This window comes from Antechinus flavipes, chromosome 3 (genome assembly GCF_016432865.1).
Source record: "Antechinus flavipes isolate AdamAnt ecotype Samford, QLD, Australia chromosome 3, AdamAnt_v2, whole genome shotgun sequence".
NCBI classification, from domain to species: domain Eukaryota; kingdom Metazoa; phylum Chordata; class Mammalia; order Dasyuromorphia; family Dasyuridae; genus Antechinus; species Antechinus flavipes.
In genome coordinates, this window is record NC_067400.1 from 312,717,230 (window position 1) to 312,789,318 (window position 72,089).

The 72,089-nt window shown below is 33.9% G+C and overlaps 1 long non-coding RNA gene across 2 annotated transcripts; it reads left to right on the forward strand.

Moving 5' to 3' along the window:
* The first annotated feature begins 12,845 nt into the window (after positions 1-12,845).
* On the forward strand, positions 12,846-42,598 carry LOC127554094 (uncharacterized). Of its 2 annotated transcripts, XR_007951896.1 has the most exons (4): positions 12,846-12,917; positions 16,088-16,146; positions 22,715-22,829; positions 42,545-42,598. It is a non-coding gene; the product is annotated as an uncharacterized LOC127554094 (long non-coding RNA). The 2 variants fall into 2 exon arrangements; XR_007951895.1 differs by lacking the exon at positions 42,545-42,598 and having other exon boundaries at positions 22,715-22,880.
* The last annotated feature ends 29,491 nt before the right edge of the window (positions 42,599-72,089 follow it).

The following is a 72,089-nucleotide window of genomic DNA, read 5'->3' on the forward strand; positions in this document are numbered from 1 at the left end:
TCCTCACAACTTTGTAAGGTAGCTATTATTATTATTACCATTTTATTATTATTATTATTACCAACTTTTTTATTATTATTATTATATTATTATTATTACCAACTTTTAATTGTTGTATGATCAACTCTTGGCCCAGAACTACACCATGGAATATTTGTTATTTTAAATTGTAACAGTTCTTTGGTACGTATCCCAAGACAAATTCCACTTCTCTAAACATAACTATAGTAAATAAATACTTGGTATGGTTTAACCCATAAAACAGCTATGTTAATTCAATATCATGGTCCACCAATACTAGTACAATCAAGATATCTATTGTGATATGTGCACAGGTGGAGAGAAGAAAGTCATCAACATACATATTTTAGTGAAAAGAGAATAACATCCTAACTTATTATTTTAATTCATTTAAATATTTAATTTATTTATTAATGTATGAACCTTAGGGAAGAAGATATTTACTGCAACATCCCAGGGTCTACCTCAGGAGTAAGACCATTTCTGATAACCCATCCCCCACAGGAGACTCAGAACCAGTCATGGGCCACACAAGGAAATAGGAATAGGAAGAAAATTAGGAACAAAGGAATATCTCTGTTTTACAAAATCTGTTTGACTCAGAATAATGCAGTCAACATCACTGGGAGGGAGAGAAAAAGGAAGGGAGGGAGGGAAATAAGAAAGGGGAGATGGAACTAAGAAGGGAGGGTGGGAAGAAGGGAGAGAGGAATGGAAGAAGAAAGAAAGAAGGAAGGAAAGGAGGAAGGAAGGAAGATAAAATCATTGAGACTTTTTTTCCTGAAGGAATTGAGGTTAAGTGACTTGCCCAGGGTCACACAGCTAGGAAGTGTTAAGTGTCTGAGATCAGATTTGAACTCAGGTCCTCTTGATTTCAGAGCTGGTCCTTTATCCACTGCACCAACTAGCTGGCCCTACCTTTTTTTAATGAAAAACAAAAGAGGCCCAAAATAAATATAAACAAGCATGAAAACTTTGAAAGCTACAAATTGAACTTATATATACTTAAAACAAAAAGCAAGCTGTACATAATCTCCTATGCAATCCTCTTGTTCTTTTCCATTATGTATTTGGAAATGCTCATTTTATTTGATGTGTGTTAAATTTACAATAATAATAAATTTTAAAACTGAACAGTGTTCAGTCACATGTTTAATAAATATTTACTCAGTGTCTACTATGTGCAAGCTGAAGGGGAACATATGATAGTCAATACAGAGACAACTTCAGAGTCAGGAAATTATTGTTGTTGTTTAAGTAGTTTTAATCTTGTATGACTTTTCCTAACTTCTTTGGGGTTTTCTTGACAAAGATACTGGAATGGTTTGCCATTTCCTTCTCCAGCTTATTTTACGATGAGGAAACTGAGTCAAAGTTAAGTGACTTATCTGGGGCACACAGTTAGTAAGTATTTGAAGTCAAATTTGAACTTAGATTCCTTTGACTTGAGGCCCAGAATGCAGAAAGGGTTCAAATCTCACATAATAAATACTGATTGGAAAACCCTAGGAAAGTACCCCAAATAATTCTATAAACTTACAAATTGCAAAATAGGTACCTAAGTGCATTAGATAGAACAAAGCTTTTTAAAAATGTGTATCTTGCAATCCAATATGTTGTCCTATAACTAAAAGTGGTGGTCAAGAAAAATTTGGTAAACATAAAAAGTATCACATTCCACCAATATTTAATTATTTTGTCAAAATAAGCAAGCACATCCATAATCTCATTAATATATAAATTTTCTTTCATCTTTAATAAATGGTTATATTATATATACAAAAATTATTTTAAAATAAATTTCTTTATGATTTATTATCTATAAATGTTCTATTTGTATTTCTATTTTATATGCCTATATACCCCTGGTCAAGTAAAAGTTTCTCAGAGGAAAAAGTGTCATGAGTGGAAAAGATTAAGAAGCCCTACCTTACAAGAGGTAATTTTCTCCATGCCAGCTTTCTACCCCAACTAAATCCCAGATAGAGACATGGCAATAAGATGTTAATGTATAGGGTTCACTAAAAACTTTTAAGCTTTTAATCTAATCAAAGGCAAGACATGTCAAACAATAGTAAACATTACAAAACAACATACAAAAAAGTAATTATAAATTATAGATTATTAGTGTATTGGTTCTTTCAGAAAAAATGTTGAGTGGTCAAAGAAGGCCTCATGAGGAGGTAGGAACTTTCAGAGCTTGAAAGGGAAGGTAAAAATTTAGATAAGCAAAAGGAAAATTGAGAGAGCACTCCTGATGAGAGAAAACAAAGCAGATTTGATTTTGTGTTTTGCATCCCTTTGCAATACATTAATTTGGGGACAGCTCTTACTAATTTTCTAACTAAATTTTATTATTTATATTATCTTAATCTTACTAAATTTTAAAAGTAAATTTCCATGTGAATAACTCTAGGGATTTTATTCTTTGAACTAATTTATTCATTTTCCTGAGATGCATTTGAAAAAATGTCTTGGTATTAGAACACAGATTTTCTGTGATACATGGAAACATAATACAATCAAAACATGTTCTGATACTTTTTGCAAACTATTTTCAAAGCCAATTTCACTTTCTTTAAACCATTTTTCTTATTTTTATATATACTTTACTCAATTATTTTAATTTCCTCAAAATTCTACTTCCTTTCTTTCTTTTTTCTTTCCTTTCTTTCAATTGCCTCAAATAGGAAATGCATTAATCCTACAGGCATTCCCTTATGAAACAGTGAAAATCTTTACTATCATATACCTTGATAAACCACTAAATAAAAACTATTCTCTTTACTCCATCTCTTTCTTTCTCCTGTGAGGAAATCAAATTCTACCCTTATGGTTTACCTTCTCTCTGCTTAATGGGGATATAGCAGGGCAATAAATTTTCATCAAGGCTGAAACAGCAATAGTGCTCTAGAGGATTCAAATTTAAGATAATTTATGGGGAGCCAATCTGAAGAAAGATCATGGAACCTTCAGTTTAATTGGGGTGATTTGGAAGGCAAGGCATCTGTCAATGAGGAAGGAGATAATAATGCATGGCTGAAAATATAAATAGCTCTATATTTCCTCCTTATTCTGATTTTCAGTTTGACAATTCTCTTTTGGACTTTCCCCTTATTTTCTTATTCCCAATTCACTCCTTTTATTTTTTCATGATTCCCTGTCCTTTTCTCCAACAAATAGATGCAAACAAAAGTAGAGGTATAAAAATATATGTAACAAAATAAAGATATAGGTATAGGAGGTATACCTAGCTATGACTATAGCTATAGCTATAGATTATATTAATATATAAATATGGATAGAAAAAGAGATTATATTGCAAATATATCTCTTTAATGTTATTGGGGCTCTTGTTTTAAATATAGTATGAGTCACTCCATGGGCAGCCCTCTCCTCACCAGCATAGCAGAAATGTGATTTCTGGGCAAGCTGTCAATTTCTCTACCAGTTAAAAAGGCATTAAAGATCTTGCTGTCTTCATTGATAATAATGCTTTCACTGTTACTACTGTCCCTCAACTCACTGCTTATTTTTCCTTTCTTGCTGAAAAATTATGACTTCGTTTATATTTCAGAGACCAACCAGAAACTTAAATTGTGTTAACATTGTCAGAATGCAGTGAGAATAGTCAAGGAAACAGGAAAAGTTTGTAATACTTGCAATGTCAACTCATATGTAAATGTTCCACTTTTTTTTAGAAGAGCACAAGTAAAGGACCCATTCCAGAGGATGGCAATAAGGGAATTATCTGTGTATATATGTGGAGGGGGGAGAGAAAAAAAGAAAGAAGGAAGGATAGAGAAGGAGGAGAAGGACAGAAAGGAGAGGATGAGAGAGAAAGAGAGAAACAGACAGATATTTATGTGTTTGTTCACCTTTCTTACGCTCCATTTTCTTAAGATGATATTTTCTCATTCTATTATTGAAAAGGACAGTTAGGAGTGATAGAAGGAAACCCTACATCTGACAATATTTCTTCTGAAAGTAAGAAGGCTTTCATAAAATGGATAAAAGTCTGGGAGACCCTATGTCAGACGTTCTGCAAAATGCTGGGGAAACAAACAAATACACACACCAGACAAAAAGCAAACAGAAAGAAAGAAAGAAAGAAAGAAAGAAAGAAAGAAAGAAAGAAAGAAAGAAAGAAAGAAAGAAAGAAAGAGAAAGAAAGAAAAGAGGAAGAGAGGGAGAGAGGGAGGGAGAGAGGGAGGGAGGGAAGGAGGGAGGGAAGGAAGGAAGGAGAGAAGGAAGGAAGGAAGGAAAGAAGGAAGGAAGGAAGGAAGGAAGGAAGGAAGGAAGGAAGGAAGGAAGGAAGGAAGGAAGGAAGGAGAGAAGGAGAGAAGGAAAGAAGAAGAAAATGTCTCCTCTCAAAAAGTTTCTGTTTAGGTAAGCTATGATCAAGGATGCATAATTTTGTATAGGAGATCATGAAGATAGAAGCAGAACCATGACACAATTGATTGATAAGTTCTTTTCACAAATGATAGAGTACATTCTATTACTATATTGAAAGTTAAAAAAGGAAAATGGAGAAGGATAGGAGGAGCTACAATGTGGGAAGAGTACAGAAAGCAGCAAGACAATAGCAGAGATGTAGTATGGTGAAACTGGGTCAGACTAAATATGGATAACTTTGGCCAATCAGGAGCCTAGGAGCTAGAACTGGAGCTCGGACAAAGTCATAGATTTAGAGCTAAAAGAGGTTTTAGAAATCATCTCATTAAAAACTTTTACTGCCTTCTCTCTGTCTCCACTTTACATATAATGAAGGGAAAGCCTGGAGAGTTGGGTATGAAATTAGTGGCAGAATCAGAATTTGAATCAGTCTCCTGACTCCAAATAAAGGATTGCTCATCATTAAATCAAGTCACTTTCCTAAGGCTAGTCACTCCTGAGTCAGATCTTAACCATCTACAAAGGACTTAGGGACCAGTGTCAAAGGTTATTCTTTCTCTTTCACTTTTCTTAACTGTACCTCCTTTTGTGAGACTCAGCAACAAAGACTCAGCTCTCAATTATCTGGGGAACTCAGTTGATGTTTAAATGCAACCTTTCGCTCTTTGGACATGGTTGACTATTTTTTTTTTCTTTGCAGTGTGAAGTCTTTTTATTTGTTTGTTTGCTTTTTGCAGCATGTCAGCATCTTCAGTTGAAGATAGACAGGGCCCAGGACAAGATCTGAAATTTAATAGATCAATCCATCTTATTACTTCCTTGAGTAGGTACCACTGAATTGTTGAAAACAAAGATGAAAATTAAGCGTGTGGATTATCAGTGCCTGTAACTTCCTCTTTCTATATCTCAGACATGCATCATTAGTGATAAGTTGACTATATTCTAGAAAACTCATCCAGTCATTAATCATCATCATCAGGTTAATGCATAAACATGCCTATATGTAAGGAAGAAATAATGGAAGGAAGGAGAAAAGGAAGGAAACAAGGAAGGAAGCAATGAAGCAAGGAAGGAGGTAAGGGAAGGAGGAAAGAAGGAGTAGAAAAGAAGGGAAGGATGTAAAACTCCTCTTTTAGTAAAGTATCACCTTACGTTCACATGAGAATTCCTAATAGATGCAACATTAGAGATAGCTTTTCTGTGATATTGATATAATGATGCATCATTATGCTCAGAAAAGGGACTCGCTGATATCTAAAAGTATAAATATCCTGTATCATCTATCAAGCATCATTCCAAATGGCAATGTCCTCCTATATGTGCTCCATTTTGTTTAACATTGCATTAATTTCATCCATCCACAAAATATTACACAAAATGCTCAATGAGATTCAGTCATAAAAAAAAAAATCAGGCCAGGAACTCACACAGGAAAAATAAGTAAATGAAAAAGTATGTTTCCCAGACTATTTATGTTGGACATGCAGCTGGATAATCAGCTCATGGAATTATTGTATCTGCCTATTTATCTCAGTCAGGCACAAAATAGGAACAATAAATAGTCCCCAGAACTAGGCAGGAAAAGGTGAGCAGTCAGGAAACACATTTGGTAAATTTTTAACTGTTTTCTATCATCCCAAATTGCTTCTTGGTGCAGAATTCTATATATCTATGAATCATCATAAAACAGAGTCTCTGAAGAATTAGCATTTTGGGTGACCCAAAGGCCAATGAAAAGATGCAGAGTAGGTTTAAAGAAAATACAAAATATTAGCAAAATATAAGTTAGAAAGATGAAACTCATATCCCAGGAGTGTAGGAAAAGAAAATGAAGCATATCCATTATGTAGAGGAAATGAAGCAAAATGAAGCACAATCTGAGAAGCATCCTTACAATATTAAAGGAGGCAGAAGAAAGCCTCCAATTTGTTGGGTACAAAGGATAGTAAAAACATATGGATAGGAATCTCACAGAATGAGAAAGCATGGAAGGACTTCAATCTATACCCATGGAAGAGCAAATAATTGTCCATAGTGATAAGGCCATAAAGCCATCAGCATATTTACAAAAGGATCATTCTTTAATGGATTGAATTTTCACTAGGTTAGACATTTTTACCAGCAGGTAGAGGATAGGAGTAGAACTTATTAACTAGTTCTGCAAACAAAAGACAGATAAATTTGAAAGGCAGAAGAGAGGTTAAAGATCAAAAGCAAAGAATGCTATCCACTTCAATCATATGATGCAGTAGACAGAGCTTTTTAAACGTTTTCCACTCATGACCCCTTTTCACATAAAAAATTTTTAGTTGACCCTAGGTATATAGATATATAAAATAGGTATACTGATAGGTTTACTGATAATAAATCATAATTTTGTGTCAATCACATTCAGTTATGCACATGGGGTCACAAATTCAATAGCTTGAGAACACTAAAAGAAAGATGAAAAATAATTTTAAAATACCATTTTTGTGGAACAAAATTTCTATTACTTATAAGACTAAACACATTGAGTTACTTAGAGCAAGGCATGAATACATTTGAGTTAATAAAAATAACAATCTATAAACACAAAAAGGGATAGTGAGGGATGTATTATTTCTGTTGTCACTTTACTCCAAAATGTCTTCACCTCACAGTGGTCAAAAGACAAATGTATGGTGATTTTCTGAGACCTTTAAAAGTTAAAATGAAACTTTGGAAATTGGATATTTCCTTTACTATTCCTAGGCTTGATGTTATTTTTACTTTTTCTTATAAAATCTATTAAAATGAACAATCAGATTTGAGTTCCCAAGGGGCCATTCTTTCATCTGATTATAAACCTTGTATTTTGAATGGGGTTCAAAATGGTATCAGTCATCTTAGGTTATTTGAGATGTTAAGCATAAAGACTTCTTTCTCTTCCATTCATCTTGTCCTCCTCAAGTCACCTTTTACTATGCTTAGCCTGTAAGGTTCAGGTAGACAAATGCATAGCTGAAAACTATTAATTTCTGTGGGTGGGAGGAATTTTTCTGTTGAGCTCTCTTTATCAAAACTCTTATTACCTCAGTTTGTCCCCTCTTTCCAGCTATACCTCCTATGTGGACAATTGTACATAATGGCCCTGTATGTTCTTAGAAATTGCATCCTTAATGCTAGTAGACAGAGCAATAGGAAAGCCTGATATAAAAAGTAATAATAATTGACATTTCTTAGCCTTTGTTCCATGAGTTGTGACATCAATCCCCATTGGCTTGACACCATACTACAATCACAGGATCCTATTGTGAACACTTGCTTTCTATTTCAGAGAATATAGCTGCCCTTTGCACTCTAAAGACTTTTCATAGCCCTTCATTTTCCTTCACTGGTTCCCTTAAGAATAGCCTGACCCCTGTCTGTGATAATTGCTTCATAAAATTGTATACGGTTATTCCTTGATTCATGAAATAGATGTATATATTCACAGTGAGTATAAATGTTTTTCAGTAGAGAAAATCCTATTTGCCCAATGACTTCCACTGTAAAATGTAAGACAATTTTCTTATGAACTTGGCTAAATTTTTTTTTTTTGCAAAAAAGAGATTAAGATTGTGGCTAAACATTATGGTACATCAGCAGTATTTGGGATGTTCTGAACTCTGTTTTACATTTTCATAGCAGTGCCTTGATAACACACACATGACTGATTCTGGGATTTAGCTTTTGTCAGAAACCACTCCATATTGTCCATTTTCAAGGGACTAGTCCATAGAAATGTCTCTCGTATCTAAAAAATCATTTTCCAAGCTCCTGACTCTCTCTTGTATACTTCTCATTTCCTTTCTTATTTTTTTTCTTTTACCCCTCTTAATTCCCTTTTTAAAGTCTTTTATGAGCACTTCCAAGAAACCTCTTTTGGCATGAGACCAATTCTTATCACTCTTTGATATTTCCTCTGTGGACATTCTGTCCTCATTTGAGTTGATGTTTTGGTAGCTTCCTATGGTCAAGATTCTTTTGTGTTTCTTGCTCATTTCCTTTTTTTTTTTTTTTGGTTATTTCCTCTCTTTTTTTACTTTTATGCCGAGCTCTGTTCCTGTGGTAAAGGGGATACTATCTCAAGTTTCCTGTGCAGCTCTGCACCTTGGCTATGAGCACAGGGATGTTTTCAGGGGGTAGCTTTGTCTGTTTTTTTTTTTTTTTTGGGGGGGAAACATCCTGGTTTCCCAGAGTTTGCCTTCTGAGTTGGAACTAAGCTGTCCCACTGATTTGTTCCTCTACTGTGCTAGGACTGAGAGTTGTAGTTGCTGATTTGCTGCAATTAAGAGCCTCTCACCATCTTTACTAGAATTTATCTGAGCCAGACTGAATACTCTTTTCAACCCCAATGAGCCTGACCTTTCTTGAAGTTTTTTCAGTCTATCTTAGGTTGTAAAGTGGTTTCATTCAGTTAGACTCTGTTCAGAGGCTTGGCTTCATTAGGTTTTCAAGGAGAACTGGGAGAGCTCCAGCAGCTTCCTGACTTTACTCCACCATCTTGGCTCCATTCCAAGAAGATCTCATGCCTGAGAAATCAATGGATATCACACTCAGCAACTTTTTTGCCATTCTCTGTTTATCTGTATGTGAATGACTTCTAATAAAATGACTTGCAACCATTTTACTTGCCAATAACTTGTGAATATCAAGCATAATGTGTACTCCAACTTTAAAATTCCTTCCAGTTCAAAACATTTAGAATTTAATCTTTGTAATGTTAAATTTCAAAAATGTGTATATGTTTACTTTAAAAGAAGAAAAAGCCTGCTTTAAATGAGGATGAGGCTGATTCCATGGGGATAGGAAGCAAAATTAAAATCCCATTTCTCTCCCCCCCAAAAGCTTCAAAATATGAACTGATGAAGAAGAAAGAACAAATCCAACATCCATTCCTATTAAAAACTCTTGAGAGTATAGGAATAAATGGACTTTTCCTTAAAATAATCAGTAGCATCTATTTAAAACCAACAGTAAGCATCATATGTAACAGGGACAAACTACAACCATTCCCAATAAGATCAGGAGTGAAACAAGGTTGCCCACTATCACCGTAACTATTTAATATTGCATTAGAAATGCTCGCTTTGGCAATAAGAGTTGAAAAAGAGATTAAAGGAATAAGAATAGGCAATGAGGAAACCAAATTATCACTCTTTGCTGATGATATGATGGTATACTTAGAGAACCCCAGAGACTCTACTAAAAAGTTATTAGAAACAATCCACACCTTCAGCAAAGTTGCAGAATACAAAATAAACCCACATAAGTCATCAGCATTCTTATATTTCACTAACAAAACCCAACAGTTAGAGTTACAAAAAGAAATTCCATTTAAAGTAACTACTGATTGTATAAAATATTTAGGAATCTATCTGCCAAGGGAAAATCAGAAACTTTATGAGCAAAACTACAAAACACTTTCCACACAAATTAAGTCTCATCTAACCAACTGGAAAAATATTAAATGCTCTTGGATTGGGCGAGCAAATATAATAAAGATGACAATACTACCTAAATTAATATATTTATTTAGCGCTATACCAATCAGACTCCCCAAAAACCACTTTGATGAACTAGAAAAAATAACAACAAAGTTCATATGGAAAAACAAAAGATCAAGAATTTCAAGGGAATTAATGAAAAAAATCAAATGAAGGTGGCTTAGCTGTACCAGATCTAAAATTATATTATAAAGCAGCAGTTACTAAAATTATCTGGTATTGGCTAAGAAATAGACTAGTTGATCAATAGAATAGGTTAGGTTCAAAGGACAAAACAGCCAATAACTTTAATAATATAGTGTTTGACAAACCCAAAGATACCAGTTTCTGGGATAAGAATGCACTATTTGACAAAAATTGCTGGCAAAATTGGAAATTAGTATGGCAGAAACTAGGCATTGACCCACACTTAACACCGTACACCAAGATAAGGTCAAAATGGGTTCGTGACCTAGGCATAAAGAATAAGATTATAAATAAATTGGAAGAGCATAGGATAGTTTACCTGTCAGACCTGTGGAAGAGGGAGGAATTTATGACCAAAGAAGAACTAGAGATCACTATTGACCACAAAAGAGAAAATTTTGATTATATCGAATTGAAAAGTTTTTGTACAACAAAACAAATGCAGACAAGATTAGAAGGGAAACAATAAACTGGGAAAACATTTTTACAATCAAAGGTTCTGATAAAGGCCTCATTTCCAAAATATATAGAGAATTGACTCTAATTTATAAGAAATCAAACCATTCTCCAATTGATAAATGGTCAAAGGATATGAACAGACAATTCTCAGACAAAGAAATTGAAACTATTTATAGACATATGAAAATATGCTCCAAATCATTATTAATCAGAGAAATGCAAATTAAGACAACTCTGAGATACCACTACACACCTGTCAGATTGGCTAGAATGACAGGGAAAGATAATGTGGAATGTTGGAGGGGATGTGGGAAAACAGGGACACTGATACATTGTTGGTGGAATTGTGAACACATCCAGCCATTCTGGAGAGCAAATTGGAACTATGATCAAAAAGTTATCAAACTGTGCATACCCTTTGATCCAGCAGTGTCTCTACTGGGCTTATACCCCAAAGAGATACTAAAGAAGGGAAAGGGACCTGTATGTGCCAAAATGTTTGTGGCAGCCCTGTTTGTAGTGGCTAGAAGCTGGAAAATGAATGGATGCCCATCAATTGGAGAATGGTTGAGTAAATTGTGGTATATGAACGTTATGGAATATTATTGTTCTGTAAGGAATGACCAGCAGGATGAATACAGAGAGGACTGGCGAGACTTACATGAACTGATGCTAAGTGAAATGAGCAGAACCAGGAGATCATTATATACCTCAACAATGATATTGTTTAAGGATGTATTCTGATGGAAGTAGATCTCTTTGATAAAGAGAGCTAATTCAGTTTGAATTGATCAAAGATGGGCAGAAGCAGCTACACCCAAAGAAAGAACACTGGGAATAAATATAAATTGCTTGCATTTTTGTTTTTCTTCCCAGGTTATTTATACCTTCTGAATTCAATTCTCCCTATGCAACAAGAAAACTGTTCGGTTCTACACACATATATTGTATCTAGGATATACTGTAACCTATTCAACATGTAAAGGACTGCTTGCCATCTGGGGGGGGGGGAGGGAGGGAGGGGAAAAATCGGAACAGAAGTGAATGCAAGGGATAATGTTGTAAAAAAATTACCCTGGCATGAGTTCTTTATCTAAAAAAAAAAAGTGAATGCAAGGGATAATGTTGTAAAAAATTACCCTGGCATGAGTTTATCAATAAAAAGTTATTTAAAAAAAGTCTTTTGGGATTGCTTTAGATCACTGAGCTATGAGAAGAACCAAGGGGAAAAAAAGAAAGATGAAAGAACAGATTTGATAATGGCTTCAATAATTTAAAGAAAAGCAAAACTGATAGATTACAAGAGCCTGATCAATCCATGACTTCAAATGTCCAGTAGTAGAAGATATTTCTGCCTCTTCAAAAAGATTATACATTTTGAGTTTGTACTGAGAGGGATAGTTATGACTGGCGAAAAAATTCCAAAATGAATAAAGTTTTGTGTTATCCAAACAAAACTATGAGAGTAGAGATAGCAGTTCTCATTAGGCATAACACAGCAAGTATACAGTGAACTGTATATAGTGAGACCAGATTGCCCCTAACATTGCTTTCATAATCTATTATCCAAAACACACACAAACTCAACAACAATCACCTCAATAAAATGTTTGAAAAAGGAATCTTCTTGATAACTTTTTCAATATCAGTTTGCTATTTTCTCTTCTCTGCTTTCTTTTCTATGACTTTAAAGTTGTAGTGACAATTTTTAAAATGGTGCATACTTTTAAAATTCTTTAGGCACAATACTCAACAATGTAAGTGAGTTCTAGAGTGTTCAACTCAACTGCCAGGAAGATGCTGCCTCCAGCCCTGCCTCTGATCTAAATTTTGACTGTTTGGTCCTAGGCAAGTTAAATGATTTGCTAGAGTTCTAATAATCTCCTTAAAAATCTAAATTATACATTAGTATTGACAGAGAGAATTAGAGAAATGCTGGTAAAACTTTAACAATCAACTCTCTGAGTGAGGGATGGGGAGGTAATAGAAAGAAAGTTTAATCTGCATTGCTAACATTTTTTCCATCACTTTATTACGTCCAATGAATCTATCCTTGATTTGTAACATTTGCAGAGAGGTGCAAATACCCAGACTAAACTAATCCCTGTACAGATGCTTCCAACATAACCAATTTCCTCATGTAGAAATTTTTCATATAAATAAAATCCTAGGTCTACTCCTTATCCTAATTCAGTGTATAATGGTGAGATTGATATTCTGATCAGAATAATCATTGGCTACACAAATGAAATACAAGATATCTTAATTTGCAGGGCATAAATTTAGAACTTTTCTTCTATCAAAAATGAAGCTTTCAAAAAAGCCTGTGCCTCCAAGTTTCAGGTAAAAATGAAACCATTTTTTCTAATGATTTCTATTGATATTTTCCTTTTTTGATAGGCTATTGAATATCTTCAAAGAACTGGAATCTTAAATGAGATAAATTGTCACCTCTCAGAGTTTTAATAAATATTTCTTTTAGTAATTATGGGAACATCTGTGATCCTATGCATGTTTTTAAAATCTTTGAGGAGAGAATACTTGAATCTGGCATAATGTTTTAAATAAAATTTAGAGTCAGTAACTTGACCATCAACTAAGCATCATCTTTTCAACTAACTTACTTCACCTTATTGCAAATCTCAGGATGGCATTTATAAAATAATAATAATCACATTTTTTAAAAGACCATTCTACTATTTGAGAGGATAAATAAAAATAAAGATTCTTCAAATCTACCCTTAGTATACTGTCACTAGGGGACAATAGAGAATCTAATCAAAGAAGAAAGATTTTAATTTGCCTGTATAGCTTTTCCACTTGATTAAAACAGTCTTTACCTGGTCACTTGAAGCAACAAAGGCTCATCTCTCCAGTCTGACTTCTAGTTTTTCTTCAGCCTTAATGAATAAGAAAGAGAAAAGAAAGATTTAGCAGGCAATGTCCCTTGTTCATCAGAGCATCAAATTCCAAGTCAAGATTATCCCAATTAGATCTGTGATTCCTTATATTCTGCCTGCCTTTTTTTCCCTTTCTTCTTCTTCCCTCTGAAGAATCACAATGACCTCTCCTACCTGACATTGGACTTAATCTCTATACAATGACTTGTTAGTTAATTAATGGCCCTATTTAAGTTCAGAACTGCCTTAGGTTACAATCAGATGGCTTTTTAGACACAGAACTAAAAGTTGGAGCAGACTTTGAACAGAGAATTAATTAGTTTAATCTCAACAAGTCTTCCTCAACTATGCAAGCCAGATTTGATCTTTCTCTTCTTTAAACCTTTACAGAATCACACACTATGATATAAAATTTGGTATTTTGGAATATGTTATATTTGTGTAAATATTATATATAACATATTATCATATAAGTGTAATTATGTGGTATATCATTATATGAAAATAATATAATATATATACATATGTGTGTGTGTGTATATATATATATACACACACACATACACACATAGGTAATTAGAGATTGATAGATAAATAGATAGATAGACAGAGAGATAGATAGAGATGAATAGATTTGGAGGCAATCAGGGTCAAATAACTTATCCAGCACCACACAATAAGTGTTGAGTGGGTGACTAACCTCAGATTTGAATTCAGGTCCTCCTGACTCAAGGGTCAGGGTTCTATATACTGTGCTGACCCTATCTTATATATTATTTCATATAAATTAGTCTCATCTATGCAGTTTATTGTAAACTCCTAGAGAGCAAGGACTGAGACATAAAACTTCTTTTTATCTTCCAGCATACATAGTAGAGTAGTAATGGTAGTAATAGCAGTCATGATGATGACAGTGGGATGGTGGTGGTGGTGATGATGCTAGTAATAACTAAACTTCCATTTGATGGAGGATCCAGATGAACTATTTTTACTCCCTTGATCTGACCATCTACTATCCACATACCAGTACTTTTCAGCTCCCTTTTATGTGTTGCCTTTATTAGAATGTCATCTTCTTGAGAACAAGGATTTACTTTTCTTTTTGCTTCTATTTATGTTCCCAACACTTCACACAGTGGCTGCTACATAGTAACTACTTGATAGATGCTTGTTGACATGAGTTTCCTGGGTATTTATATAGAGCATTACATATGTGGCATTACATTTGCTTCTCACAATTTTGTAAAAGAGGTGCTAATATTGCATCCTTTTTGTGGATGAAAAAAGTGAAAGGAGAAATCAAGTCTTTAATATGTTAAAATTGGTATGTAACTGAGACAAGTTTGAATTTATATCTTCCCAACTCCAACTCCAACACTTTATCCTCTCTATCATCCAGCTGTTAGATAATAGTTATTTATTGAGGAGAATAATTGAAATACCCTTGAGCTCCCTTTCTTAAAAATCTCATCATTACTGTGTTTCTAATATCATGGCAGAGCCTTATTGCACTCTGCTTCCTGCAACATTTTAAAATTCAAAATTTGTCAACATTCATAACTCTGACTCCAAATTCTAATCTAATAAACATTTATAAAGTGCCTACTAGGTGCCAGGCATGGTGCTAAATGCTAGAGATACAATTAATAAAAAGATAGAATAATAAAACAAAGGGCATATACATAAAACATAACATAAAATAAATTATAAAAATCAAACAACATATATTCTTGCCACCATTTTCTAAAGCTACTACCTCCCCAATTTCCTGGCACTTCACTAGAAACTTCGGGCATCTACAATCTCATTTCAGCTTCAGTCATCTTCAACACATTGAGAGACACAGACAGTTTTACTACCTCTCTATCATCCCATTTTTCACTACTGTGAAAGGAGAGACCCCTAGGGAACTTTAGTGTAGCTCTTGGGAGCCTTGGATTTCTTAGCATGCACTGCTAATGATCATTAATGTCTTGACTCTTCCCCTACTGTTTCCTATACCTGCTCCACAAAGACTATCCAACCTCTAGTCTCTTGATACCTTGTCTGCTCCCAATTTGCTTCTACCAGATCCTCTAGCATCACCTAAGCCAGTGCAATGAGGAGAAAATGCCTTCTGCCTTTAGTTTTTGTACTGGTTAAGCTTGGCTGAATGGAGAAACCTCAGGCTGCTGGTTCAGAAACAAACTTAGTACAATGCACTATTATCTGTTCCCTTCTTTTTCTGACTCAGGTCTTTTTCTTCCTTTAAGACATAGTTCAAATATCCTATTGAATATGAAGTTTTACCTGTGAACCTCCCCTCCTCCCACCTGCTGGTATCTTCCCTCCCAAACTATATTACATTTAACTACTTTGTAGCTTTGTATGTTAATATATGTATGTGTGCTTGTTGTTCTCTTCTTATTAGATGTAATCTTACCAAGAATAGAGATTATTTCATTCTTTGTATCAATGTCTCTAATACCTCTAGCAGTGTCTGACATGTAGTAGATAACTAATTAACTGATCTGGAATCTTCCTACTTGCCATCTCTGCTCCATCCATTCTCCATAAAAACATGCTAAAATCACCATCATATAACAATCATTTGGCACAATTCTTATCCAAGAGCTAAACTTCCTGAGATGAGTAGGCAAACTGAAGGGGAACACAGGAGATGGCCATTAGTGGTGAGAAAATTCTCTGCTCTTCCTTATTATATCATTAATCTATTTCAATATTAGAGGTGTAATACACATGTAATCCTAGATACCGTTGGGGTTTCTGAAGGCTAAGAAAGTTAGTTTCTCTTTGGAATTATCACATTTCTAGTACATTCCAACTTGAGGGCTGGACTAACCAAGTCCACATATAGGAAAATGAAGAACAGTAACAAAAATTGTATGTTTTTTTTTTCCTTCAATATTCTGCTAAAATTTTCAGCCATCAAAGTTATATATATATTAAAATGTTGTAAACCATTAAAAATGAATTTCTTATTCTCCTTTATCCCTTTTAATTTTTTAAAGGATGGCTTTTTATGTTAAACAAGATAGAAATATATGTTAAATCCAATATATGAATACATATTTATTCAATTATTGTGCCACACAAGAAAAAAAAGAGAAGTAAATTCAAGCAAACAACAACAAAAAGAGTGAAAATGCTATATTGTGAACCACACTGTTCCACAGTCCGCTCTTCATCACTGAACAACTAGAACTGGTTTGAATAATCTTATTTTTGAAGAGAGCCACATCTATCAGAATTGATCATCGTATTGTCTTGTTGCTGTTTATAATGATCTCCTGGTGCTGCTCATTTCACTTAGCATCAGTTCATGTAAGTCTCTCCAGGCATTTCTGAAATCGTCCTGTGGATCATTTCTTACACAACAATAATATTCCATAACATTCATATCCCATAACTTATTCAACCATTCTCCAACTGATGAGCATCCATTCAGTTTCCAGTTTCTTCCATAAAGGATGGCTTTCTAGGAAAAGATCATATAAGAAATACAGTGGTAATTGTGAATTGTAAATTGTAAATGATATAAATGTAAATTAACGTATTAACAAAAAAATGAAAAAATTCAGAAATGGAGGTTAGCTTGACCATGCTAAAAATAATTAACTAATTAGCTATAAAGGTAACTATATTTGTGTGTGTGTGTGTGTGTGTGTGTGTGTGTGTGTGTGTAGTATTTAGTACTATATATCTGACTTATAAATATAACTAACTATATATACTTAATTCTATATGAATATATTTTAGTTTAATGTGATCATAGTAACATTATAATACTTGATTATTTGCTTCTGAACTTCCTTTAAAAAAAAGTTAACTTCATATTTGCTTTAATTAAATATATAGGTATATTTATATATAAATATATAGGTATATACACATACATACATACATAAACACACACATATAACCCTAATATATATTCATACACTAGGAAAAAAACAATACAAATTACTTTATTCAGTCATTCATTTCTTACTTGGGTGCTACATATATATGCCCTTTTCCTAAAAGAAGTATAAATTAGATCCAGGACAGCTAGGTTTTAAGATGGAGCAACATCTAAATATCATGATCTCAAAAGTTTAAGGAATAACAAAGCAGGCTTTGGGAAGTCAAGGGAAAGACAGAGATCACTACACCCTGCAGGATAAAATAGGACATGCACTGAAAATAAATTTCCCCTCAAAAGAGAAATTTAAATCAAGATAAGTTTCACCTTACACTCAAAAAAAGACAAAAAAGATAGGAATATTGAATATGTAATTGATTACATAAAGATTAGTTCACTAATACACTGTTGGTAGACTGCAAAATCATCCAATCATTCTGAAAAGAAATTTGGAAATATGCTAAGAACATGATTAAATTATCTGTACTGACTGAATTCTCACTAGCAACTATGCTTTCAAAGGTAGTTATAGAAGAAAAGATTAGTCCTGGTTATCCAGATCCCTATTAAATTGATTAAACCAAAACAACAAACAAACTTAACATAGATATTTTTTTAAATGAACAAAACAAAATTGAAAAATGAAGAATAATTCCTAAATAATTCCAAAATACCCACAAGCAATCTTCATAGAAAAAAAAAAAAAAACAGCTATCCCATAAGACCAATTAGAATTCCTAGAATAAAATGGTGCAAGAATTGGAACACAAGTTTAAAATTGTCTTATAAATAAAATAAGTACCCTAAAGAATTAGAAAATAAGTGAGAACTATTGAAGAAAGATTTGGAAAAAGTATTTGTAGATTGTTACATGAGGTACAAATGTTTGCCTAAGTAACAAATGTACTAAAAAATAGAATAGCTAAAATAGAAGCTAATGGCTTCATGAAACAAGAAATATTAAAAAATAAAGTGAAAGGATTGGGAAAAAAAAGAAAAAAATCTAAGATTGTCGATTAGTCAATAATGTATGAATGTAGCAATAGTCCCATTTAACTCAGATCCAAAACAAGGCAAGGAACTTTCAAAGTTCATACAGAAATATCCCTTGGTGATCACACTTGGCCCAGAATCAGACCATTTTAGAAAAACTCAAGGCTTGCCCTTCCCCAAGCTGCAAGAGTCTGGAGTAACATAAAATTTAATACTTTAAGAAAGCAGCAGTAGCACCAACCAAGACATTCATTCCTTTCAGAAGTCCACAAAACCTGGATCTAATATAAAGTCCAAAGTCAGAAAGTAGGCTACAAAAAGGAACAACCAAACTAACAAGCAAAAAACAAAATAGAATTTCACCATAAAAAGCTGTTATGATGACAGAGACATTCAAAGCACAAATCTAGCAAAAGAAAATGACTCCTAAACATCTACAGGCAGTCTCATAGACTGAAACATAGAAAAAATAGAATTAGCATGAATTCAACTAGAATTCCTAGAAGAGATGAAGCAAGAGTCTTTTAAAAGAGTTTAATTTTTTTAACAAATGAAATGAATGTTTTTATGAAAAATAGGAAAAGAGATAAGGATTATCAAAGAATTGGAAAAAGATTTAATGACGTGGCACAATAACAAATTCCCTGAAAATTAAAATGGACCAAACAGAAGCCAATAATTGCAAGAGAAAATAAGAAATATTAAGAACAAAGCTGAAAGGCTGAATATAAAATAGAAGAAAACATAAGGTATCTCATTGCACAAACAGATTTAGCAAGAAAAAAATCACTAGAATATGTGAAAGCTATGAGTAAAAAAAACAACCTGGGGATTATATTTTAAGAAATCTTAAAAGAAAATTGTCCAATTAGCACAAGAGGATAATGTGAAATAATCCAAAGGTCTCCCTTGAAAGAGACAGCAAATGAAAACTTTGAGGTATGTCATAACCAAAATTCAAAGCATTCATGTAAAAGAAAAAAAATTGTAAGTTGCTAGAAAAATTTTAAGTACTAAGGAACTACAATCAGGGATCATATAAAATTTAGCAACTACCACTAAATATAAAGGAGCACAGAATATGAAATAGGATATCACAAAAAGCAAAATGCTTTCGATCAAAAATAAACTTCCCCAAAAACGAAGTATAATTCTATAGTTCAAAAAATGCTCTTTTAATTTACATTGTATTTAACTGATGCAGAATGAAATGAGCAGGACCAGGAAAACAAGTTATGCAATAATGATGACTTTGTAAAAACAAGTAATTTTGAAAGACTTCAGAGATATGAAAAATGCAATAACTGACCTTGATTTTAAAGGATTATTAAAATTGTAGCTTACCTCCTGATATAGAAGTAATGGACTAAATATGCAAAGTGAGATGTGTTTTGGACATGACCAACATGGGAATGTGTTTCAGTGTTTTGTTTAACTATGCATATTAGTTGCAATGTTTTTTTCAGATAGGAAAAAAAAGTAGGAGGTAGAGAAAATTAACAAATTCTTGTTAATTGAAAACATAAAGATTTAATACACACCAAAATATTTATTGGTTCACTTCCTGTTGAAACAAAGAACCAAAAACAAATTGGATTACTATTATTTGAGTAATAGGTAAGCATATTGTATTACATTTATCTAAGAAATATTGCTATTATAATTATTATATTATATTATAATTATAATGTTATAATTATTAATATGACTATAGAAAGACATGGGAGAGCATATGAATTATTCCATAATGAAATGAGAAAAACTATAAAATTTATACACAATACCTATAAGAATGTATATTTAAAGAACAACAACAAACAAAAACAAAAAAGATGAAACTGAAGTGAAATTATTATAACCAAGTTTGGCAGTGAAAAAGAGATGAGAATATACCTTTTTTTGCAAAGGTGGGAGACCATGATGTAGAAAAAAATGAATATAGACAAATAAATTAACAAACAGTTAAGAGTTGACTGTGAGTGGTGCTAAGCGTTGGGGATACAATGAAGAAAAAAATACAGTATCTTCAAGGAAATTATATTCTAAAAACAGATACAATTTCTGAATTATGTTCATTACTATAATTTTTTCTCTTTTTTTTTTTATTAAAAGGGATGGCTACCAACTTGGTTGGGAAATATAAATTATGTGAAAATGAAAGACATAAATAATTTTTAATAGAAAACAAATCTCATCTAGTTAAAAATTTTAACAAAGTCAGGGCCTTTTTAGAAGTACACATACAGAGATAGGGAAGGGGAATTTGGAGATATCTATTTATCCATTTAGAGCCTTGATTCAGTTCTACTTATAATTAGAAAAATAGGATTGAATGGAGCCAGTTGGAAGAAGAAGTGGAACAAAGTAAGAAGGGAGATTCCAACCCTTTATACAACTGGAAGCAGAAATAGAGGAATAGAAGAATCACTCAGAGAGATATCAGTACTTAGGACTTCAAGCCCCTTAGGGTACTGGAAAATTGGGAGTTTAGTAGCAATGAGAGAACTGTGTTTGTTTATTTATATTCCAGCGAATGCTTTGTTTTGATCACCTAAAAGATTACAGGGCACAGAATGATCATCAAGGGCTCCCTTTTTTGTGAAGAAAACAAGCCTTTGGGCTAATCTAATTTCATTGACAGATTGAAGAACCTGGTAGATTCAGGGTGTTAGTATGATGGGAAAAAACTAATCAGGACTATACTATTATAATTGCGATGCTCTGAAGAAAAAAGCCAGAACCTTTATGGTTAAATCCTAGCTGAAGGGGACGAGGGAGTAATGTTGTGGATATAGCAGAGGCTCACTACAAGAAAACAGCATCAGGGACTTTGCACTATAATTGATAGGACAATTGTTCTAGACTAAGGCAGAGGAATGCAGTTTCTGAATAAAAGCAAGCGAAAGTCCATACATATCTCTATAACTGTAGATAAAGATAAGTAGATGCAGGTATCTATATATCTATATCTGTTAATATATCTATAGATATGGGAGGGGGTCAGGATAAGGGATGAAAGAGAACAGGCCACCTGCTTCTGTCAGGGTAGACAAAAATCAGAACACCCTCACAGTACCAAAATAATAGTCTGAAAATTTAAATAAACTGGAAGATTTTAAATGAGGAAGAAGAGGGTTCTTCACCAGGGACTAGTGACTAGATGTCCCATCCATTTCTAATTCTAGCATTTAGCACAATGACTGACACATAATTGGTGCTTAATAAATATTTATTGATTAAAAATCTGTGATCCCTTGAAATAAGAAAACCCAGATGGAGCCAGAACAGGAACTGAAGAAATTGTCTTCTGAAGATTTTCTTTGTCAGACATTTGGATTGTACTAATATGTCTGCCATTATTTTCTGTGACAGTTCTTGACTAGTCTTATATGGTCATAGGCAGTAGCCCTCATTCACAGTAGAATATAGAAGTCCTTTTTGCTGCCTCAGAGGACTGAGAAGCTATAGCCTCTTAACTCTTCCTTTCCTTTTTTTCTAGCATTCTGTGTTGTTAAGCATTGACTCAGGTGGCAGGTGACCTATGCAGGTCCTTAAAGGGGGTCATTAGATTTGTGAGAGTCAACCTAGAGATAGAATGTTTCCTAATTTATTACTGAGTTATGTTCTTTTAAAAGAGCTGGAAATTACTGGGATGCCCATCAAGAGGGAATGGTTGAAGAGGTTGTAGTATATGATAGTGACGGAATATTACTGCACTATAAAAAATGATAAACTCAATGATCTTGGGAAAAAATAGAAAGACTTGCAAGAAATAATGAAGAATAAAATAAACAGAACCAAGAGAATATTATATGCAATAATAGCAATATTGTTTTAAGAATAACTTTATACAAATAAGCTACTTTGACTATTATAAAAACTCAAATTAATTATAAAGGATATATGAAAAGAGACTATTCAACTCCAAAGAAAGAATGGATAAATAGTAGTATATATAGAATGTTTCATATTTTATGTGTGTGTGCACTTACGTTTATGTGCATGTATATATGCATATGCATATGTATATCATGATATAACAGACACGATTAGGCTGTGTGTGCGTGTATATATATAGTTGGGGGTGAATTTCTGTCTAGTGGTAGCCATCTCTAAGGTAAGTGGTAGGGAAATAGAAAAAAAAAAGAACTTTATATGATAACATTGTTGTATATTTAAAAGGAATAGCAAGTTGTACATCATATATATGCAATCATTTTAATATAATGTTATAGAAATGCTTATATTATTCCTTAAATTAAAAATAAAATAATTTTTAAATGTTGTGTTCTTTTAATCCCTTGTTAATAAAGTTGGCTTTTATTACATTTTATGATCCACAGATACCTCTTTGTGCTTCACCAGCCCCCCATCCCAAGCCAAAATCACTACACTGGCCAAGGTTAAATCTGTCCTAAAATACCTTCTTCATATCTCTGAACAGTCAAGTGCCAAAAGGTAAAAGAATTGAAAATAATAAGTTGAGGTGAAGTCAATCTGAAATGTAAAATAAACATAACAAAATGGGCTGTCTTGTATATAGGGATTGGGTTTTTTTAAATGCTTTCACATCAATTATCTTGTTTTAAAGAATATGTATAATAGGTACATAGCTAAAAAAAAAAATCTTCCCTATTTCTATAGTTTAAAGACTTCCAATCTTTCTGGGTCCAAGGGAATTGAGGTGTAATTGAGTTGGAGATGTGCTATTGTTCGATGCTAATGTTGTCTGAGAAGAGAAATGAAGGCCTTGAGAGGAGATTCCCTAAGGTAGAGAGAGAAATGGGATAGAATGTCAGGGACAGTGCTGGTGAGCCAAGATGAGATTGTGGGAATTGCAGGATGGTGGAAAGAATTGTTAATTAGCTTGGGACTTTAAGAAAAGCAAGAAAAGAAATTTGGGTGAACAGGGAAAGAACTTAGAATGAACTGACAGATAGTGGCAAAGAGAAAGTAATAAATCCACTGAAAAGTTTCAGAATAAGGAAAACACAAGAATCGTTGGTGGACAGTCATGAAATCCAGAGAATAGTCTATGTTTCCAGAGCAGAGAAAGAGAAAGAAAACTTCATCCTTCCTCTTCTGAAAGAGTTCAACATCTTTTCAATTGTAATTCTTGCCCTCAATAACACAAGATTTCCATATACATGTATATACATTCCTACAAACACTCAAGCTTTTAACTTTACAATCCTCAAAATTGTCATGATACCCTCTTCCACTTCATTTCAGCCACATACAGGGATTATCACAATCTTTGATTTTGCCATGACATGTTCCATAGACAAGAATTTAAAATTCTCATCTCTGATTACAAATTCATGTCATTTTCCCACTCCTCTCTCCCTCTCTCTCCCTCTCTCCGTCTCTCTCACTTACTCCCGAAATTATTCTCTGTCCTCATCATAAACATCAATTCTTCTACACTTCAATATTTTCTAAAGCCATTACCTTTCCCCTGATTTTATTGATTTCCTTCACAATATTGATTCTATAGGTAATCAAAAAAAGCACTTATTATGAGCCATGAACTATGCTAAGCACTTTACAAATATTATCTTCTTTGATTTCCACAGCAACTCATGAGGTAGATGCCATTATTATCCTCATTTTACATTGATGAAAATGAGCAGTTTAGAGCAGTTAAATGATTTGCCTAGGGTCACAATAGCTGGAAAGCCTCAGATTTGAATTCCTAGTTTCCTGATTCCAGGTTCAGTGCTCTAACCACTTTGCAGTCTCCTACCATTAGCACTCTTTTCCTCTGGGACTCTTCTGATTGAAGGGGAAAGTGAAAAACTCCTTCCTAAACCTCCAATTAAGGACAATGCCCAAACTAGACAGTTTTTCATTTCTACAAAATTGGCACTCCTTTCAATTTCTCCATCATTAATTCTTCACACCAGGTAACTCACCCTTTCACTTGATTTTTGTGTGTTGTCTTCCCTCATCAGATTGTAAACTCTTTGAGGGCAGTGGATGTATTTCTTTTTTATATTTGTATCACCAGAATTTAGCAAAGTCTCTGTGGTGTTTGAAGGTATTTAATGAATGTTTATTGAACAATTACTCTAGTATTTCTCCTTAATTGATTATCTATCTTATTCCCTCAGACTGTTTTTCTGAACCTCTTCTTCTCTTCTCAGACCTCCCACAAAAATTCTTCCCACTTTTCAGAGGAGGAGCTTGCTTCATTTTATTGGGAAGATAAAGGTAATTTCCTTAAGATTTTTCTTCTCCATTTATATTTCAAAACACCTTACACCATCTCTATTCTCTCCTTTCTAATCTCTGAAGAGTTGTCCTTCTCTATGCCAAATACAAATCTGCTAATTGATTCCATCCTCTTATGTATCCTCTGGCAGATTGATCCCATAAGTATCCCCAATATCTCTATCTCCTAACTTTTCCTTGATGGTTACATAGCCAGGTTTCCTCATTCTTAAAAAATTCCCACTTGAACTTATGATCCTTTCAAGTCATCATCCTCTATCTCATCTCCCTTCAGAACCCAACTGCTAGAAAACTTTTTTTATTTTCCATCCCTTCATTTTCATTCACTATTCAAAGGCAAAAAGTTGTCTGTGGGGATAAAGTGGAAATTGTTGTCATTCATGTCTACCTGCCATTCAATGACTCCCAAACTCTGCTCCCAATTTATCTCCCCCTACCCTGAATACAATGAACTCTACTCATTTTCACAAAACTCCCATGATTTATTCTGTAATCTCATTATTAATTATATGTTCCTGTTCTACCAAGTTCAAGTTTTATCTCTGTAATTCTTTTTCAAGCTTTCAGTGACCATTCTGACTTATAATCTGTCTTTACAATAAAGTTCTATAGAACTGATTCTTTATACTTGAGATACTTCTAATATTTCTACCCTCACTTCAATGGTCTATAGATTTGTGTCCTGTAGGTGGCTAAAAAGAACTCCTCTAAACTCAACACATCTACTAGAAAATATAAAAATTTGGCTCTGTCTTTGGATCAGGAAGTCATCAACACTATTTGTTAGTCTTGATTTTCCGATTTCCTGCATTTCATCTGATTTCACTAATGGCATCCATCTGTTCTCTTTTATGTCTTATTTGCTCATCTGGGCTATACACTTTGTCTTCTTATATTCATGGAACTTCCCATTTCTAGCCATTCTTCATTGCTATCCAGATTCTGATGTTATGGCATTGTTGAGGAAACCATTATTTAAAGTCTGCTCTACTGGGTTGAAGGTATGTATAAAGAGTTTAGAAGTATAAATTTAGGATAATTGAAATTAGCGAAAATGAACACATTTGTGTCTGGGTATTGCATTTCTTTAGCAATGACATCACATGCTATTTTCTCAAAATTAACATATAAATTTAGATAATTGTTTTCTATCTATACTATCATTCTAATTAATATTTTATATTTTAATACTGTAATGCCAGAGAAACTGAGGTAAGATAGAGATTAGAGAGTTTTTAATATTTTATTAATTGGACAGTTTAATTGATTGACTAGACAGGACTCTCGTCTTAAAGTATCCAGTGGCAAATGTGAGAATCCTAGGTTTTTATATAGGACTCTAGAAACAAAGGAGAAAGAAAAGAGAGGGAAGTTTCAAGGCCATAAATTTGATTCTAAAAGGATGGGGGGAAAACTAGGAAGCCAGAATCAGGACATTTGAATAAATAGAAATAAAGATGTTAATGAGGTATCCGAGATAGTATTATCTTTTGGAATGTTTAGAGGGGGTAGTACCATAAATTCTTGATGACAGAAGGAGTTAGGAGCCAGGAAGTCTGAACTCCCCCTTATCTTGAGTCTCACATTGACAATTTATAACTTTAGAGCAAGTGGCCCTCAGTTTTAATGAACCAGAGTGCGGTTTTGCAAGTAAGGGGATTGAGGCAGAACAATTTAGGGAGAGTGAGGCAGAACCAATTAGGAAAACTAAGTCAGGACAATTAAAGAGAACTGTGGCACAACAACACTTAATTAAGAGATCCCAATCTTATGTGTTATTATAATTCCATTGGTGTTAAAACCACCAGGACTTCAAGTCAAAAACTTCATTTGACTTGGTTGAGACACTTATTAACTGTGTGATCATGAAGAAGCTAATTAATCATTGAGAGCACTATTTTTCTTTTCTGTAACATGTAGGCAATACTTATGCTACCCATTTCACAATGTGGTAAGGAAAACATTTTGTCAACTTTTAGGTATTAACTTATATAAGTATAAAAACTAGTTGGTATCAGTGATATAATTATCAATACCCAAGAAAATCTCATTATCTGATCCATAATTTATAATTTAATTCTCTACCATCAAATGATGTGTGTGTGTGTGTGTGTGTGTGCATATATATATATATAATGCCAAGAGGGAACTTTCTGTTTTTTGGAAAGGATTCTTTGAAGTCTAATCCTTTGAATTAACAGCAACCAACACAAATGGCACAAAGAGAAGACCATTCTTTTTGAATAAAAGTCTCTAGGTTCAAATCAGGCTGTCCTAGTTCTACCTTTTTGACTTAGAATAAGTCAAAACATCTCTAGGCCTAACTTGTTTCTTCTGTAGAATTAGAGGATTGATTGAGATCACTTTAAAGTCCCTTCCAGAGCTAATTTGTAATGTTATTACTCATATGATTCTTTGCATTATTAACAAATATTTTAAGTATGTATGCAGTTCTATTACATGCTTTTTGAAACCTCAGATGAGGTAACCAACAGTCTCAATTTCACCATCTGTTAAACAAGAGGATTCTACTGTGACAATAGTGGGAAAATTACTAATTTCAGAGTCAATATTGCAGCATATTATCTTGCTTCCAATACCATTTCTTTGAAGCTGGGTATATCATTTAATTATTCTGGGCCTCAGTTCCACAATTACAAAATTAAGGCACTAAACTAGAAGAACTTTGAGGTCTTTCCACTTCTAAATTTATGAAAAATAATTCTGCCTGTCTCTTCAACTAAATCATATGTTCTGTGAAGTACTGCTAGAATCTGGTCTCTTCATATTCCTAAGAGCACCTAACATGATGGTGTGAATACAATTAGTGTACATTGCCATTATCCTAGATATGATTCTGAAGTTGAGAGAGGCAAATAGAGGGATCTTCAAACATGGTGATTGCTGAAGACAGCCTCACTTAACAAAAGTTGGAAATTCTGTAGTAAGGCTGAGGAACAGGCAAATCTGGGAAGTGAATATTTAAACAGGAGAGTCAGAGAGCACAGAGAATATTAAGATACAAGAGTAAGTAGGCATTCTTCTCCAGGTTGCACTGCAGACTTCTTCTACCCATGCCCCCAACTTTTTATACTGAAACTTTACTCTATCTCTTCTTGGAATTCACATGCTAAAAGTACCCTCCACACCTGCAGACCATACCTCTTTTTAGAAGGCGCCACTCCGAACCTTCATTTAAGGAGGGCACTCAGCCCAGTCATATCTCATTCCTTCCATATTGCACTCTAAACTTTCTCTATTATATCCTTGTAATAAGTATTTTTGTTTTTTTTTTACTTCCTCACCTCTCCCTCTGCTCTAGTTGTCATATATTTTATGTTTCACCCCCCTCCAGTGTAAAATTCTTAAAGACAAGGTCTATCTTGGTTTTTATTTCTATTCCCAAATAGAACAACGTTTTGCACATGGTAAGTGCTTAATAAATGCTTGTTGTTGTCTTTATTGTTATATTCCAGGAAAGAGTCATTTTGGGGATAGTTGAAATGTGGGGGCCTTTTAATTGCTTCTAATAAAGCTAAGGTAGCAGCTCCCTTTGGTTTTTCAAGGAATACTTCTCAGTTAGGTATTGTACCCAGCTGAGCAGGATACAGTAAGTACAGGAATGAACAAATTAATGAATAAATGAATAACAGCAGTGAACAGTGTTGTAAGAGCAGGTGATGATGTGTCTTACCAATCAAAGAAACTGAAAAAAAAACACTAGGAACCCTTATTGAGAAATGAAATGGGACGAAAGCATTAAAATGGTACCAATTCTTAGTCTTCCACTGGTAAGAAACCAGCAAGTTAGAAGAAAGTAAATCTTCAAAAAACTTTAAATGTATACAACTGCTAAAATTACTATTAGAAAACTTTTTTCTCTAAAGGTCCCAGAGTGGTTACAAATAATGTCGTTGACCAAATATGTAAAATGCAATTTGCCACCAAAAGTCAAGATTTAATCTGGGAGAGGCAGTCTAGCCAGCATTAAATAATGACAAAGATATCACAAATAAGAGAAAGAAGTATCAGTTTATTAAAAAGTAATCTGCAAATGGAGAATAGATGATACCAACAGAGAATGCTAAAGCTTACTGAGGTAAAAACAAACTGTATGCACAGAATATAAACTGTAAAGTATCTCAGAAACCATCCAATTTAACCCCTATGTGAAATTAAGTCCCTTCTATGACATACTTGATAAATGTTCATCTAGCCTTCAAATGAAGGTTTCTAGAAAAGAATGCATTAATTCTCAAGATGGCCCAGTACTACTTATTGATAGTGCTATTAGAAAGATTTCCCTTACAATCAAGCCTAATTTTCTCTGCAACTTCCACCCATTATTCCTACTTCTGATCTCTAGGGCCATGCAGAATGAACCAAATCATTCTTATACATGACTGCCCTTCAAATACTTGAAAACACAGCTCAGTTTTATATTCTCCAAACTAAATATCTTTACTTGCTTCTATCAATCTTCATACAGCATGCCTTGCCTTTTATCGCCCAGGTTAATTTCTCTGGATAGTCTCTAGTTTATTAAGGTATTTCTTCAAATGAGGCACAAAGAACTGAATATAATGCCCAAATTTTAGCAAATCAGAACAAAGGAGACTATTAGTTCCCTAGTCCTGAATAGTATGTCTCTTTTTATCAATAGTAAATCTCATTTGTTGTTGGGTTTTTTTGGTTTTGTTTTTTGTTCTTTTATATCATACTATTGACTCATGTTGAGATTGCAATCCACTAAAATTCCCATAATTTTTAACTGAACATCTATTTTGCCATTTTGTAATAATATACTTGTAAAAATTGATTTCTTAAACTCAAGTTTAAGTTTAGGCTTTACATTTATAGCTATTCTGTTTTAGCTTACTTGATTCAGCCTAGTTTTCTCAATAGTCAAGATACATTTTTTTAATGCTGACAGCACTTTTCAATAAGTGAGCTATTCTTTCCAGGTTTATAATCATCTGCACATTTGATAATCATGTCATGTAGCTTTTTTTATTCAAATCTGATAAAAATCTTTAATAGCATGGAGACAAGAATAAGTCACTAAGGCCCTAGAGATCTCCCTGTTAGTTTATACTGTCCTATTAATTACTGTTCTTTACATCTCTGAATTTTACTAACTAGAGTATAATCCAGTCTAAATCTCTCCAATTTTACTTATCAACTAGAAAAGAGTGAAAGACTTTGTCATATGTCAAATAAATTGAAGTAAACCAATATTTATGTTGATATTTATATTTGTATAATTTATACTACAGTTTTTGTTTATATCTTTAGATATCATAGTATTTTCTGATCTTTCCATCTGCTTGATATCCTTGTTGAAAAAAGAAATGAGTTTTGCCTGGATATGCTTTTGGTGAGACTTTTCTGGATTTCTGGAATCATCATTGCTTTACTTTATAGATGTTTACTATCTCTTTAATACTGTTTTTTAAAAATTATAGCAGGAATCAAGGTAAAGATAATGGCCTGTAGCTTACAATCCTACCATCTTCTTTCTTTTTTTTTAATTGGGGCAACATTTGTCTTTCTTCTATCCTATACATATCTTGTCATTCATTCAGAGATCCCTGACATACACGTGGAAAATATCTTGACTATCAAAAAACTGGGAGGAATTAAATTTTTTCTTCAATATTTTATTCTTAAGAGTTTTCTACCTATCCCGGGCCAATATCTCCTATAACATTTTACTCCATAGTATAGAGAGTCATTCAGTTCATGATGGCTATGTCTTTTAGCTTAACTTTCCCACATTTTTGGAAAATAATGAGGTCAGATTAATTATGTTTTATGAATAGAAACTGATACATTTTAATTGTAGTCATATCAGACAGGCACAGAATGAGGAACAGTAAGAAATGTGGAATACTAAATTGTCATCAGCCATACCTGAGCAGGTTCAAATATTGGTCCATAATGCCCTTTACCACAATTGAAAACAGGATGAAACACTGAAATATCAAACAATATTTATATAAATTACCTTAAAATCCTGGGCAAAGCTATCTTAAACTGTAATATAGTCAGGGTTTTTGAATTTACAGTACTTATTCAATGCCAAAAGAAGTATAAGATATCATAATAAGTTATGGGATTACAATCAGCTCTGTTCTTAGGGAGCATATATTACAAAGGGCAGGTAAAATACGTGGATAAATTAAAAACAAACAACTTAGAATGAGTGCATAGGAATAATGAAAGTATAGCAAGGCACTATGATATCTGAGGATAAAATCTCTTCCAACAGAAATGAGAGAAAGCTTCCTGGAAGAAATGGCACATGAATGAATTAACAAGTGAATGAGTGAAAATAGGGAAAGTATTTTTAAATACTTTCAATGTATCAAGTACTGTGAGAAAGGGTGGGTGTACAAATTATAAAAATAGTCCCTTATCATAATGAAGTTACAATCTAATTAGGAAGGCAAACTATATGAGGAGGGGGAAATTGCTCAGGAAAGGGAGTAACACTCTGGAAAGTCACAAAACAAAGGATGGGGGGGGGGGAATAGGCAAGTAAACTGATACAGGTTTTCCAGAGACCATGTTAGTATTAATTTGAATATAATTGTCAGTGAAAGTGGCAGAAAGTGGAAGAAAGGGGAAAACAGGAGAATATTTGGGTAAAGAGGAATCAGCACATTGAACTGAATGGATTGAATTGGGATTGAATTGAAGGAGTTTCAAAAGGCAGAGATGGGAGTGATGTATTCCAAGCTAAAGTCACAAAGGCAGGGAAGCCTGGTTCATGTTCAGAAAATGGTGAGTTATCCAATTTGGCTCAAGTATAGAATATATAAGAAGTACTAGTGTGAAAAAAGCCTGGAAGGGCAGGCTATAGCCAAGCTCTGGAGTTATTTGAATACTAGACAGTTTGAATTTATTCCACAGAAAATAAAAATTCATTGAATGTTTTTAATTAGAAAAGTGATTTATTCTATGCAGGATAAATGAACAGAAAACAAGAAAACCTATAAATAGTGTAACAGGTGTGGCTTCCTCTTCAATCTTCCAAGGTCTGAGACATCTCCTTGGTGGGAAGGAATTTATGTTCACTGTGGGTTTGGGGATGAACATATATGAAAGCCTGCACCTGTGTGAATTTTGGGAACAACAAAAGACAGTAGACATAGTGGAGAGACTGTATGAGACCAGGTGTTCACCATAAACAGAAAGGACATCCGCAAGAGATGGAGTCAAGAAGGCAGAGTAAAGGTAAGGCAGAATAAAGCCTGAACTCCCTCTCATACCCCTCCAAAGATTTTCAAATGATGAATAGAAACAAATTCTAGAGTGGCAGAATATACAAAAAAACAGTGAAACAATTTCCCAGTCCAAGAAAATTTGGAAGGTCAGCAGGTAAGTTCCATTGCACCAATATAAGAGAAAAGCAAAGTCCAGCAAAGGACATGCAAACATAGATCTGACCCCAGCAAACCAGGAGCAGGACTCAACGCAAAAGAATCAGTGGGAATCAAGGCAGGGAGAATCTCTAACTCATAGATAGTAAAGAGATCAAACAACTAGTCAAAAGGAGATTTAGAGGTGCCTTTGTTAGCACAGAAATAGCATTCTGTTGTATTGCCTATACTTGTATAAGGTTCACAGTCCTGGATCTTAGTCTCAGTGCAAGGAAGAGCACCAGCACAGCAGAGCTTATGGCTGTAAAGTGTACAGACCCTGGTCACAGATCCAACCTTGAAAAGAATGCATGTGGCCATTCACAAACCAGTACATAGGACAGGAGAGGAGTAAACACACCTCTCCCAAGAGCATACCACCTTGGAATAGCTAAAAATTTACCCATCTCCAGAACTAATTCTGAAAATAGATATACAAAAAGCCTGAAGCTTGAGTGAGACACCACTCTTCTTCCACTTGGGAAGCGGAGACCCACTTTAGAATAGAATTAAAAATCAAGAAATTGGCTGAAAGATGAGCAAAGAGAAAAAAATTATGACCACAGAGAGTTACTATGGTGACAAGGAGGATTAAATACATATACTCAGAAGAAGACACTAAAAACAAAATTCCTGTATCTAAGATCTCAAATTATATGTATATATATATATATATATACACTGTATATATACACACTGATCTCAGGCCATGGAAGAGCTCAAAAAGAGTTTTTAAAAATCAAGTAAGAGAGGTAGAGGAAAAATTGGGAAGACAGGTGAAATGATGCAAGAAAATTATGAAAAAAAAAAAATCCTGGTAAAGCAGGCACAAAAAATACTGGAAAAATAACAGCTTATAAAATAAAATAGATCAAATGGCAAAAGAAGTATAAAATCCAATGAAGAGAAGAATGCCTTGAAAAGCAGAAATAGTCAAATTGGGTGGGACACACACACACACACACACACACACACACACACACACACACAAATCCACTAAAAAGAATTCCTTAAAAAGCAGAACTGACCAATTGGAAATGAAGTTATAAAAATCCACTGAAGAAAATAATTCCTTAAAAATTAGAATTGAGCAAGAAAAAGTTAATGACTTTATGAGACATCAAGAAGCAATCAAATAAAATCAAAAGAATGAAAAATAAAAAAAAAATGAGATATCTTATTGGAAAAACAACTTACCTGGAAAATAGATCCAGGAGAGATAATTTAAAAATGATTGGACTACTTGAAAATCATGATCAAAAAGAAAGCCTAGATATCGTCTTTTAAGAAATTACCAAGGAAAATTCCGTGGTGTTCTAAAATTAAAAGGTGAATAGAAATTGAAATAATCCATTAATTATCTCCTGAAGGAGATCCTAAAAGAGAAACTTTCAGGAACATTATAACCAAATTCCAGATCTTCTAGATCAAGGAGAAAATACTTCAAGCAGCCAAAAAGAAATAATTCAAATATTGTGGAGCCACAGTCAGGATAACACAAGACTTATCTATTTCTATATTAAAAGATTGTTAGAATATGATATTCCATAGGTAAAAAGAGCAAAGATTACTGCCAAGAACCACCTACCCAACAAAACTGAATATAATTCTTTAGGGGGAAAATGAATATTCAATGAAATAAATGGTTTTCAAGGATTCCTGATAAAAAGATTAGAGTTGAATAGAAAATTTGATTTTCAAATACAAAATTTAAAAAGTAAACAAAAGAGAAATCTTAAGGGATTCACTAAGTTTGAAGCAATTATATTCTCACATAAGAAAATTTTCATAATTCCCTAAAAACTTTGTCATTATTAGGGCAGTTAGAAAAAGTAAGAGAAAGCAGAAGTATGGGTTGAATGTTATGGCTTACTTATCTAAAAAATAAAGGGATGACAAGAATGCACTGGGAGAAGGGGAAAAGGAGAGACAGAATGGGAAGAATTTTCTGACATAAAAGAAATCTGAATGAGATTTTAAAGTGGAAGGGAAATAGGGGGAGTGAGGAGGAAAGCACATGAACCTTATTCTCATCAGAATTAGCTCAAAGAGGGAATAATAGACACAATCAGTAGGGCGTAGAAATCTATCTTATTATGCATAAAAGTAGAAAGGAAAAGGAATAAAAGAATGGGGATGGGTGGGCTGATGGAAGTGAGGGTATTTTGGAAGAGATAAAAGTCAGAGGCAAAACACTTTTGAAAGTAGGGTAAAAAGAGAGAGAATAGGATAAACAGTGGGGAAAATAGGGAAAAAAGGACATACATACATATGTAGTTGGTAAGCATACTGAATGATTTACATTGAGTTTCTCTGATAAAAACTTCATGTCTCAAAAGTAAAGAAAACTAAATAAAATTTATAGAAATGAGAGCTATTCTTCAGTTGCTACATGGTTAAAGTATATGAAAAGGCAGCTTTCAAAAAAAGTATTCAAAGCTATCTATAATCCAATGAAAAAATTTTCTAAACCACTATTGATAAAAGAAATGCAAATTAAAATAATTTTGAGCTACTACTTCACACCTATCCTATTGGCTAATAAGACAGAAAAGGATAATGACAAGTGTTGGGAGGGAATTAAAACACTAATATGCTGTTGGTGAAATTATATACTGATTCAAATCTTCTGGAACTATGCCTGAAAGGCTATCAAAATATATATATATATATCTTTGACCAAGCAATACCACTACTAGATTTATATCCCAAAGAGATTTTTTAAAAGAGGAATAGAAAAATACACAAAAATATTTATAGCAATTCATTTTGGTGGCAAAGAATTGAAAATTAGCCAGTTGGAAAATGACTGAACAAGATGTATGATTGTAATGAAATACTATTGTGCTTTAAGAAACATGGGCAGGGGGCAGCTAGATGGTGCAGTGGATAGAGCACCAACTCTGAACTCAGGAGGATTTGAGTTCAAATCTGGTCTTAGACACTTAATACTTCCTAGCTGTGTGACCCTGAGCAAGTCACTTAAACCCAATTTCCTCAGGAAAAAAAAAGAAAACAAACAAACAAACAAACAAGTAAACAAAGAAATGGCAGTTTACTCTCAAAATAATATGGAAAGATTTACATGAACTGATATAAAATGAAATAAGCAGTAGTGTATATTGCTCTACTATGAATAACTTAACTATTCTCACCAACACAATGATCTAAGACAATTCTGTAGGGCATGATGAAAGGTACTATCCATTTCTAGAGAAAGAATTGGTAGAGTCTGAATGTAGATCAAAGATACTTTTCTTAATTGTATTCTTTTATGTAGTTTTGTCTGTATTTTCTTTTTCAGAATGACTTAAATGGATGTGTGTTTTACACAGATATTTTGGAAGAGTGTTTTATATTTTACAAAATATATAATCTGGAGCATCAATTCTAACTTGGGAAATATTTGTGAGCTAAATTCCCAAAGGCAGAATTGAGACAAGACTTAAAGCTTTGTTAGTGTCTGCCTCTCATGAACTTGCCTTCCATATCTATTGATTGTAATCATCAGGTGTGACTTATTACTAAAAAGGATATGAGAAAGAACACAAAAAGAGAGAGACAGAAAGAAAACAAGAGAGAAAAAATTTAGAGAGACAAAGACAAAGAGAAATACCAACCGCCTACACCCCAAATCCCAGTGAAATACAGGATTTTCTAGACCACTGAGCTCTGTTTTCTTCCCAACCTTTCTACTGCCATTATTCATGGATGTAACTTCTAAGGAAAAGGAATTTGCTAACTCAGTTACCAGCAATGGCACCAGTTTCTTACATGAAAGGGACAAGTTAAATCAACCAAAATATCAAAGTGTCCTGAGGGAGAGACAGGAAGCAGCTCGTATCAAGTAGATCAAACCACTGCTACCAACTTGACTATCACCTCCCCTCAGATTTTGGCAAAAATGGCCCAACACTCCACACTTACAAGAACCAGAAAAAGTAACATCCTTCTCTCATTCTTGCACAACCATTAGCACTGTTAACTATAGGCACTCAAGTATCCTGAAATCCTTTTCCTTAGTCTAAAAATGTTAAACATGTTGTAACCTGCAACATTCTGTAGTGTGCCCTAGCTAGATTAAAATGTAATTGGAAATATTCAACAAAATAAAATTATAAGAAAACATAAATATTGTTAATTTGTGATTTTCATACATTCTGATGTATGGTCTAGTGGGACTCATATTCAGTTTAGTGGCTCCATTTCTATTTGAGTTTGATATCACTTTCTTAGTTCACTTGCCTTGCATCCAAACTATTGCTACTGACAGCTGGGGAGTGGGGGTAAATGAAACTGTGCTCCTTTTTGAGTTGTCAAATTAACACTCTGAAATCCTTTCCCCTTTGATTCCTGACCCTCCCTGACTCCAGACAGTCTATAAGAGCATATTCTCCTACCTGGACCTTTTCTAAGGCAAATCACCCCACTGATGCAGACCCTTTTCAGGAAATTCCAAATTCCAGAAGCTTTCGAAAAGTGATTTCCATTCAATTGGAGATCTAGGCCTGGAGATCTTTGGCTTTCTTTTCAACTAGAAACCTGAGCCTCAGATTTTCCTATTAAAGGATATTTCTAAACTCCTGATCCTTGAAGAAGTCTGGAGTAAGGCACAGCTGCCTGTCAGGATTCCTGTCAACTGAAAAGACATTCTCTACTCAGTGCCAGTCTCCATTTCCCTAATAGGACTAATAGTACTGAAGAAGTCAGTTTTTCTAGCAAAGCTGGCTTCTCATCCAACAATAAACTTCTATTTTGCCACTTAAAACTCTTTAGGTTTGTGAATTCTTTCACAAAAACCTGTGCCAACCAAAAGGGGATTTCCACAAGGCTCTGACTGCCACTAGAACCTTATCACTACTATCTATCAACCACAGGAACAACTCTTGTTAAGATGTGACCTGGAAACTATGTCTATAGGTAACATATACCACATCCCCCCATCTCCTTATCAGCTATAGCTTCTGAGAAATCTGAAAGCAAAATTTTCACAACTACATTTCTTAATAGCAATAAATGCCTCAAATAGATTTGTTTCTATCAATGAAAATGAAACCTTAAAAAAGATATATTAATAACCATTTTGCCTTTGCATCCTAAGGAACAGTATACCTTTCCAACTCACTAATAATAACTGAGCCCACCTAAATAAGTTCTCTCACTCTATTAGATGAGTTCCTTGAAAGCAGATTGTCTTTGGTATGGTATTGTGCACACAATAAGTGCTTAATATATATTTTTTCATTCATGCATTCATTCATTTCAAGAAGTTGCCTGGGGAAAATAGATCATTAGGATAATGGAAACAGTAGGAAATATATTTTAGTGTATATTTTCCAACATCCTTATATGTTCTCTTTGCTTTGCCCTTTAAGAGATTTGTATCCCACCATTGCAAGACATTTTTCCCATGAAACCAGCAAGAGTAATCATCTATTATTCTCTCCTTGTTTCTCATGGTTGCAATTGAAGCCAAAAGAGTATGAACAAGTTGTGAAAAGCTGTGGATAGTCAAGTCAATAATGTATAAAGTACTGCTATATTCTGGGTACTGAGATAATTGCTTATAATACAATTACTGAGACAGAGGAATCTACCAAAGTGAGAAGAATACTTTGCCTAGAGATATCTTCTAGCATGGAAAGATTAGAAATTTGTGGGAAAAGTGAAACCACAATATTATTGTGACTAGGGCACAGTGTAAGACCAATGTGATGGAACCAGGCAACAGATCAAACCAATTACAAAATTAAATTGTGAGTGAAATTGTGTCAGGAGGCTAATTCTAACCTCCAATGCCTATCCTTTTTTCTCCTACTTGAGTAAGTTTCAAACAGGCTATCCCTTTCTGTACTCTTTCCTCCATATACTGGCCAAAAGGAAGGTTAGGGAATGGGGAAAGCAGACAATTGAGTAAAACACATACTTTAGAGTTTTGTTCTACAACCATTTCTTGCCAGATGACTTTTTTTCAAAATGCTATACAGTTACTTGTATAAACCTTGTGATTCATAAATTAGTTGATTAAGAAAAAAATATTGCTTAAATGAAAGGTAGGAACTAAAAGCCAAGTCAAGATTTTTACATTCTCATGTTTCAGAGCAATATTCCATTTTCTTGTTTTTATATACCTGTAAAATATCTGAATCAAACCCAGGCATTCATTAAGTGTCTTTTAAGCTCAGGATCATAATAGGAGCCAAAGTCTAAGATTGTAAACTAAGCACCCTTCAGTGAGTGAGGGAGATGCTATATCTTTTAGGAAAAAGAACCAACTCGTTACCAAAGAATGATTTGGATTTTAAAAAATACATTTTTGGTAGTTTGAAGACAGCACCTCCTAACAGAAAAATTATATTCTACATTCTGTGGTTGATTATTGAAGTAATAGCCTGCTATTTTCTAGGTTACAAATAAAGGGGAAAAAATAACAATAGAAAGAAACAAGCATGAGTGGCATGTGGTATTAAAAAGGGAAGGAAGTGGGGAGGGCAAGGTCAATCACAAAGTATGCACCTAGTAATATCACTTGTATCTAAACGAATTACAATAGCTCAGGAAAGAAACAGGAATAAATGTAAGAAAATATATGTGAAAGATACTGTGTAAACAAAATTGTTAGGACTTGGCAATGGATTGAATATAGGAAGTGAAGAAGAATCAGAGGAATCCAAAATTTCAAACCTAGATAAATAGATTGATAGGTAGATAGGTTGATAGATACATATATGATAGAAATAGATGATATACATACACACATATACATAGATATATATTAATTCTGAGAAAAAAATGATTATTTTCTTAGAAGTTTTTCATATGGAATGCAAAAATCCTCTTTTTGATTTGAATATTCAAAGCCTGGTCTCACAAGGACAATCCTAATCTTGTCCAAAGGATTCACCATCTTATAAAGGTAGGTAGAATTCTTATCATGACCCCACTATTATTCAAATAGAATTTGTTATATGGATTTTTCATGGATTGCTGGAGTCTGAATGATCTAAGAGCACCAATATGATCAAAGTCACATACCCAGCCCCTCACTAAAATAAGCTCACCTCTCATTATAAAATTCATTTTCTTACTAATTGTTAACCAATCAAAATTGATTTTTTACTGTCAGGAAAAACACTTTTTCCAAAATATTTAAATATTCAAGCAGCCTCCTTGTGATATCTTTAGTCTCCAAGAGAATCATTAAAATCAATTTATTGGTTATCTAATAGCCTAATAAATAAATTGATTATTAATTACCCAGAAACTATGTCTGTTGGAAATTTTATTCATCTTAATACCATTAAGAATACACAAACAAGAAATTAAGAGAAAGTTGAAGTTAAGGGGGAAAGATGATGAATTCTCTTTTGTTCATGTTGAATTTGAAATGCCAATAATAATATCCCATAGATATAGAGAAAAGTAGAGATGCATTTTGTAGGAACTAGAAATTGAGTGGATGCCAGTCAGCTGGGGATTGGCTGAATAAGTTATGGTATATGAATGTAATGGAATATCATTATTCTATAAGAAATGATGAGGGGCAGCTAGGTGGCTCAGTCAATAGAGCACCAGCCCTGAAGGAGGACCTGAGTTCAAATATGAAAAAGAAATGATGAGCAGGCTGATTTCAGAGGGGTCTGGAGAGATTTACATGTATTGAAGCTGAGGGAAGTGAGTACAACCTAGAGAGCATATTCACAAGAACATAAAGGTATTGTGATGATCAGCTGTGATGTACTTAACTGTTGTCAAAAAAGTGGTGATTCAAGGCAATTCCAATAGACTTGTAATGGAAAGAACTAACACCATCCAGAGAGAGAACTATGGAGACTGAAAGTGAATTGAAGCATAGTATTTTCAACTTCTTGTTGATGATGTTGTTTGCTTGTTTGTTTTTTTTTCGTTCTCATGTTTTTTTTCCCCCTTTTGATCTGATTTTTCTTACATAACATGACAAATATGGAAATACACTTAGAAGAATTATACATATTAACCTATATCAGATTGCTTATTATGTTGGGGAAGGGATATGTAAAGGAGGAAGGAAGAAAAATAAGGAACACAAAGTTGTACAGAAATGAATATTGAAAACTATCTTCACATGTCTTTGGAAAAACAAAATACTATTGAAAAAAATTTCACAAAAAAATGAAAAAAAAATTAAGGATGGAGTTAAAGGAAAATATCAGGGATAAAAATATCAATGCAGGAATCATAGATTAGAGACTATAGTTGAAGCTATAAGAGTAAATATGATGATGAAAGGAAAACATATATGTTGAGAAAAGAGGAAAGGACTCAGGAAAGGCCCTAGGGAGATATTTATTATATTTTGAGGATGTAAAGAGGAAGAAACTAAAGAAAGAAAAGAGAGAATAGTCCAAAAGTGAAGTAGAGAATAAATTTATTCAATAGACCAATCAAAAGTAAAATTAGACTCAAATAAGCTGGGTAAGGCAGTTGGGTGGAGCAAAAGATAGATCCCTGGGCCTGCAATCTGCTGTGGACCTCAAAATAAAGCATTTAAATGCATAATGTGCATATGATTATCAAGGAAACTATACAGAAATTCAATTATCAAAATATTTAAAAAACAAGTTCATGGACTCCAGGTTAAAACTCTCTGAACTAGAAAGTTGACTTTAGAAGTTGCATGGTGTATTGGAAAGACTACATAAGTTGGATTCCAAAGAGAAATGGATTTTAATATTGCTTTTTAATATTTACTTTTTGTAAAATTGGGCAAGTCACTTAACTGACCCTCATTTTTCTCACCTCTAAAATTGGCATAATAATATATGGTGAAGATCAAATAAATGTACATAAACTGTTCTGCAAACATTAGTCATGTAAATGTCATGTATGTAGGATGTAGGAGGAGCATGGATTTGGAGTCAGATGTCCTGAGTTTGAATGCTGACTGATACCATCTTTTGTGACTTTGGGCAAGTCATATAAATTGTTTGGGGACTCAGAGTTTGTAAGTGGTAGAGTAATTAGGGAACACTTCCCTGGGAGATGATTTAAGATTACTGACAAGTACAGTGAGTTCTTATTAGCTAAGGGAAGGACATTTCAGTCAAGGGTCATGTCTCCTGCAGTCATAGAGACAAGAACAAATAAGAAAGAGCAGAGTTATAAGGAGTTGAATAATGAGAAAAGATTGTATAGGTGAAGGATGTGAAGTCCTTCTTTCTAAGCAGATTTAGGAAGGTTAACTGGGTCAGGATGAAAGGATAAAGAATCTAGTTGCCTCGATCCAAATAACCAAAAAAGGGCAGAAGTGGGACTCAGAATCACAGTAGATAAGAGTCAGGATGGAAGGAGTGAAGAGGCTGTGGATGAAAAGCACAGAGGGGCCAAACATGAAGCTAAGTAAGGCAGGTGGCCATGAAGGGGGCATATAGATAGATGGAGACTCCTTTTGGGGGCTTTATGTGAATGTTCTAAATGCATCATTGATTTAAGGACTTACTCCTCTTTCATTTCACCATCTTTTCCCACTGAGCTCTGACATAGGATAGTAAAATGAGGTGATGATACTGTTGGTCAAAGGCTTCAAAGCCTACATTCTATTATGAGTCTGAAAGAATTTACAGTAGTTTAAAAAAAAAAAGAAAAAAACTTTCCAAAGGAGAGCAGATCATCTAGGCTCAAAATCTGCTATGCTGCAGAAGATTTAAAAAGGACTAATTTTTTCTTTGGTAAAAGCTTAACACCAAGTCATTTTTCTTTTGGAAATAAAGCTATATTCTGAACCAGATATGCACTTATGAAATCAATCATTTATTTAGCAATTACTATGTGATGAGAATAGCCCTTCATTAACCTTAATCAAACATACAAATGTGAGTTATCATTGTTATCATTATATTATTTTTATAATTGTAAAGGGAGGTACAGAAGGAATCCTACTTTATTATGAATTGAAATGCACCCATCTTCAGAAATAAATATGAATTACCAAATATTTTAAAATCCCATTTGGTAATATATCAAGTATTTCAAAATAACAAATACATAGGAAAATAAATGTTGGTAAATAGACAAAAGAAGGAAAATAATATTAACATAAGGAAGTTATATATGCTAATTGTGATTTTTATGTTTGACATGATAAACTTAAAGACACACAGCAGGAAACCTAAAAGTGAGCTGCACAAATGTTTTAAATGCAATCCATGAATTTGGGTGGGGGGAATATTAATCTTTACTCTCATTAACCCCTAATTAAAATTTAGCACCTTTCAAGTATAATTTTAAATATTCTGAGAAGGAATCCATATGCTTTATCAGATTACCAGAGGGTTCTAAGATACCCACACACAAAAGGTAAACCATAAAAATGGAATAGGTGAACAAGACATGCACAAGTATGAAAACACTCAGATTCTATCTTCTTCCCTTCCCCACCCCCACCCTCACTCCAGTCATCCAGAGTAAGTTAATATGCAGATGTCTGAATGCTTAAACCATGTTTTCTAACTCTCTGTGGAAACATCTGGCTTTTAGAAATGAACAGATTGACCTGAGCTGAGGGAACCTGAAAATTCTGCAAAATTCCTTGTAAGTTAATCTGTATTAAATCAGTTCCCTGATTTATAAATTCTCTAATAACAAATTGCTATAAATCAAGTTTCTGTCTAACAATATAAATTTATGCTTTTTGTATTTCATCAAGCTCCAGCCCTGAATCCTCTGCCTTGCAGCTCACAAAATCAACCTGTGACCAACTTGCTTCAAAATAGAATCTGAAAGAATTGTTTACCAAAAAATAAACCTTTCAAAGATTTTTTTAAAAGGTGATGATTATTTCAGTTGCAATTGCATCAGGATAAAGAAGAGCTCATCCTCTAGAGGGTCTAACCTTTCTGTAGAGGTTACAGAAGTACTGTGACAAAGGCACCACAGGACTGGCACTCCAGGGACAACTATACTACATGCCAAAGACTAGTAGAAGCAAGATAAGGTGATAGCTATCACCAAGAAAGCAGGAAACCCTTTGGGGGAGGAAGCATGATTCTGTATATGTGGATTCCCTGGGGAAAAGGTCTGTGTATTCCTGTTCACTAGGTGCAGCTCTGCATCAATCTTTCAGTGATGTGTTTCTAAAAAATCAAGCTTTTCCTGTAAATCTGATTGCTCCCTTATATCAACTGCAGTTAGAGCTTGCATTGGCTTATTATCCTATTTCTTGATATTTCATGTTCCTCTCTCCACCTTCCCTAATTGTATCACTTCTGTCTTTTAAAATCAGAATAGCATCTTCTTAACAGAGGGCTTTGGGAAAATGCTACTGAAAGCCACAATGTGACTTTATTTCCCAAAGTATTATCTGTATGCATGATCAGATCAAACAACTGAGGCAGGTCCAAGGGTGATATTCACATCTGAGATAAATGGTGAAGTCAATAGGACAGATTTATGGAGATGATATATGGGAAGAGCAAGGTAACAGTCATTTTTTTCTAATTTATGGAATAAAGAAGCATTTCTATATAATACAGTACAATAAAAAAAGATTGATTGTATATGAAACTGCAAATCTACCATTCAACTTGCCATTTTTTTCAAATATAAAACAAAATTATCATGTATGTTTTTCATTTTTTCCTTCCCTCTCCTAACTCTACAAATGGCTACTACAATTAGACACAAAAAAGTATATATAATATATGTGTATGCATTTGTGTGGGAAAAATTATTACATACATACTTCTATTTATTGGTTCTTTCTCTGGATGCAGATGGTATCTTTCTTCACATTTCTCAAGTTAATTTGAGTATTAATATAAGACAAAATGACATTCACTCAAAGTCCTCTAAAACAATATTACTGTTACTGTATACAAGGTTCTCTTTACCCTTCATTATTTCGAGTCTTTCCATGTTTTTTTTTAAATCATTGAACATGTAATAATAATAAGTCATTTATTAAAATTTGGGAGTCCTTAGGACATCCTACTTGCCACTATGTAGGTATTCTGGAGTTTGTGCTCCACTTCCCTCTCCCTCCACCCTGCCACAAACCTGTGGGTGATGCTGGTTAAAACATATCACATGCTGTCTCTCTGGCATTGTAGCATTTTCCTTTCAATCAACCTAGAAATTCATATAGATGGCTTGAGGTAGAAGGAGGTTATATTTACATATTAGTCAACCTTTCTGGCAATTCAGCAACAATTGAAGCATCTTACAAGGTAGGGAGAAGCATATAGAGAAGGAAAAAAGAAAACCCTCCTTGAAGTAACGATTACTTCTCTTGTCCTATTCTGTTTCACAGTAAAGAACCATCTAATCAGAAAGACCCTGCAGTTAAGCAAATGCACCATCATTAGCTTCTGGGCTATCACCTTAGGGAATTGCAGACTTCAAGGGAGCCGGAATCCTCATGACATCCACCCCCTTATGTTGTTAGCTCTCTGTCTTACCAGTGGAAGACATTGTTCAGGCTGAACAATGCCAAGCAACAGAGCTATCTATACATGGGACTAAAAGCTAGGCAGCCTTTTCTTGACTTGGCAGCCTCTGTCCCTCCTGGATATTTTTGTGCCAGCTGAAACTTGCTGTGGTTTCATCCACTTTATCATCTCATTTGCTTTCTGATCTGATGCTGGCTTGCCATGAGGCTGATCAAAGGCAGATGTGAGCTCTCAGCTTTGCGAGGAGTCCCTATATTCAAACAAACATGTTAATTTATTGTCTTTTTGCCTAAGGTTCCCTATGCCTTGCGATCTTTCTTTTAGTCTTTCCCAACCCTTCACATTTTATTGAACTTTTTTCCTCCTGTCTTATTCTATTTCTTTCTTTTTTACATTTTACCATTTTATTTCTTCTTCCATCATCTTTATTGGCTGTGTCTCTCCTTCTCACTCTCAAAACCCAATCCTATCCAATAACTGTTTGTTAATATCAACTTAACAGTCAACAGTCAATGGGTCAACAAGCATTCATTATCCTCCTGCTCTGAACAGGGAGTTATGCTAAGACAAAGTGAAGGTCTGCTAGTTCTAGGTAAAATCTTGGAATTCCCTTTTTCTTCATTTTCACCTTTTCTCTTCCCTAATATCTGAAGAAAATTATGTATATATTTATGAATATGTATGTATATATAAAAATATATTTATGTGTATATATATTTATGCATATATACATGCATTTATATGTATATGTATGTGTATTGTTTTATAAACTAACATTTATATAGTGCTTACTGTGTATCAGATATTATGATAAGAACTTTACAATTATTTATATCATTTGTTCCTCACAATAATCCTGGAAAATAGGTGCTATATTCCCTATTTTACAGAGAAAGTTACTGAGGCAAACTGAAATTAAGTGACTTGTCCAGGGACCTACAGCTATTACATGTCTGAAGCTGGATTTGAACTGGATGTGTCCTTATACATTCAGTATGTTGTATGTGTATTTGTATTTATATGTATGGATGTGTGTATTTCTATGTATTTTCACATATATGTGTATGTGTGTGTATATACAATTATTATTGTTGTTATTATTTTTCAATTTCCCTTTTTTGGTATAGGCTAAAACCCTAATATCATGCTTAACTGCCCCGTATGTCTCCCTTTTACAACTAACATTTTTTTTTGTCATAGAATTTCTCCTTCCACTCTCCTTTTTTTATATACCTCCATCTTACTTTATTCCCCTTAACTCTTCTCCCTCTAATTCTAGCTATCTTTCCATATACCTGTATTGTAACTCCATCTTTTTCCTTTTACCTTATCTTTTATCTCAGAACTTTCTCCATTTTGCTGTGGGGGTTTTTACTTTTGCAATTGCTTAGCTCCATTGAAACTGTTGGCTTTAAGATGTTTGAATATAGTAAAAACCTTGATAATTTGCCCAGATTTGGGGGAAAGGTCAATCTGAAATAATTGAGTTTAAAAAAAAAAAACAGAGCTTAAAATAGAAATTCCATTTTCTTACTTTCAAGTAGATAGAAAATTGTTGAGAGAAATGGTGAGTTGTACTTGCTGCATTTATTCTTTTTCTAAACATTTGCCAGAAACCTACTATGCGCAAGCCATATTATCAAGTATAGTGGAAATAAATGAAAAGCAGCTATTAAGTGCTTATTATGTACTTATCTCTGAGTATATAAATACAAAAGTAAGACAATCCAACTCCCCAAGAAGCTTACATTGTAATTGGTATAACAGCATTTATAGAATTGTAGTGGTTATGGAAGAGAGTTATACGCTGTGAAATAATAAAGTTCTAAATGGAATTGGGACAGGAAAGATAGGATAGCAAATTGACAAATCCTTTCAGAGGCAAATGTACTATTGATGATAATTGTTCTCCCAATAAAAGGTGTAAAAGGAGAAAAGTGGGAGACTAGAGACACACATTCCGAAGTCAGGTGAATGGAGGTTGTAAGTTCCCAAGTTCTAGTTCTCTCAAAGTATGCTTTGGAGGGCAAGATCAGTGGAATAGGAAAGTACCTAGTAAAGAAGAGGCTTCATGATAAAAAGTGCAGAGCCAAATGACTTTGAGCTTCCCACAGACTATAAAGTACTGAGCAGGCCTTCTTCATTTTCCATCAAAGAGATCCAATAATGTTATAATTGAAGGCCACAAAAGGATATTTTGAGAAATATGGCCAAGATCAATGAAATCGTTATTGATCATAGTACACACACACACACACACACACACACACATACACACCTCCCACCATTACCACCACCACCACATCACACCATACTTCCAAAGTCAAATAGAATCGATGCAATCTCAGATTTGATGGAGACTTCAAGGTCATTATTCCAATTTCCTAATTAATGAATGTATGTCCCTTCTGATAATCTTGACAAATCAGGCCTTTAGTAATTAAAGGTATTCCAGAGTTAGACAGGACTAACCTTTGACCAAATTGGCTGCTTTCTCCAGTAATGACACAATTATAAATCTCTGACCCCCAACTCCCTTCAAAATTCAAGACTGAATTTCTAATAGATTCTCTGAAATTCATAGCTAATATCATCCTTCTTAGGGAAGTACTCAGAATAAATTGTATCTCTGTCAACAAAATCCAGATATATGCCCTACTATGCCCTACTATCAAGAAGCCAGGACCAAAAGGCCAAAAACAAGATAGATTGACTCATGGTGAATCAAGGCACAGAAGACGAGGTAAGATATGGAATTGACCCCCATAAATCCAGATATGAGGGGACTTTAGGAACTTTAGAAGTCATTTAGTACAAGAATCTATGCTTAGATGAGGAAACTGAGGCCCACAGAATTTAAATGATTTGCTTTTGGGGTTTTCTTAGCAGAGATATTTCTCCATCTCATTTTATGGATAAGGAAACTGAGGCAAAGAGGTTAAGGGACTTGCCAAGCATCATATAGTTAATAAGGGTCTGAAGCCAGATTTCAATTCATGAAGATGGGTTTTTCTGACTCCAGAACTGGTGTTCTATCCATGGCATTATCAAGTTGCCCCCACCCGAATAGGAGATCTTTATAATAAATTTAACAAGAATCTACTGTGTCTTAAAGCAGTTCATTCCACTTTTTCTAATCAATGCTATGCTAGTAAACAGACTTTCAAGTTTAATCCACATTATTAACATTTCCTACATTGCTTTCTTAAATCTAGACAATCAAAAGTCTCAAAAATAAACACATCTATTTCCTTCAATCAGTCTCCAGACAGATATGTTTGATGTAAAAAAAAAAAATTGGGCATAGCAATATAAAGCAAAGTTAAATTTCTTTGAAGCCAAAATAGCCTTAATGCAACAACAGGGGCAAAAACTCAAAAATAAAATGAATCAAAGACTGGCCCAGGGGAAAATACAAAGTTTAGATGGGTCTCTTTCTCTGGCCTTATGGAGTCTACTTGAGAAATCTGTCAAAAAGACATATAGTTATAATACATAATATCATATTATTGCATTAGAGAGTTGCAAAACAAACTGAAGGGTAGCCTGAAAAAAAGGGAAATGATAGCCAGAAAGAATGGCTTGACCAAAAGAAAATTATAGTAAAATGGAGGTAATGCCATTATGGTATGCAAACAAAACATATCAGTTTAAAGGGTGGAAATGTATTCATGAATATAACCGTTTTTAGTACTTCCTCCTGGGTTCTATAAACATAATAGTATCAATTTCTTGTTGTTATTGTTTTAGTTTTTATCAATTCTTTTAATTGTGGCTGCTTCAGATGTCAAAAAATATGGTGCAAGGTGGGCAGAGCCAAGATGGCAGAAAGAGGACACATCTTTTTCTGAACTCTCCCCATGACCCTCAAACTAACAGCAAATCCAGCCACCAAATTGATTTTGGAATAACAGAACCCACAAATATTGGGAGTGTAACAAATTTCCAGCAGAAGATAATTTTGAAGATCTCCAGAAAAGGTCTGTTTCAATTGAGCACAGAGGGAGGTGGCCCAAATGCAGGTGAGGCAAGTGCAGATAGTACCCAGTCCCAGTGCAATGTGGACTGTGCATAGGAGAATCTACTGGGAGGAATCTAGAGCAGGGTGGTCTACTCAGTCTTGGTTGCAAGCCAATAGGTCAGCAGACTAGTTATAAAACAACCAGCACAAATATAAAACATATATATTGCATCCCTAAACACCAAAATTTCACAGAAGCTGGCCATGCCCACCAGCACATGACTTAGCACTGACCCAGAAAAAACTGTAGAGGAAGAGTGGACAATCTCCCCTTTGCCCTAAAATAAGACCTCAATTTAAAAAAAAAATGAGCAAAAAGAACTCTGACTATAGGTAGTTTTTATGGAGGAAGAGAACAGATTTCAAAACCTGAGGTCACTAAAAGCAGATCATCTCCAGATGAAGCCCAAAAGATGATATAAATTGGTCAGCATCTCAAAACACTCTCTTGGCAGAAATCATAAAGGATCTTAAAAGAGAGCTAGAAAAAAATAGGGAAAGTAAATGAGAACTTTGCAAGAGGATTTGGGAAAGGAAATATAGACATAATCTGAAGAAAACTTAAAAGATACATTTAGTGAAATGGAAAAAGCATATAACTCTTTATAAAATATATTTCACAAAATGGAAAAAGAAAATAACTCCATGAAAAACAGAATTTGTGAAATGGGGGAAAAATCCCAGAACAAAACAAATCATTTAAAAATTCAATTGGCTAAATACAAAAAGACTTAGAAAAGGTAAATAAAGAAAATCACTAAAAATCAGAACTGAACAAATGGAAATCAATGATTCAATAAGACATCAAGAATCAGTTGAGAAAAATCAAAAAAAGAAAAAAGAAAAAATAGAAGAAAATGTAAAATAGCTCTTTGGAAAAACAAGTGACCTGGAAAATAGATCTAAGAAAGACAATCTAAGGATTATTTAACTTCCTGAAAACCATGACAAAAAAAAAAAAGATCCTACACATAATCTTTCAGGAAATCATCAAAGAAAACTCCCCTGATGTCTTATAATCAGAAGGTAAAATAGGCATTGAAAGAATTCACCAATTACCTTCTAAAAGAGACCCCAAAATGACACCTGTGAAGAATATTGTAGCTAAATTTCAGAACTATCAGACCAAGAAAAAAATATTGCAAGCAGCCAGAAGGAAACAATTCAAATACCGAGGAGTCACAATCAGGATTACAAAGGACCCAGCAGCTTCCACATTAAAGGATCAAAGTGCCTGGAATCTAATATTTTGAAAGGAAAAGGAACATGGAATTCAGCCAAGAATCAATTATCTAGCTAAATTGAGCATTATCTTTCAGGGAAGAAGATGGATATTCAACGATACAGGCGAATTTCATTTATTTCTGATGAAAATACAAGAGCTGAATAAAAAAAAAAATCTCCAAACACAGATCTCAAGAGAAGCATAAAAAGGTAAAAAGGAAAGAACTCTTGAGAACTATATATCTGTTATGATCATTCAAAGAGAGTGCAGGTATAATTGGATTTTACTGTGATAATATAAAAAAGAAATAAGGTAGAAAGGGATTGAACTGGAAAAAGAAGAAAATGGAGGTAAGAGGGAATTATATCTTATAAAGAAGCAAAGAAGACCTATTATAATTGAAGGAAAGAAGGGAGAGGATTAATATTGTGTGAATTTTCCTCACATCAGATTTGGCTCAAAGATATATTTGGTTTCACAGAGAAACTTGTCTCACTTTATAAGGAAGTCAGAGGGGAAAGGGGAACGGAAAGGGGAACAATAATAGAAGGGAAAATAGAAGGTATAAGAAAGGGGAAGGGATGCTAAAGGGGGAGGGCTGTTTGAGGGAAATAGTGGAAGCAAAATACTGGTGAGGAGGGAAAAGGGGAAAGGAAAGACAAAAGCATAATTTGGAGTAAATAAGATGCTGGGAAATACAGAATTAGTCATTTTAACTGTGAATGTGAATGGGATGAACTTTCTCATAAAATGGATGTAGAGAGAAGACTAGATTAAAAGCCAGAATGCTAAAATAATATTGTTTCAAGAAACACATTTAAAGCAGAGTGATACATACAGAGTAAAGGTAAAAAGTCTGGAGCAGAATCTATTCTGCTTCACATGAAATAAAAAAAAAAAAAAGAACAGGGGTAGTGATCCTGATTTCACATCAAAGAAAAGAAAAAAAAAAGATCTAATTAAAAAAGATAAGGAAGGAAACAGTATCTTGCTAACGGGCACCATAGATAATGAATATCAATACGAAACATAATATATGCACCAAGTGGTATACATCTAAATTCCTAAAGGAGATGTTAAAAGAGTTACAAGAAGAAAGACAGCAAAACTATACAGTGGGGGATTTCAACCTTACTCTCTCAGAACAAGATAAATCAAACTACAAAATAAATAAGAAAGAAGTTAAAGAGGTAAATAGAATATTGGAAAAGTTAGATATATAGATCTTTGGGAAAAAATGAATTGAGACAGGAAGGAGAACACTTCCTTCTTGGCAGTTCATGGAACTATACAAAAATTTACCATATATTAGGACATAAAGATGCCAAAATCAGATGCAGAAAGGCAGAAATAGTAAATGCATTTTTTTCAGATCACAGATTTCAGATCAATCATTTATTGAATTACATTCAATAAAAGGCCAGGGGAAAATAGATCAAAAAGTAATTGGAAACTAATAATTTCATCCTAAAGAATTAATGAGTGAAACAGTAAATCATAGACACAATCAATAATTTAATCCAAGAGAATGACTAAAATTAGACAATATGCCAAAATTTGTGAAATGCAGCCAAATTGATAATAAGGGGAAATTTTATATCTCTAGATGCTTACTTGCATAAAATAGAGAAAGAGAAAATCAATGAACTGGGCTCAAACTGGGCTTGCAACTAAAAAAGCTAGAAAAAGAACAAATTAAAACTCCCCAATCAAATACTAAACTTGAAATTCTAAAAAATAAAAGGGGAGATTAATAAAATTGAAAATAAGAAAATTATTGAATTAATAAACAAAACTAAGATTTGATTTTATGAAAAAAATAACAAAATAGATATACTTTTAGTTAATTTGATTAGAAAAAGGAGAGATGAAAATTAAATTGTTAGTTTCAAAATTGAAAAGAGAGAACTTTTCACCAAAGAAGAGGAAATTAGAGCAATAAACTGGAGTTATTTTGCCCAACTATATATATCTATAAATTTCATAATCTAAGTAAAATGGAGGAATACCTACAAAAATATAGGTAGCCCAGACTAATAGTAGAGGAAATAAACTATTTTATCAGTCCTATTTTAGAAAAATAAATAGAACAAGCTATTAATTAATTCCCTAAGAAAAATTCTCCAGGGTCAGATGGATTTACATGTGAATCCTACCAAATACTTAATGAACAATTAACTCCAATACTATGCAAACTATTTTGAAAAAAAATAGGGAAAGAAGGACTCTTACCAAATTCCTTTAAGACCCAGATATGGTGCTGATACTTAAACCAGGTAGGATGAAAACAGAGGAAGAAAATTACTGACCAATTTTCCTCATGAATATTGAAGCAAAAATCCTAAATAAAATATTAGCAAAGTGATTACAGAAAGTCATCCTAATAATACACTATGACCAATTAGTATTTATACCAGGAATGCTAGGCTTGTTCAATATTGAGAAAACTATTAGCATAAATGACTATACCAATAAGCACATTAACAAAAACCATATGATTATCTCAATAATTGCAGAAAAAGCACTTGCTAAAATCCAACACCTATTCCTATTAAAAACACTAGAGAGTATAGGAATATATGGACTTTTCCTTAAACTGATCATTAGCATCTATTTAAAATCATCAGCAAGCATCATATGTAATGGGTACAAACTGGAACCATTCCCAATAAGATCAGGGGTAAAAGAAGATTGCCTATTATCACCATTACTATTCAATATTGTATTAGAAATGTTAGTTTTGGCAATAAGAGAAGAAAACTAGATTAAAGGAATTAGAATAGGCAATGAGGAAACCAAATTATCATTCATTGCAGAAGATATGATGATATTCTTAGAGAATCTTAGAGAAAAAAAAAACTAAAAAACTACTAGAAACAATTGACATCTTTAGCAAAGTTGTGGTATATAAAATAAATCTACAGAAATTATCAGCATTTTTATATATTACCAACAAAATCCAAGAGAAAGAGTTACAAAGAGAAATTCCATTTAAAATAACTTTTGTTAATATAAAATCTTTGCATATCTACTTGCCGAGACAAAGTCAGGAACTACATGAACATAACCACAAAACACTTCCTACACAAATCAAGTCAGATCTAAACAATTGGAAAAATATCAAGTGCTCTTGGGTAGGTTAATTGAATATAATAAAAATTACAATACTACATAAATTAATCTACTTAATTAGTGCCATACTAATCAAACTCCCAAGAAATTATTTTACAGATCTAGAAAAAAAATACTAAAGTTCATCTTGAAGAATAAAACGCCAAGAATTTCAAGTGAAAATGAAAAAATGCAAATGAAAGTAGTCTAGCTATACCAAATCTAAAATTATATTATAAAGTAGCAGTCATCAAAACCATTTAGTACTAGCTAAAAAAGAGAGTGGAATGGAATAGTTTGGGTTCACAGGACAAAATAGCCAATGACTATAATAATCTCGTATTTGACTAACCCAAACACCCCAGTTTTGAGAATAAGAACTCACTATTTGACAAAAACTTCTGGGGAAATTAGAAACTAGTATGTTGAGACTAGGCATTGACTCACACCTAACACTGTATATCAAGATAAGGTCAAAATAAGTAAAAGATCTAGACATAAAGAGTGATACTATAAGCAAATTAGAACATAGGATAGTCTACCTTTCAGATCTGTGGAGGATGAAGAGATTTGGGACCAAAAAAGAATTAGAGATCATTATTGATCACAAAATAGATAATTTTGATTATATTAAGTTAAAATTATCTGTACAAATAAAATTAATGCAGACAAGATTAGTAGGGAAGCAACAAACTGGGAAAACATTTTTGCATTTAAGGGTTCTGACAAAGGTCTCATTTCTAAATTATATAGAGAATTTACTCAAATGTATAAGAATTCAAGCATTCTCCAACTGATAAATGTTCAAACAATATGAACAGACAATTTTCAGATGAAGAAATCAAAACTATTTTTAGTCATATGAAAAGGTGCTCTAAATCACTATTGATCAGAGAAATGCAAATTAAGACAACTCTGAGATACCACTACACAGCTCTCAAACTGGCTAATATGAAAGGAAAAGATATTGATGAATGTTGGAGGGGATGTGGGAAAACTGGGACAATAATACATTATTGGTAGAACTGTGAATGAATCCAACTATTCTGGAGAACGATTTTGAACTATGCCCAAAGAGGTATCAATCTATATATACTCTTTGATCTAGCAGTATTTCTACTAGGCTTATAATCCCAAAGAGAGCTTAAAGGAGGGAAAAGGACTCATATATGCAAAAATATTTGTAGCAGCTCTTTTGGTAGTGGCAAGAAAGAGGAAACTGAGTGGATGACAATCAGTTGGAGAATGGCTGAATAAATTATGGTATGTGAATGTTATGGAATATTGTTGTTCTATAAGAAATGATCAACAGAATGATTTCAGAGAGGCCTGGGGAGATTTACATTAATTGATGCTAAGTGAAAGGAGCCAAACCAGGAGATCATTGTACATGGCAACAACAATATTATACAATGATCAATTCTGATGGACATGGCTCAGTTCAACAATGAGATGATTCAAACCAGTTCCAATTGTTTAGTAATGAAGAGAGTCATCTACACCCAGAGAGAGAACTGTGATAACTGAGTATGGTTCACAATATAGTATTTTCATTCTTTTTGTTGTTTGGTTACATTTTATTTTGCTTCTCTTATTTTTACTGGTTTGATTTGAGTTTTCTTGTGCAGCACGATAATTGTATAAATATGTATGCATATATTGGATTTAACATATATTTCTATCATGTTTAACTTGTATTACTGACCATCTAGGGGAGTTTGTTGGGTAAATGGGGAATTGAAGCACAAGGGTTTGCTAGGGTTAATGTTGAAGAATTATCCATGCATATTTTTTTAAATAAAAAGCTTTAATAAAATAATAATAATATGGCACAATGTATTCCAATATTACACATGGTAATTTCAAGCATCTTGGATTTCTGACCACCAGTATTCTCCTGGGATATGCTACAGATGAACTAAGATGGTGATGAATATTCCTTTGAATAATTTGGAGAATTCTCTCAAGTGCCAAAGCATCATTGGAGTATTTCTTACAAAGAATAGTACTATCATATCAGTTAGGAAGAAAGATGCCTACTGACACTTTCAAGGTTATGTTTAAAAGGTATTCTTTTAGCTACTGTTGTCTGTCAGCTCTTTACTTAATAAATATTCATTTATTTTTAAAATAACATGAATAAGTAGCAGAACGACTATCGTCCAGGTGTCTACTAGGTACAAGGCACTAGGTTAGGTGTTAAGGAAACAAAGGCACTTCTTGCTCTCAAGAAAATTACAATATAATGGGGAAATAAAGCACACAAGAAGAACGTTTAAAAGTTGTTTAGAGAGGAATTATTTAAAGCAGGGACATCATGGAGAAATACAAATGATCATAGAAGAAGGTTAGAGAAGAGATAGTGAGTCTGGAGAACTTCTTTGAATGGAAGTTTGGGGGAAGAGCAATTTGTTCCACCCTCTGATCATGAGGTCAGAGGGTATTTCTGATAAGTAAGTACCAAAGTTGAAGCAACTGATTTTGAAAAATGATGAGGTTCTTCCTGGGACCCTGATGGAAATGTCCAAAAGACTAAAGCTGGCTTCATTGTAAGTTCTCTGTCTCTAATTTCCTGAATTCTCCATATAATCTTTAGATTGACTGAGTGAAATCAGAGAAATTACTTGTCAAATACAAGGGTGAATGGCATTGTTCATTTGGTAGGGTACAGCATGAGAAAATGAAGTAAGCTAATAAAATCTACTTTTTTGTGTAGAAAATTCTAGGTTTTTCTCCTTAATCTAGTCAATGGTGTACAGCAGATAAAATTGTCAAACTGCTAATCCCTTCAAATACATCAGTCATAATGAAATGTTGTGCATCCTAAAAAAAGAGCTTCCCCAGTGGAATAGCCCTAGATTTTAATTCCAGAAATCAGAGGAAGATTTGGAGTCTGTACTATGTATAAAACTAACCATTCATCTCTGTCACTAGACTATATTAAATACTGGGTAAATAGCATCACAAGGAAAGATTAGTATCATGCAACTGACTGATTTTAACAAAATCAACTTCTTAAATAAGAATAAATTAATTTGAGTTCAGAGGACAATTTTTTTCATCCTCTCCTTACTTCTCTTTCCCTTCTTCTGTACTTTTATAGTGATTCAGTATCACTCAAATTTAATGATTACTTTGCATTACATTTTTTCTATTGATTTTTTCCCATACACTTAAGATCCAAATAAAGATTATCCTGAGAAGCAAACATGGTGAAATTTTCCATGTCATCTCTTCTAATCAGGAACTGTTTCTTATATATCTATTGTGTTTCTGTCTAGCAGTCCATGAGTCCAAGTTGACAATTATTAAATAGTATTTGACTGAGGCCTGTAAAATTGGGGAAAAAAATCTAACCTTGGTTTCTTCATCTATTAAATGTATACATTGTATGATATCCTCTCCAAGGTCTCTTTCAGTTCTAAATCTATGCTCCAATCATTGCCAAATACCTTGTCATTTAGTTAGATGCTTGTAAACAAACATATGTCACTGGTCTTGCTTACTTTTAGCAAAAGTCATAGCCAAGGGAATAAAGTTATCAATATCTTTGCAGGTGGGAAGGAGTTTTTTTTTTCAGTCATTTTAATCATATTCAACTCTTCATGACCCCATTTGGGTTTTTCTTGTCAAAAACACTGGAGGGTTTCACCATTTCCTTCTGTTCATTTTACAGTTGAGGAAATTGAGACAAATAGGAATAAGTGACTTGCCTATGGTTATACAGCTAGTAAGTATCTGAGCTGGAGGGAATAGCTCCCTTTTTAAATTTTCACATTCTCCAATGGGTCTCGTTTTATTCAAAGATGCTGCTGAGAATACTTGTCACTGCCTATAGCCACATTACTGGCTGAATAGCAATCAGAAACAAAAACACAACTAACCAGACTGAAACTGTGCCTGACTTAAAACTCATGTGACAAGGAGAGGACACCTCCAGAGAACTCTTGGAAAGGATTCCTGCCAGACCTAGTGCACTTCTCATTTGACATTCTACTCTCCACTCCCCATAAAAGCTATAAAGGCATGTCAAGGTCACAGAGGTAGCTAACTATAAAAGAATACATCTGGCTGCCAAAGGGCTCACCCTTAGGGGAGGAAGTGATAGGAATAGATACAGTTTATGAGAATGCAGAAATTGCATGTAGTACAGTAACCAAGGTCTGTTACTCTGACACATTCTTGAAACCTCAGGCTCCCTGACATCAACATTGTCCAAGGTGACTTTCAGGAAACAAAAAGAAATGTAAGAACATCTGGTAGGGGATGGTGCAATAATGAGAAAGTACAAGGAATGACTAGCAGCAGATCTGAAAGTGCCATTTATAAAGAACTCATCAAAGAGGGGAAAGGCATCTGGAGTTATTTAAAAAAGGTACAGGGAGAGCAGATAACTAAAGGATGATTAATATAATATCCTAGTGTTACAGATAGTCTAATGCAATCTAAACTAGGATATTTTTAAGGTCAAGATAGATAAAATAAAGCTACTATGAAGACAGTATAATATCAGACAACAGAGACAAATAAGTAAAAATGAAAGAGAATTAGAGGGGCTCTGAATGGTGGTAACAATATGGTATCATGGAATGAACACTGGACAGAGATTTCAGAAACTATTTTCTAATTTTGACTCAGCCTTTAATTTGTATGACAGTAGGCAAGCTATAATCTCAGTGCTTCCATTTTTCTATTAGGAAAAAAAGTGATTGGACTAGATAATATTGAAGGGTCTTCAAATCTGTGGTTTTAAATCATTGTCTTGAATTTATTTTATATATATATATCAGTGCAAATCCAGCCTCAAACACTTACTAGTTATGAGAATCTGGGCAAAATTGTGATGGTAATGGAACTTATTTTTCTTTTAGGCTTGTTGTAAGGACTTAATTACATGCTTAGCACAGTGCCTAGCACATAGGTACTTAGGTACTTAGGTACTAAGTACTAAGCACTTAGATACTTAATAAATGCTTATTTCCTCCCTTCCTTCCTTCTGCCAAAAGGCTACAAGTACTGTCAGTCCCCTCTGAACAGGAGAAAACAATTGTCAATCATCCTACAAAAGTTACCATTCTGTCCAAATTCACACATTTTTCATGATAATTCTTCAAAGGATTGCTATACTGAGTGATACAGTATATCAATGTGGCATATCAGATAATTAAGTATACTTAACTGGCTTGTGATCCCATATGGTATCTCAAAACTGAATGTGGAGGTCATGAAATTATGATTTATTATCAGTAAATGTTTGATTTGTATACTTATTTTATATACCTATATAGCCAGGGTCATATAAAAATTTCTCAGGCAAAAAGGGGTCACAAGTAAAAAAAGTATAAAAAGCCGTGGGAGAGAGGATCTGCATCAGAGTCTGGAGTTTCTAATATGATATTCTTATGCCAATAAAATCAGATCTACTCCAAACTTTTATAAACATGGCATTATTTCATAAATTCCCTTCAAAGTATCCATAATATTTAACTCTTAACTATTTCATATAACAACATTAAATATTGCATCACGGGTATTATGAGAGCCCACATAATTGATCAAAATTTCAGTGAAATTTCTTGTTTCTAAGACTTAAAGATAGAACACTATTTTGACTAATACCCAGCTCCATATGGTGAGTGAATGAGGTAACATTAACATTGGAAAGTAAAAATTATGACTAGAAATTCCTCAGGGTTAACTCTATAATTATCTAGCAATTACAATCTTTAGGTAAGATTCTTTCTGAAATGATCTTCCACTAAATTACAAAATGATAGACTCAATCAGAAAAAAAAGTGTGCTCTTTGCCAATCATTACATCCCTCTGTGTAATTCAAAAAAAAAAAAGATAAATTATGTGAAATACAGCCAAGGTGTCATACTCAACTCCTCATTCTCTCACTCTCCACATCCAATCTGTGACTAATGGTTATTACTTTCAACTCTGCAACTTTACTTATATATGCTTTCCCTCCTATGGCTATGAAATCACTCTCTGCAAGCTTCATCACCTCTTGCTTGGACTACTGCAATAGCTACTGGTGATTGGTCTCTCTTAAGATCTCTGCCCATCAAATCTATTCTCCATTCAGCCATCAATGTGATTTTCCCATCAAGTCAGATCACATCTCTGTTTCTGTCTCTGTCTCTATCTCTGTCTGTCTTTCTGTCTCTCTCTCTCTTGCGCACGCATGCGTGCGCACACACACACACACACACACACACACACACACACACACACCACTCACTAAACTCTGGTGGCTCCTTGCCTTTCCCTCTCAAAGTAACTACAAAATGCTTTGTTTGACATTCAAATCTTTTCGTAACTATGTCTTCTTATATATTCTTCTCCCCATACACTATTCAACTTTACTGTCCCTCAAATAAGTATTTCCATCTCTTGACTCCAGAAAACTCTGATTGTCCCTCCTGCCTGAAATGCTCTCCCTCCTCAACTTCACCTGCTGGTTTTTCTGGAGGCCTTTAAATCTCAACTAAAATAAGTAACATAAGTTTGGAGTAAAAGTAGGCCTGAAAGGTTATTTAACCTTATGATCATTTTCAGATGAGAAAACTGATTGCCAGAGATGTTAAATGGCTTGCTCAAAATTACACAGGAAGCATACTGCAGCCAAAAGTTTAACTTGGGTCTTTGGATTCCAAATTCAGTACACATGATATGTCTCATTGATAAAATTGTCCAATCACTATTTTAAAGTCATCCTGAAGCATTAGCACATAGAACAAGTGATCTCTTTTTATATCATTTGAATACAAAAATATATATTGTTTAAATCCAGTTAGAGACCCTTAGTTATATTGTTTGCTGCAGACTCACCTTCCTGAGTTCCAATCTGGCCTCAGAGACTAGTCATTGTGTAACCATGGGCAAATCACTTAATCCTGATTGCCTCACTTTCCTCTATAAACTGAGCTGGAAAAGGAAATGGTAAACTACTTTAATATTTTTGCTTAGAAAATCCCAAATAGCATCACAAAGAGTTGGACATAACTGAAATAAATTAACAACATAAAAAACTATATTTCTCTGTAAATAAACAGTGCTACAAACTGTTTGAAATCTATATGAAATAAATAATTTTATTTCATCCTAATACTGGATTCTTCCTCTGTCCTTCTAATTATATATTTTTGCTCATCCAATAGACTTCTTTTATCCTGATCCCAAGCCTTGATCCAATTCAGCACCTGGAATCTCTACAAACAAGTACAGTTTTATCTGAACAAATCAATGTTTCTGGCACTATCTTGCCTAAAAGTCCATTACTTTGAGCTTTGCTTGATTTCTGACCAGAGATGTTTTGATTAATATATTTCCTGTTTCTCTCTTCATAATCTATCTTCCATCCATCTGCAACCAAAAGCATTTCATTCTTTAGCAATAGAAATTGGAAAAATTTGGTCAAAATGACCAGTATCATTACTAGAAAAATCATTCAAACAACAGGCTATGTTTAGAAATGAATTATGTGAAGAAGACATAAAATCCTAGTGATATTGAATGGCTTGCTAATTATTTTTCCATAAGTTTTCTAATGCTTCATCTCATTCAGCAAAAAATATGAATTGAACTATGCATGGACTGCATTTGCTTATAATTCATCCTAATGCACAAATGGATTGTATCATCTCTTTACCTGAGTCTAAATTTCGAGGAGTAAGGGAAATACAGATATGAAGGTAAAGAAGTGGTAAGATCCAGAAAATGAAGGTCGGAAGTATTGATAATTTCTTCTCCCTCTTGCAAATTTTCAGAGACAACACTCCTTCCAAATCTATCCACAAGAAGTGACACAATCATTTACTTCTTTTTTAAATTTTTTTATAAAGCTTTTTATTTCCAAAACATATTCATGGATAATTTGACAACATTGACCCTTGCATAGACTTATGTTTCACATTTTCTCCTCCTTCCCCCCTCCCCTAGATGGCAAGCAATTCAATATATGTTAAATATGTTAAAATATATGTTAAATCTAATATGTATAAACATATTTTTACAATTCTTTTGCTGCACAAGAGAAATCAGATAAAAAAGAAAGTAAATGAATAAGAAAACAAAATGCAAGTGAACAACAACAAAAAGAGTGAGAATGTTATATTGTGATCCACATTCAGTTCCTATAGTCTTCTCTCTGAGTGTAATGGTTCTCTTCATCACAAGATCATTGGAACTGGCATCAATCATCTCATTGTTGGAGTCACATTCATCAGACTTGATCGTCATATAATATTGATGTTTTCATGTACAACGATCTCCTGGTTCTGCTTATTTCACTTAGCATCAGTTCTTGTAAGTCTCTCCAGGCCTCTCTAAAATCATCCTCCTGATCATTTCTTATAGAACATTTCTTATAGTATTCCATAACATTCATATACTACAATTTATTCAGCCATTCTCCAATTGATAGTTATCCACTCAGTTTCCAGTTTCTTGTCACTATGAAAAAAGTCACCATGAAAATTCTTGCACATACAGGTACCTTTCCTTCCTTTAAGATCTCTTTGGGATATAGGCCCAATAGAAACATTGCTGGATCAAAGGGTATGCACAATTTAGATAACTCTTTGAACATAGTTCCAAATTGCTCTCCAGAATGGCTGGATCCGTTCACAACTCCACAAACAATGTATTAGTGTCCCAGTTTTCCCACATCCCCTCCTACATCATTTTTTGTTTTTTCCTGTCATCTTAGCCAATCTGAGAGGTATGTTGTGCTATCTCAGAGTTGTCTTAATTTGCATTTCTCTGATTAATAGAATCACTTACTTCTTAGGGTGAATTTAATAATTTGCCCTTTCCCAAAGATAGTTTTTTTGAAAATCTTATCTGTAATTTTGGAAAGAAAAGATCTTCCCATTTCTAAAGGAATTTTAGACATCAACAAGCAAGCAGGAGAAATGCTTTCACGTAAGAAATCCTTTCTAAAGCTCCCAAATTATAGCACAAAGATAGCACTGTTCTGTTTTCTCCACCTCTGTGTAAGATCAGCCCTTTGCCAAATTTCCCATCCATAGAATTAACTTCTGCTCTTATATTTTATTCTTATATTCTTTCCTCAATCTTGCATGCTTTCCTTTTCTCCTCTCCACTGAAATTTCCCTAAATCCCACCTTTGCTCAGTTTAAGAGGAAATTGTCATGTATTACCACTGTATTTCTGAAGTATCACATCTTTCTGAGGACTTTTGTCTACTTGCTTATAAAGATTCTGTGTAATGGATTGTTTTGTAGTTTCACAAAATATTATCCTTTGGTGAGCAAAGTAAGCAGCCACCTAGAAAACATGAACCTTAAGAGACATTTGTAAAATATTATTTTTAAAAGCACATAATTTTAATATGGGCACTAACATCTATTTGGATTCAGATGGTAAAAAGAAAATAAACTCTTGGATGGAAATAACACAAAGAGATAAAATTGCAAACATTGTCTAGTGTACTTTATATTCTAACTGATTCTCATGTATGCTTTAAAACACACACACACACACACACACACACACACACATACATGGACACCATTTCCAACCTTTGCTTCTAAAGATGAACTACTGTTCAAACTGTAAAGTTTGCAAAACTGTGCATTATTTGATAGCAATGCACAGCTTTGTTGATATGCTTCAAGTGAAATCATAGCATGGTAGAAAAATACAAGATGAAGAGTTAGGAGACTAGGATTCTAGTCTCAGTTCCACTACCAACTAGTTGTAGATACCTTAAAAGTAATTATGTCTGGCTTCTGGATTGGAGCCAAGATGGCAGAGTAGAGAAAGCATTCAGTTGAGTTCCCAAAACATTCACCTCCAAACAAATTTAAAATAATTCCTCAAATCAAATTCTGGAGGGACAGAGCCAATAAAGTGTCAAGGGTATTCTTCTAGTCCAAGACATAGGAGTTCAAAAAGAGAAATCTGTGACATCAGGCAAGAAGCTGGCCAGGAACACCCATGAAGATAACACGAGTATAAACCTAGGTGATGGTGACAAAAGGAGCAGAGCCTTCAGGAGTTATCAAGCTAGAGAGGCAAAAGAGACCTCACAATTGGTCAGAAAGGGATTGTAGGATACACCTTTGGTAGCCCAGGAGATAGGACCAGACTCTGATATACCAATATCTGAACCATAGTTCAAGGACAGAAAAAAGCATTTTGGGGTAAGAGGGAATGAAAGCCCTGAACAACAGTATCTCTTGTGATCCCAAGGAAGATGGGACCCTGAAGAACAATACCTATTGAAATCTTAAGGCCCTTTCTGGGTAATCACCTCAATTATTGGATTATTTAAAAGCCATGGGGCATCGAGATAGCACAGTGGATAGAGCACCAGGCCTGGAGTCAGGAGGACTCAGACACTTAATACTCCCTAACTGTGTGACCCTGAACAAGTCACTTAACTCCAAATTATCTTGCACAAATAAAACAAACAAAAAAAATCATGATCAAAAAAGAAATTAAACATTATATCTAAAAAAAATTATGCCCTACTATCCTCAAATCACAGAGCAAAATAGAAATCTTTTTTTTATATATAATAATTTTTTATTGAAAGAGCCCATACTAGGGCAATTTTTTTTTACAACATTATCCCCTGCACTTGCTTCTGTTCCGATTTTTCCCCTCCCTCCTGCCTCCCCCTCCCCTAAGGGCAAGTAATCCTATATATGTTAAATATGTTGTAGTATATCCTAGATACAATATATGTTTGCAGAACCGAACAGTTCTCTTGTTGCACAGGGAGAATTGGATTCAGAAGGTAAAAATAACCCGGGAAGAAAAACAAAAATGTAAATAGTTTACATTCATTTCCCAGTGTTCTTTTTTTGGGTGTAGCTGCTTCTGTCCTTCATTTATCAATTGAAACTGAGTTAGGTCTCTTTGTCAAAGAAATCCACTTCCATCAGAATACATCCTCATGCATTATCGTTGTTGAAGTGTATAATGATCTCCTGGTTCTGCTCATTTCACTTAGCATCAGTTCATGTAAGTCTCTCCAAGCCTCTCTGTATTCATCCTGCTGGTCATTTCTTATAGAACAATAATATTCCATAACATTCATATACCACAATTTACCCAGCCATTCTCCAATTGATGGACATCCATTCAATTTCCAGTTTCTAGCCACTACAAACAGGGCTGCCACAAACATTTTGGTACATACAGGTCCCTTTCCCTTCTTTAGTATTTCTTTGAGATATAAGCCCAGAAATAACACTGCTGGATCAAAGGGTATGTGCAGTTAATAGCTTTTTGGGCATAATTCCAGATTGCTCTCCAGAATGGTTGGATTCGTTCACAACTCCACCAACAATGCATCAGTGTCCCAGTTTTCCTGCATCCCCTCCAACATTCATCATTAGTTTTTCCTGTCATCTTAGCCAATCTGACAGGTTTGTAGTGGTATCTCAGAGTTGTCTCAATTTGCATTTCTCTGATCAATAGTGATTTGGAACACTCTTTCATATGAGTGGTAATAGTTTCAATTTCATCATCTGAAAATTGTCTGTTCATATCCTTTGACCACTTATCAATTGGAGAATGGCTTGATTTCTTATAAATTTGAGTCAATTTTCTGTATATTTTGGAAATGAGGCCTTCATCAGAGCCTTTAACTGTGAAGATGTTTTCCCAGTTTGTTGCTTCCCTTCTAATCTTGTTTGCATTAGTTTTGTTTGTACAAAGGCTTTTTGATTTGATATAATCAAAGTTTTCTATGCAAAATAGAAATCTAAAGAATTTATCCATCACTGGCTGAAAGAGATCTCAAAACTAATACTTGCAAGAATATTGTATTCAAGAGAGCAGTGACCACACCTCTTCCCAGACCACATCACCTTAGTTAGAAACAATGAAAATTTCCAAACACAGAGAACAAGTTCCCAAATTTACATTGCAAAAAAAAAAAAACCCTCTGAAGTTTGAGACAATACCCTTCTCCTATGCACAAAACACACACACACACACACACACACACACACACACACACACACACACCCCAGTAACAGAACCCAGAACTAACTTAAAGTTCCAAATAAAAAATAATAATAATAATAATAATAAGGTGGGAAAAGGAGCAAACAGCAACAATAAAAGAACCTGCCTATAAAAATACTTTAGAGACAGGAAAAATCAAGAGACAAACTTAGAAGACAGTGAAGTCAAAACAAATACTAACAAAATCTCAAAGAATAATGTGAATTGGAAACAAACTCAACAAGCATTCCTGAAAGAGCTACAGTGCTTTTCAAAATCAAAGATAAATGAGTAAAGAAAAAATAGATAAAGAAATAAAAGCAAGGGATTACAATGATGGAAAGATATTTAACATCTCATTAAAAGAGGCCAAAAAATAAATTGAAGAAAATAACATTGTTAAAAGCAGAATTGGTCAAATTTAAAACAAAGATAGAAAACTTATGGAAATAATTGATTCACTGATGAAAATAACTCCCTATGAAATGAAATGAAAATTTACTGATAAAAATAACGCCTTTAAAACTATAATAAGCTAAATGGGGAAAGATGTACAAAAGCTTACTGAAGAAAATAATTTTTTAAAAATTAGAATTGGGTGATTGGAGCCTAATGGCTTCATGAGATATCAAGAAACAATAAAGCAAAGTCAAAAGAATGAAAAATCAGAAGAAAATATGTCTTTTCTCATAGGAAAAACAACTGACTTGGATAAGTGATCAAAGAGAGAAAATTTGAAAATTATTGTATTATCTAAAAGCCAAAGAAAGAGTCTAGATATCATATTTCAAAAAAGTTACCAAGCAAAACCATTCTGACATCCTCAAACCAGATGGTAAAATAGAAATAGAAAAAATTAAACCATCATTACCTGAAAGACATCCCAAAATAAAAATTCTGAAGAATATTATAGCCAAATTTTAGAGCTCCCAAGTCAAAAAGAAAATACTTCAAGTAGCCAGAATGAAAATATTCAAATACTGCAAATTTAAAATCAGGATCAACAAGATTTAAGAGCTATCATGTTAAAGGAGAGAAGGTTTTGAATGTAATATTCTGAAAGGCAAAACAGCTGGGATGAAACCAAAAATAAACAACTGAGAGAAACTGAGTATAATTCTGTAAGGGAAAAAATTGATATTTAATGAAGTATAAGAATTTCAAGTATTCTTGACAAAAAAGCTACGACTGAATTGTAAATTTGACTTTCAAGTACAAGAGAAGAATGAAAAGATAAATATAAAAGAAAAAATAAGGGATTCAACAAGGTTAAGTTTTTACCTGTCTATAATAGGGAAAATGATAACTGTATCTTTGAAGAACATTTTTCCTTATTTCAGCAATTGGAAGGCTTCTACAAAGAAAAAAGGTATAGCAGTAAGTCAATTATGTTAAAATGATACAAAAACAGAAATACAAGAAAGAAGAGGGAAAAACAAGGAAGAATGGGAAAATTTTTCTTACATAAAAGAGGCATGCAAAAAAATTACATTGGAAAAGAAAATGGGGAGAGGGGAAAAAATGAAGGAGAAGGGCAATGTTTTAACTTCATTCACATATAAATTGGTTCAAAGAAGAAAATACATATAAAATAGACACATACTCAAATGATAACAGAAAACTATCTCATTCAACAAGAAAGTAGGAAGAGAAGTGGATGAAGAAAATGGAGCATGATAAAAAGTAGAGCAGATAAATAAAGGTGGTATTAATAAGCAAAATAGATTTTAGAAGAGGAGCAGAATTTTTAAAGGGAGAGAGAGAAGGATAGCAAGAAGAAAATAGGATGAGGAGATATGCATAGTTATTAATCATAGAACTGAGTCAAATTTATACAAGTAACATTCATTTCCCAATTGATAAATGGCCAAAGGATATGAACAGGCAGTTTATCAATAGTCCCATGAAAATAAATCGCTAGTGATTAGAAAATGTAAATTAAAACAATTCTGAGCAACTCACATCTATGATTAGGTCTCATGAGAAAAAATAAAAATGACAAATTCTAGGGAGAAGGAAAAAAATACTACTAAAATAAACTGGGTATTTTATATTTCTTTTAATTGTTTATTCTAAGTTCTATTTTGTATTCTAAATACAAAATTAGAAAAAAATAGACAAAAGAAAGACAGAAAAAGAAAGTAAAAAAATAAAACAAAATATTGTCATGTGCCCAGCAGAATTAGGAAGATTCAAAATAAATGACAATAAATTTTTATTTCAAGAAAGCACATATAATAGTAGAATGAATTATATTCACGAATGTCCATTTTTTCTTTGCTTCCTTGTAGATTCTCTTGTTTTTTGCTATGCACTTTTTACTTTATTTTTTCCCATTCATCTTCACACCTCCCCCAAGCAGGCTACAGTTAAGTACAGATACAGTTATATATTTATGTATACACACACACACACACACACACACACACACACACACACACCACACATATTCCCATCCACACACAAACCCATGCAATTTTATATCTATATCTATATCTATATATATACCCCACACATGAATCTCTCCCTTATCTTCTCCTCCCATCCTTTCCTTCTCTTTTTATCCAATTCCCATTAATTTACACACCTTGTCCCACTTCTATTAATCTAAAAGCCCTTCTATACCCTATTCTTTGCTTCCCCCCCCTTTTTCTCTTTTCCCATTAGTCTACATAGTTTGTTCCACTACCATTACTTTACATACTCTTCTGTATCCCATCTTATCCTTTATCCCTTGCCCATTAATTTACACACCTTGTCCCACTGCCATAAATCTATACATCCTTCTATACCCTACCTTATCCTATTCCCTCCCTTCTTATTTCTTTATAAATTTTGGAAGGTGCTATATGCTTCATAGTATATATTTAGTGTTGCTTATTTAACCATTCTTATTATATTATTGTGTCAAGGTTCTTTTTTGATCACAGCTTTCAGAAAGTCCAATTATTATTCTATTTTCTCTTGTTAATACCTTCTCCAGATCTGTTGTTTTACTAATAAGGTGTTTCACATTCTATTCTCTTTTTTCATTCTTTATATTCTGTTTTGGTATTTCTTGTTCTCTTACAGCTTCATTGGTGTTCTTTTGCTCAGTTCTAATTTTCAAAGAACTGTTTTCTCCTTTAAGACTTTGTATCTTCTTTTTTAATTGGTAAACTTATTTCATTATCTTTTTTTGTTTTTCTTGGATTTAAAAAAAAATTCCCTTGTTATCCTTCATCTGATTTTTAAACTCTTTTTTGAGTTCTATAAATGCTCTCTGGATAGGTAACTATTCAATGTTAGTCTTTGTGGTAGAAAAGATTTTTGGGTTTTTTTTTTTTACTATACTTCTGTGTCCTCTTCTGAAGATAAATTTGGTCTTATTTCCATAATAAGGTTCCATGGTTAGATTCTTTCTTTTTTGCCTGTTCATTTTTTTTCAACATAAGAAATATTAATGTACGCACATCTAATCCTAGGTTTGGTGGGGATGGTGTCTAACTTCACTTCAGCTTGCCTCTCTGACCTGGAATCCTAAACTAAAGCTTACTCTCCTGCAAGTGCCATAGTCGGAAACATCTGTGTCCTACTACTTCTGTACTCACTGGGTATGCTGATTCCTTCCAGCCCTGGACTCAGTCTCAGCAGCACAGCTGGACCTGACATTCATAATCAGCTGAGGTTCCCTCAGTCTTCTCAGAGGAAGAACCTTGACTCCTCATGCTGTCCAGGAGTTGAAAGTTTCTGTAGTTTTGGTTGAGGCTCCAGCCCAACTCAGTTATCCCCTGGGCTCTCACAGGCTGTTTCTGAGGAGTTAGGCTAAAGGTGTTAACATTAACATTGGTTAATCGCCAGTGTGAAGTCTTTCTTTGGGTTTTCTAGGGTTGTCCCAGCAACATCCTTGTTCTGACTCAAGTCTTCTTTGTTTTTAACCAACCTATGTTTGTCTTGAGGCACAAAATAATTTTGTTTGTGGGGGACATCTGGAGAACTTGAAATTTCCTGACCTACTCCACTTGGAAATTGAGAGGATGTCCACGAATTGGGAACAGATTGTAGCATATGTTTTTGATGGAATAGTACTGTGCCATAATAAATGATGCAGGATGGTTTCAGAAAAACCTGAGAAAACTTATATGAAGTGATGTAAATTGAAGTGAGTAAACCAAAAGAACCTTGAATACAATAACAGCAATACTGTATAATGCTCAATTGTGAATAATTTAGCTATTCTCAGCAATACAATGATAAAAGGAAATCCCTTAAGACTCACAATAGGGGCAGCTTGGTGGCGCAGTGGATAGAGCACCAGCACTGAAGTCAGGAGGACCTGAGTTCAGATCTGCTTCAGACACTTAACACTTCCTAGCAGTGTGACTCTGGACAAGCCATTTAACCCCAATTGCCTCAGGAAAAAAAGAGAGAGAGAGAGAGAGAGAGAGAGAGAGAGAGAGAGAGAGAGAGAGAGAGAGAGAGACTCACGATAAAAAATGTTATCCATCTCTAGAGGGAGAACTAATGAAGTCTGAATGCAGATTGAAGCATACTTTTTATTATCTGTTTTCATTTCATTTTTATTTTCTTTTGCAACATGATTCATGAAAATGTTTTGCATGACTTCACATTATAATCGATATCAGATTGTTTTCTTTCTCAAGAAAGTGGAAGGGGAGGGGAGGGAAGAAGAAAATTTGGAACTCATTTTTTTCATATAATTGTTACATATTATACATGTAATTGGGGAATATAGTGAAATAATTTTTTAAAAAAACTAAAAAGCATTGAATGCACAATCTTTATCTTTCTACATAATAGCTTACAGCCAGAAAAACCTGAATTGAGATGTTACCTCTGATATTACCTGGATGAATGTGAAAAAATCAGTAAACTTCTGTCAATTTTAGTTTCCTTAGCTATAAAATGAGAATAATACTTGTAGTATGGGAGGCAGCAGGTCATCATCATAAACAGCCTTAAGATCAGGAAAACTTGAAATCACATCTCAGCTCTGATTACATTGACTGTGATGCAACCCTGGTAATTTAACCTCTCAGTGTTCTAGGAATTTCTCTAAGACACTGAGTTGAATATAAGGTGCCTGCCTGCAATGACAGAGTTTTGTCCTGGGAAAGTTCCCTAAGTTTCCTATGCCCGTGAAAACACTGGTCCAGTTGTAACACTTATATAAGCACATTGAACCCCTCCAAAAATCACTTTACTAGAACAGGAATATTCCATGTCAAGTTCTGATTTAGGTCTCAAAATCCATTAGAATATCTATCATGTCTCTCTGGTTCTGGAGCTAAAACAGAATCTGCTTCTTTCTAAGAAAGGTATAAAACCCTTCCTCAAAATCCTGGGAACCCACTTTACATGAAGTTGGACAATTTTTAAACACAAATGATTGTTTTATAAAATAGTTCTTTGTGTTGCTTGTTTTTAATATCCATATTCAATATGACATTGGATTTTTTTCAAATTTCAGGGGTCCTCAAACTTTTTAAATAGGGGGCCTGTTCATTATCGCTCACACTGTTGGAGGGCTGGACTATAGTAAAAACAAAAACTTTGTTTCGTGGGCCTTTAAATAAAGAAACTTCATAGCCCTGGGTGAGGGGGATAAATGTCCTCAGCTACTGAATCTGGCCCGCGGGCTGTAGTTTGAGGACCCCTATTAAAGATAATGATAAAAAAATAAATAAAGACTGGGGCAGCTAGGTTACCTAGTAGTTAGAGCACCAGCCCTGAAGTCAGGAGGGTCTGAGTTCAAAACTAGCCTCAGACACTAAACATTTCCTAGCTGTGTGACCCTGGGCAAGTCACTTAACCCCAATTGCCTCAACAAAAATAAATAAATAAATAAATACTGAACTTGTGATTTCACTGTATGTGAGACAATTCAAATTGGCTCCTTGTCTGCAAAGTATAGTCTTAAAGTTCCCTAGAGCCCTAAAGGGCTGGATTTGCCCAGTATCACAAAGCCAACACATGTCAGATGCAGTACTTAAATCATCTAAGGTTATAGTCTATGCTATGCTCCCTCTTTTCATGATAGGTACAAAGTTAAAATAGCTCTTGACATAAGAATTTAGGAGACTCCATTTTTTGGAAAGAATAGTAGTGATTATGGGTCAGTTTTTCCACCTGAATGATAATCCATCATTTAGGAGATCAGCCATGACCTATCTTTTCATGACACTGGCAACAAATTCTTAAAAAGTCAATCAGCTGGTCAGTTTGTCAACATGATGCTAAGCAATCAATTTGACTAGTTCAAATTAACCAGTTTTTCACTTGTATTGAATGAATGGACAGGTCCCATTGAATAAACATTTGTATATTCAACAGTGCCGGGCTCCCTGCCAAAGGAAGATATCCCTAATACATAAGTTGTTTTTACCTTGTGTAATAATCATAGCAAATTCATTTCTTCCCTTTGGACTCAGAAACATGCTGTGTGACCTTAGAAAAGTGACTTAACCAACTGTACCTTGATTTCCTCAGCTTTAAAGTTAAGAGTCTGGACTGAGACAAGCTGGCCTCTTTCCAAACCATTGTGCCTCTATTCTATCAATTCTCTTCGAACTCCTACTCCCAGAAATTGGACTCTGACTCTGAGACCCCAGGCACTGGAAATAAACTTTCATGTTATCTTTTCTCTAGTCATGGTTCTAGGTATATTCATGGTTCTTTTCAGACCATGTCACCACATGTGGACTGCCCCTCAGAATTTTCTAGCTCTCCTTTATGCTTTGTCTTCCCCTATTAGAATGTGATTTCCTTGTGAGTAAAGATTGTCTTGCTTATTTGTTTTATTGTCTTCAATTCTTAGTACTCTTGTAAATACTTAATAATTTTTCTTTCTTCTTTCCTTTTTTATTCCTTATTTTTGTTCTTTTCTTCCTTCCTTCCTTTGTTTATTCATTTATTCACTTTGAAGTTCTTTCCTGCTCTAGTTAATGATCTTGCTCTGCTACCAGACTTCCTTGATCATAGATGCTCCCATTGCCATATTACTCTTCTCTCTGGTTGTTTTCAGTAAAGAAAATGCACCTTGAATAATGTAAAATTAAGGCTGAAGCATTAGAGATGCTGCTGGCCTCTGGCAGTTTAGCCTAGACTGACTTGCAGCAATACCTTAGCCATATTTCCCAGAGTTATAAACATAACAACAACAATGATAAATACCATGTACATTTATTTAGCATGTTCAGACTTGCAGTGTAGCATGTATATGTATGGATGTGTGTGTGTGTGTGTGTATGTGTGTGTGTAAAATTGTATGTAATTGTAAAATGTGT